Here is a 63,044-nt window from a genome sequence, read left to right as displayed (position 1 = left end):
GGGACCTAAGAGGCAACTTTTTCCACACGGAGGGTGGTGCGTGTATGGAACGAGCTGCCTCAGGAAGTGGTGGAGCCTGGCACAATTACAACATTTAGAAGGTACTTGGACAGGTGTATTAATAGGAAGGGTTGAGGGATATGGGCCAAATGCTGGCAAATGGAACTGGATCAGTTGGTTGGGACACCTGGTTGGCATGGACAAGTTAGGCCGCAGGTCTGTTTTCCATGCTGCATGGCACTAATTCAGGAAGTTGAGGGCGATGAGCTGGAATAAAAAGAAAAGTTGAGGCCTGGGACAGTTTAGCCATAACCTTATAGAATGGAGGGGCACACTTGAAGGACTGAATGGTCTGACTCCTGCTTCTATTTCTTCTGTTCTTCCAACCTTTGTAGCATTCGATTCCTCTAGCCATTTTTTTGGTGTCATGCAGAGTGAACTAAATTAGCTGAAAGCTGGCATCTGTAAGGTCGGGGTACCTTTGAAGGGGGCCAGGATGGGTCATTCACTTGGCACCTCTGGCTGATGGTGGTTCAGCTTTATGTGTTTGATAGTAATTAATGCACACTGCTTTCTGTGATCCTGTGTTGTGATTTCCTCACGTGGACACTTCACTTTAAGCATGATTTAAGAAGCTTAAAATTAGTAATTTTCAAGAGAGATGTGTCTTTTGGAACAAGGGCTTTTGCAGACACCACATATTGGCAACGCTGGTTCTATGTTCAATTTCTTTAACATTATTATTTAATTAATCACTCACTGTGTTTGCCCAGACAGGTAAATCCAGGGCCTACTTCACCACCCTCATCATTGGCTGACAATCATTCATTATTCTGTGCCTTTTTTTTGTCTTAAGTTGGTTTTTAGAACTTTACACGTAGCTTGTTATCATTAATGCGCTGATATAGTAAGAACTGGCGATGCTGCAGAATCTGAGATAACACGGTGTGAAGCTGGATGAACACAGCAGTGCAGGAAAGCCGATGTTTTGGGTCGAAACGTCAACTTCCCTGTTTCTCTGATGCTGCTGGGCCTGCCGTGTTCATCCAGGTCTACCATTATGTGCCGTTTTCTAAACTGCAACAGTATTGACATTAGTCAGGTGGTGTTTTGGGACATCCAAAGTGACTGAAGCTGCCATTTCAACATGACTTTGATAGCTGCTGGGCAAACATAGTCATTACTTCTCACATAGCAAGATACCAAAAGAGATAAATGACAAGTGAATTGGCTTTTTTAAAAAAAATTGGTTGATTGCTCAATGTCGAAGACAGGGGCTTCATTTGGAATATCGTCTGGATTTATTTTCTCAATAGCCCCCATGTACTAGACTGTCCATCACCCAACGCCTGCACTCCTCTATCCTGCCTCAGCATTTCCCTTTCAATTTTCAGGCTAAAACGGGTTTTCAGCTTTTCAGAGCTAATGGCCTGGAGGAACAGCGAAGACGACCTACGATTCGCAACTGTTTTAAAAATGCAATAACAGTCTGAAAGATACACTAAGAGCTACCCGGGCTTAACACGACAGCAGTTCATGAGCGCCATATTACAGCAGGTACAAGCAGGCTCCTGCAGCTGGATTATGACAGAGTGCCCTTGCGTGGCGCGAGTTCTGAAGCAGACACAGTCTCAGGTTTACAGAGGGTACCATCCGAGACACCGGCTAAGCCGCCCTAGGACGTTCAAGCCTGGGGAGCAACTAAAGGCACAGGTGAGGGCTTCCACATTTGCTGAGCCGAGATCTGGTGAAACCAGCTGACTGAGACAACCCACCTCCCAAATACAGGCACGCAAGATCGCACTGGGGACAAAAGGAGAAAAAAAAATCATTGAAGGACAAGTCAGACAGAAAAGTACAAAAGGCATGCGTTTATTGCATCTTCTGTTTACAAATCGACACATCTATAAAGACCCGCGGTGTAAAAATTGTGTGGTGTCCCTCAGAAAATGAACACCATACGACGTGACGCAGTCAACACACCCCTTCTGCCCTCTAAACGAGTACAGCTATTGACCCAAACATAAAACAAGTGAAAAGCCTGGGCAAGTTAACATCTCGGTCCACTCCACATTTGTTTCACCTGGCTCTGCTAGCCTTCGGAAGCGGCTACCTGCTTCCAGGTTCAAGTATTATCTTCGGTTAACAGTGCATAGCACAAGTGAAGGAAAACAGAAAGAATGCCTTTCAAAATAAACCACCAGTTTCATGGGAGAGTGCTGTCGCCCAAGAATTTCAGAAGAAGACCAGCAACGTGCCCATCGCAGTCACAGGTGTAGAGCCACGTGCAAGTTCTCACAAACCTTTATGTAAGTTGTAAACAAGGCCAGCCAAACAACGGGCAAAGCAATAAATACAAAAAGCAGGTACTTCTGCATTCTTCTTACCCAAAAAAAACATTACGAGAGATCCACCTTCGACATCATTGACATAAAATACAAAAGGTAAATTTGTAAAATACAATCTTCCAGGCCCCCACAGCAATACAAATCCAGAAACAAAAAGAAATATTCTTTACAAAAATAGTGCAAAATTCTGCACTGCACGCCTGAATTTCTCATCAGGGGATACTGAACGGTTAATGTACAAATGGCAAAACCTCTGTTAAATCTAACAGAATTGCATGTATTTCTTTACGGCCATGCAAATCATTGTCAACATATTGCTCAGAGTATTAAAAAAAAGTGAACTTTTTCAAAACGACAGTGGTTACAATTCTGAAAAACACTGTACAGTTATAAATCTGGCCCTTTCCCATCTGATAATCTCTTGAACTTTTCCAAATACTACCGGTAAACTTAATATTGCAGCGTATTACCATATTCTAAAAGAAATTTCAGTAAATCTTGCTGGAATCCCAGGCCCAGTGCCCAGAGTCAGATCCCTCAAGTACAGAAGGCACCACTTTCATTCCAACTCAGGTTGTAGCTAGGGTGTGAGGGTCACATGTGTGAAAGCCAAATCCAGCCATCCCACAATATTGCACCAGCAGGCAAAATGTGCAGATTTACAAAGGATGGTACATTCAGGGGGTTTTGACTCTGGCTTAATTCCAGGAATAGATTTTCCACTTCGAACACACAGGCATCAGATCACAATCCACATGTCTCAATCAGCAGTAATGTTAGAACAAGACTATGTTCCGAGCAGGTCTGACTTCTGCTATCATTAAACCCTTGGTTTAAAAAAAAGTCAGGAGTCACACGACACCAGGTTACAGCCCTACAGGTTCATTCGAAACCATAGGCTTCCGGAGCGCTGCTCCTTCGTCGGGGGAAGTGCTCCGAAAGCATGCCATTTCAAGTAAACCTCCTGGACTATAACCTAGTGACGTCACCCACCCCACTCCAACACTGGCGCCACCACATGACGTTAAAAAGAGTAAAAGGAATGAGTGGGTAGGCTTGTGCGTTGGTGGGGGGGGGGGGGTGTTTTTGGGTGGGAGGTGACGTGACATAAAGTATGTCCAAAAGTGCTCGCTCAGCACGGCAGACAGCCATTTCTACTAGCTGCAAAGAGTCCCCCACGTACACATCAAAACTAGGATCAACTGTACGTACAGACAGACAGTCCTGCCCCTCTTCTGTGCACGCACAATCACAAGCCAATCATCCTTTCAGTCAATCTTGAAACACATCTCCCACTGCCTCGATAGTAAATCTTAACGGTTTACATCCGATGCAGCGACGGCACAGTCGCGGTGTCCCAAAAGGGAGCGGACACTTGCAGATCGACAAACTGATGCACCGCGAAGCCTAAGCCAGCCTGATCTTTACCCGAAAATCAAATTCCTGCTGAAAGGCGAGCTGCCCAGAGGCCAGAGCACTCTCTCTTCGGCCGAGATCCCAGCACAAAATTGGCAGCCAGCGATATTTGCTTTCGAGGCAAACTCTGCTCACAGAAACCGATCCAGCAGCTGAGTGGAAAGCTGCTGCCCCTCTTATAAAACACAAAACGTGAAAACATTCATTAACCTACAAAAAGCATCGTTTTCATAAAAAGGCTACAAGCAGAACCTGTACATTATACTCAATTAACATTTCATCAAGATTGTCTTAGCCGATAAATCTGTAATGAAGAGAAAAAGAACGGAATCCAAACAAACCAAAATTTCAAAGTCCAAGAAGAAAAGTCAGGACAGAAAGTCCACAGAAGCACAATTCTTTGGTCAGAGTCCTAGCTGGTGGCATTTGTTCCTATCAGTGAGAATTTAGCAATCGTCATGGATTATTCGCTTCCGAGGTCCCCCATCAGCATCACTATCAGATGCCGGCTGATCATCCTCAAAAGCTGATTCATCTTCCGAGTGCTTGGCGCTCGGAACGTAGTTTTCATCCTCTGCTCCTGAACCGTGCGTTTCCCACTCGGAGGGATCCTGCTCCCTCTTGTCCAGCTCCTCGGAGTCCTCATCTTCCGCCTCGACAATCTCTGCTAATTCAGAAAGCACAGGTAAGGGTCAGTCAACTACACAATGGCCACTGGTCACCCATCTCCCCTTCGCCCATCAGCCTCCCCCCTCCGCAGGTTATTAATTCCCTTTTTGTCAAAGACAGAAGTGGGAAGCTGTGTGTGGATCCTGTGGAGATCGGAGAGGTGCGAAACGAATATTTCTCATCTGTTTTCACTCAGGAAAAGGAGGATATTGTAGAGGAGAAGGCTGAGTTACGGGCTATTAGACTTGAAAGGATTGAGGTTAGTAAGGAGGAGGTGTTATCAATTCTAGAAGGTGTGAAGGTAGATAAATCCCCTGGGCCGGGTGGGATTTTTCCGCAGATTCTCTGGGAAGCTAGGGAGGAGGTGGTGGAGCCTTTGGCCTTGATCTTTGAGTCCTCATTGTATACAGGTTTAGTGCCAGAGGACTGGAGGATTGAAAATGTTGTGCCCTTGTTCAAGAAGGGCAGTAGGGATGACCTAGGTAACTACAGACCTGTGAGCCTTACGTCTGTTGTAGGAAAAGTTTTGGGAAGGATTATTAGAGAGAGGATTTATAATCATCTAGCAAGCAACAATTTGATTGGAGATAGTCAGCATGGATTCGTCAAGGGCAGGTCATGTCTCACAAACCTCATTGAGTTTTTTGAGAAGGTGACCAAGCATGTGGATGAGGGTCAGGCAGTTGACATGGTGTACATGGACTTCAGTAAAGCCTTTGATAAGGTTCCACATGGTAGGCTATTGGAGAAAATACAGAGGCACGGGATTGAGGGAGATTTAGCAGTTTGGATTAGAAACAAGCTTTCTATAAGAAGGCAACGAGTGGTGGGTGAGCGAAAATATTCAGCCTGGAGTCTGGTTACTAGTGGTGTGCCTCAAGGATCTGTTTTGGGACCACTGCTGTTCGTCATTTATAAAAATGACATGGACGCAGGCATAGGTGGATGGGTCAGTAAGTTTGCAGATGACACTAAAGTCGGTGGAGTGGTGGGCAGTGTGGAAGAATGTTGCAGGTTGCAGGGAGACTTGGATAAACTGCAGAATTGGGCTGAAAGGTGGCAAATGGAGTTCAATGCAGATAAATGTGAGGCGATTCACTTCAGAAAGAATAATAGGAAGGCAGTACACCAGGTCAATGGGAAGATTCTTGGTAGTGTGGATGTGCAGAGGGATCTTGGAGTCCATGTACATAGATCCCTGAAAGTTGCCACCCAGGTTGATAGTGCTGTTAAGGCGGCTTACGGTGTGTTAGGTTTTATTGGTAGAGGGATTGAGTTCCAGAGCCGTGATGTCATGCTGCAACTGTACAAAACACTAGTGCAGCCTCACTTGGAATATTGCATGCAGTTCTGGTCGCTCCATTTCAGGAAGGATGTGGTAGCATTGGAAAAGGTGCAGAGGAGATTTACCAGGATGTTTACCAGGTGCAGAGGAGATTTACCAGGTCTGGAGCGCAGGCCCTATGAAGAAAGGCTGAGGGACTTGGGTCCGTTCTCATTGGAGAGAAGGATGCTAAGAGATGATTTAATAGAGACATACAAGATGATCAGAGGATTAGATAGGGTGGACAGTGAGAGTCTTTTTCTGAGGATGACGATGTCAGCTTGTACGAGGGGGCATAGCTACAAACCGAGGGGTGATGCAGTTAAGACAGATGACAGAGGCAGGTTCTTTACTCAGAGAGTGGTAAGGGCATGGAATGCCCTGCCTGCCAATGGAGTTAACTCAGCCACATGAGGGGCATTTAAACAGTCCTTCCATAAGCGTTTAGATGATGATGGGGTAGTGTAGGGGAAGGGGCTTAGATTAGTTCACAGGTCGGCACAACATCGAGGGCCAAAGGGCCTGTTCTGCGCTGTACTGTTCAATGTTCTATGTTCTAAAAATCATACGACACCAGGGTACACCACAAGCTTTCACAGCACTGCTCCTCCACCAGGGGATGGGAGGCGCACAGGCACATAACATACAGGGTCAAGAGATAATGGCAAGACAATTCCAGGTCAAGCATGTCAACAGGTAAAGTAGACATAGTGAGACTACAGGGTCCACAGACTGAATAACAAGTCTTCACAGTTAAACAAAAGTATCAACAGATTAATAGATGTGGGGTGAGTAAAGTGTTGTTAGCCAACTGACCAGAGGAGGGCTGAGCTACAAACTGATTAGTTAATGAGAAATAATTACAAATATAATCAAGAATAAGATGGTGCTAGAGATAAACCAATTGGCTGGAATAACACGGGGAGGTATCAGAGTTGCATGACGAGGCTCGAACAAAAGTTACAAGCAATCAAAAACTGTACAAACTAATTCAGGCAGAGAGGTGATCACAAGTAATCAAAGTAATGGTAATAACTGGATCACTTGTTACTTTGTCATGTGACTTTTGACTTTGCCCACTGGCATCTCCACATCATTTCCGCTGTAGCGCAGTGACCAATGTCCAGTTCACTGTCTGCTCCTTTTACTGTTAGTCACAGGGTATTACAGTCCGAGAAAGCTCCTTACTGGAAGCAACAGGTTTGCCTGCCTTTGGGGAAAAGGATTCAACTCATTTGGGCACAGATATGGACTGTATTACTCCACAGTGCAGGACACTACAGCTGTTGTGACAAATATTAGCAGTATCCTATTCCAGGGGCATTCAGCTTCTGGTTATAGAAAGGGCCGTAGTCAAATACAGACAGAAGCTTGTTAATTTCAACAACAAATGTCTGGACAGAGAGGAGACAGATCAAAACTGTGTCAGTCACTCTCCTCACAAAGGAAAGGTCAATTTGTAATCCCCATCCTTCCATTATTGGGACAGACACTAAAAGTAGCCCCAACGTTTCAAAAAGAACGAGCCAGTTAAAATCAACTACACCTTTACAACTGCACTGTGTCCGATACACGCAACAACGTCCCAATCAGTTGTACCTTACGTTAGGTTTTGGACTTTGTGCAGGGTATGAATCAGTATGCTTGGAGTGGTTTCGTTAGAGATTTTTCAGGAAATTATATTAAAAAAATTTGCTACAAAAGCATCACCATCTCACATATTCCTGCCACAATTCAACTAGGCAGGGAGAGAGATACAGGGAGGAGAAAAAGGGAAAGTGGGGCTAGTGTTGGTAGTTGTTTATTTTTGGCAGGACAAGCTCGTTGGGCCGAAGGGTCTCTTTCGTAATGTATGTTTCTATGATTCTATGAATTGACACGTTCATCTTCTGGCTGCATTGCTGGGAAAGCCTTGGGTCCTTATACTCAACTGATGTTTTTGATTGGTGCAGGCTAAATGCGCTGAAGGGCCTTCTGCTGCACTGTAGACATGTAGGACTCTAGGCTCACACCCTCCCAAAATCAAATAAAAAAATCGGAAGGTTAAGACAAAGTTAGATAGGTTCTTAATTAGTGAGAAGGTCAAAGGTTATGGGGAGAAGGCAGGCGAATTAAAAACAGATCAGCCATGATTAAATGATGGAGAGGATTCAAAGGGCCGAATGGCCTAATTCCGCTCCTACATCTTATGGTCTTTTGCTCTAACAGAGGAGGATAATGTTCGTGGCACTATTAAAATCGAACAAACTTTTTTAAAAAAAGATATTTTTTAATCATTTTCTTGAAAACAATCCTTGAAGTTTTCTAACTACAGGCTAGAACCGTAATCTCCAATTCTGAGTGAGATGCAAATCACGGCAGAACAAACAGACAGATGTAGTGGAACACAGAAAAACAAAACCGTACCCTAATTCAGCATTTCTGCAAGGCAAAATGAAACATCATTGCACCTATCTGATGTGGTTACAAATTCGCTACAGAATAGAAAACAGATGGGTAAAGTGATTTATTACTGTCACATATACTTAAACACAGTGAAAAGTTTTGTTTTGCATGCAGTACAGGAAGATCGTAACATGCAAAGATTGAGCAGAGTGGGGAATACAAAGTTACAGCTGCAAAGAAGGTGCACAAAGAACAAGATCAACATTAAATTTGGAATTTAACTTTGGCTCTCAATTTGCAAATCTCTTACCTGTAACCTCATATTTTTGTTGCCGTTTCGGGGGACATATACAATCAGCAATTAGGACTAAAAACTAAAGGAAGACAAAAACAGTACTAGTTTGGTGACAAATAGGAAATTTAAAGAGTATACATTGCACCCACTTGGACAGAATTTTGCACAGCTCTGATGTCAAGAAAACGTCAATAATGTGCAACTCATTGTGAACGATTTATATCGAAATAAACTTTAACTAAGAACAAATGCAAAATATATCCCAAAAACACAGTTTTTAAAATAATAACACATGACATCAAAAAAAACCACTGTGCCCTGAAGAGGGAAACAAGCAAAATCATTTCATTTGCGACTTGACAGAATTCAAAACTTTTAAGCCTTCCAGAAGGTTCCCACGCCTCCAGTAGTTTGTCAGCATAGTACAGTCAGAAGGAAATAAACAAACGGGCAATTTCACCAAGTTAAAAAAGCGCACGGTGAGATGGGGAAACAAACTGGCGCAGTGGTTAGGAACTAAAACAAAGTTGCTGGAAAAGCTCAGCCGGTCTGGGCAGCATCCGTGGAGGAGAAAACAGAGCTAAACACTTCGGGCTCGGTGACCCTTCCTCAGAACTGATGGTGGCTGGGAAAACATCAGTTTGTATGCAGAAAATAGAGAGGTGGGTGGGGTAGGGAGCAAAGGATAGGATAGAGCCCAAAGAGAGAGAAAGACAGTTGGACAGTTGGTAACGATCAGGCTGGGAGGGTGAATAGTTGTTAATGGGGACTGTTAGTGACTAACAGGGGGTGTGTAGTGGCGGGCTATGTGCTAACAAGGCCTGGTGTATGGGGTGGGGGCCTGGGACATGGGAGAGTTTAGGTCCTAAAATTATTGAACTCAATATTGAGTCTGAAGGGCTGTAGGGCCCCCAAGCTGAAAATGAGGTGTTGTTCCTCCAGCTTGCACTGGGCTTCACTGGAACGCTGTAGCAGGCCAGAGGCAGAGATGTTGGCCAGGGAGCAAGGTGGTGCATTGAAGGGGCAGGTAACAGGTAGTTCAGGGTCTTTTTTTTTTGCGAGCAGAACGTAGATGTTCCACGAAGCGGTCGCCAAGTCTACGCTTCATTTCCCCAGTGTAGAGGAAACCACATTGTGAACAGTGAATGCAACATATTAGATTAGCACTGCTACCTCACTGCGCCAGGGACACAGGTTCAATTCCAGCCTCGGGTGACAGTCTGTGTGGAGTTTGCACATTTTCCCCATGTCTGCGTGGGTTTCCTCCGGGTGCATCGGCTCCGCGACCCCCCCACCCACAGTGCAGGTGGGGTGGATTGGCCTTGCTAAATATAGAGATAGGGTGGGATGCTCTTCAGAGGGTAGGCGCAGACACAGTGGGCTGAATGGCCTTTTTTATCCCCACACTGTCAGGATTCTATGACTCATTTGGGCTCACAGGCGTGCACAGAAACTGGGACAGAAGCGGCACCAGCGTGGGGGAAAACAAACCAACTGTTGAGGAGCTACGGCAGCACTATGTCAGGACCACCACCAGCGAGCTCCAGAGAGCTCCTGAGGTGTCGCACAGCAAGGTCCCACAAACCACCATGCAGCAAAGATCAATTCATTTCCTTCCTTATTCCCCTCAACAAAACAAAGTGTCCTGCTTTCATCAAGCAAAGTAGACTAGGAGAAACGTACAGACAGAGTCAGAGATAGCGTGAGAGAGAGGGCAAGGCAGGACACAGAGGCAGATAAAGAGATACACATAAATACCGAGAGAGGGAGAGGGATATGGGTACAGAGGCACAGAGAGAGAAAGGGCAAGGCAGGACACTGACTGAAAAGGAGAGATACAGACAGAGCAATACAGAGATAGATAAAGAGATACACATAGATACAGAGTGAGAGAAAAAGAGAGACACACAGGCAGACAGATAGAGTGATATGGGTACACAGACATTTAGAGAGCACAGGAGAGATAGAGTGAGAGAGAAGGGAAGGAGGATGTGACAACTGGTCTGCTTAGACAGATAAGGAGTTGCGGTAATAGAGAAATGGGGGGGGGGGGTGCAGAAAAAGAGGTTTAAGACAGGCACATTGAAAACAGATGCATGGAATAGGCGCAGTGATGACTGAAAAAGCAGCTTCCATTTGAAATGCCCCCTTTCCCACCCACAGTCTGGCCTGGCTTATTTCACCCAACTCAATACCTTTCATCCTGAAGAAAAAAAATTATTCAAACCTAACAACCCATGTTCCCAACTCTCCAACACTACTGATCTTGGGGAGCTAAACGTAATCCTTTTGTCTCAGCCCCTCGCGCGTTAAACATCCGATTTCGATTCGAGATCTGTACGTACGCACTGACTTACCAGGCCAAGAATGAGACCTGTCACTAGAGTAGCCACTGCAAAGATAATGTACGAGCCCCAAGCTGGGATCCCCAGTGTTTCAGTCAGGTAACTGTGCATTTGCTGCAACAAACACAAAGAAGATACCTCACATTGAGAAACTGATCGAGAATTTACACGAAATGATGCTTGTTACCCCTGACTCACCGGCAGCTGCAAACAAGAAACAACATCACATCAAGGGAAGAAATGTATGTTAAATATTTGATAAGAAGCCATCACTGACTTCCCATTCCATACACAGCAGTTTAAACTTACACCAGGGCCTTTCCCCAGAGCTCCACCAGCAAACAGACAGGAGTTTTGCCAATGCAACAAAGCAGATTTTCCACGCAGTGCTGACCAGTTCAAGGAAAGCAGAGGGTTTTTAATCTTGATGCCTCACTTCGAATTTACAAACCAGAATCTTTTTCTATCTGAAACAGAACTGGGGTTAGCACCTGTATTTAAGGCCGGTTGCTATTTTATTCCTGGAAAAAAAAAATCGCAACTTTAAGTGAAGCACAATTTCTCATAGGAATCAATGGCAACACCAGAGTTACGTTCAAATGAAGCAACACACTGTTTGAAATACTTCACTGTGTTCCTGGATGAATTTTATTTTTACAAGAAAATAAATCACTCCCCATAGACAGGCAGCTTAGACAGGAAACTTGTCACCTTGAAGGGGTGGGGGGGGGGGGGGGGAGATAAATGACCAGGAGGTGTAGATTTAAGGAAAAGGGAAAGGAGGTTAAAGGGATAAAAACAGAAGTTGTTGGAAAAGCTCAGCAGGTCTAGCAGCATCTGTGAAGAGAAAAAACAGAGATAACATTTCAGATCCAGTGACCTTAGAACTCGCAGTCCCAAATCAAGGTCACAGGACCTGAAACGTTAACTCTGTTTTCTCCTTCACAGATGCTGCCAGACCTAGTGAGCTTTTCTAGCAACTTCTGTTTTTGTTCCTGATTTACAGCATCCGCAATTCTTTTGGTTTTTATTAAGAGGTTAAAAGGGGATGTAAGGAAAGTTTTTTTATCCGGAGCGAATCTGGAATTCATTGCCTGTATGGGCAGTAGAGGCGGAAACCCTCATAACATTGAAGAAGTATTTAGATGTACACTCGCAAAGCCAAGGCTATAGGCCTAGTGCTGGAAAATGGAGTTAGAAGAGATAGGTGGACTCGATGGGCTGAATGGTCTGCTTCTACACTGTAAGGATTCTATGATAAAACTGTGTGTATTTCTAAATGCTTACAATCCTAAATAGATTAACCTTTAAGATAAATTTAAAATAAATACAATACAAAAATAATCACTGCAATATAAATACAGTAGATGTCAAAATTACACTCACCATGTTGACCACGCTCTATCTAGTGACACACATTGGTCAGTACAGGCATTACAACCAGCACTGTCAGCCTTCGGCCAGCAGGTGGTGCCAAAACCTCAGTGCAAAGTCAGGACAGACGGGCACTGGAGATTTTCCAAAGGGGAATGAACAGATGATGGGATTGGGAACAGGAGAGGGCAATGAGGGCAAAGGGCTTGAAAGCAGGCAGGCTACAGACCAGCAAGTCTGGGGCAGACTACATCAAACTGAAGCTCTCGACACTAAACAAATGCAGGGTCACACAGTTTTATTGATAAAGCTGAAACAAAACAGAACTGCTGGAACTACTTCTCAGGGTCAGCAGACCTGAAACGTTAACACCGATTTCTCTCCACAGATGCTGGCCGACCTGCAGAGCTTTTCCAGCAATTTCTGTTTTTGTTTCAGATTTCTAGCGTCCACGGTTCTTTTGGTTTTTTTTTAAGACAAAGAACAAATCAACTTTGAATGGACACTTACAGAAATCTGTTCAGGTTTCAACTATTTCATTCCTTTTACAACCTTGTTAGTTTTCAAAGCGACTGACACACACCTTCAAATAGAAATAACACAGCCGAACACAAAAATATTTATGCTCTGCACAAATCACCTCTCACCTCATCAACAGATCCCTCCATACCTTTCCTCTTCCTCCATTGTCTGTTTATTCCTCCTAGAACAGGGGAAGCTGCGACATTTTCCTGAACTGCTCCTTGTGGGAATGATTCCCACATTCTCCAGGGTAAAAGAAGGAGTTTCTCCAGAAGTCCCTTCTGGATTTACTAATAACGGCTTAGCAATCAAAAGATCTCTCATTTTGGTCTCTTACACAACAAGTGAAACTAAGACAGCACAAACAGCAGTCAGTCATACAGCACAGAAACAGGCCCTTCAGTCCAACCAGTCCACGCCGAACATAATCCCAAACTAGACTGGTCCCAGAGACAGCAGGAACTGCAGATGCTGGAGAATCGGAGATAACAAGGTGTGGAGCTGGCTGTTACTAGACTGTTACCAGACTTCTGATCGAACCTCTCAAATTCCAAACTTAGTGCGGACTTTGTTCCTGGTGCACCTTCTCTTCAGCAGTAACATTGTATTCCTCGCTCCATTCTATTACCCTCATGCACTGTGTGCGGTGTGATCTCCCTTCGCGACATGCAAAACAAAACTCTTCCTTGTACCTAGGAGCACGTGACGTTGATAAATCATATCAAACCAACCTCCCAAAACATACATGAATCCACCACCACACCCCCTTGTTCTCCCAGCTCTGGGGTCACCGCAGCTTTCAAAGCCCCAAAGCCTGATATTTGAGAAGACCTATGACAAATTCAGGGCTAAACAGCAGGGTAAATGAAAGCTGCCATTGCCATCCCTCTAGCTATTGTGCACCTCTGGAGCAGCTGGAACTTGAACCTGGGTCTCCAAGTTCAGAGGAAGGGACGCCTCTACTATGTCACAAAAGTCCCAGTTACCATGTCTTCACTGTAAATCAGTTTTAACAGCTAATCTTGTAGAAATCTATAGAATTCTATCAGGACGAGACACAGTAGACACAGGAATGATGTCCGTGTTGATGGGGGTGGTCACAGGGCAGGCCAGTTAGGGCAAAGATGATGAGAAACCCAGGGATTTGGGAGCCTGTGGGGTTCTCTGCCACATAAAGCAGTTGCGGTCAAAACAATGAACGTTTTCAAAAGGAGTTAGATACAGTTCTTCAACCTAAAGGGATCAAAAAGGTACAGAGTTGGTCGATCAGCCATGATCGTGCTGAATGGCACAGCAAGCTCAAAGGGCCGAATGGACTACTCTGGTTCCCATTCGCATTTCCGTTTAAAGAAAAATCGGAAGCTTTAAGAAACCAGACAGGGGGAAAGTACACAACGTGTGGATGAAAAGCTGCCTGTCAATTTTCCATCCGCAAATTACACTCAAAAGGATTTGCTGTTTCAACTTGTGCATTTCAAATGCATGCTCGCTCTCTTAAAAAATTAAAGATCCATGCTATTGACAGATCTTAAGAAAGCCAATTTAGAATCCCAGCCATGGAATTAGCCAGGGTGTGCTTCTTCAATATCATCTCTTCAGCTAAAGCTCCTGGGGCATCCAAACCGCATTGATTTTCATAACACATTCACTTGATCTGAAGCATTAAATCAAAGAGAAGTTGAAGAGATTAAAGAGCTCTGAGAGATGGGCTAGTTGTTCTCTCTCTCTCTCTCGCTCTCTCTCTCTCTCTCTCTCTCTGCGGTTTTGTCCATTGTATAGTCTGTACCTGGCATTGTAGAGTCCAATCTTTGAAATTGAAAGATAACCTAGACATCACTGTAACAAACAAACTTCTGACTTCACAGCTTTCCTTTACAAAAAGCTAGCATTTAGATTGACGAATACACAAATGTCCACTCCACAGTGGAAGAGATTTTCAGCACAGGCGTCAATTGCATCAAAGACTAGGTCCAACCTCCCTCCATCAGTAGAAGAATCAATGACCCTCAACATCAGGGAACAAGGTGAATGGTCATGAATTTTTCAGCGTTTTGAGATTGTGGGGTTCCACTTTATTCCTAATTATTCATTCATACAGTCATAGATTTGTACAGCACAGAAACAGACCTTTTGGTCCAACTCATCCATGCTGACCAGATATCCTAGATAAATCTAGCCTCATTTGCCAGCATTTGGCCCATATCCCTCTAAACCCTTCCTATTCATGTATCCATCCAGATGCCTTTTAAATGTTCCAATTGTACCAGCCTCCACCACTTCCTCTGGCAGCTCATTCTATACACACAGCACACTGCGCATGAAAAAGGTGTCCCGCAGGGACCTTTGAAATCTCTCCCCTCTCGCCTTAAACTTATGCCCCTCTCGTTTTGAGTTCCCCTACCCTAGGGAAAAAGCATTATCCATGCCGCCTCCCATAATTTTATAAACTTCTGGAAGGTCACCCCTCAGCTCCTGGGAAAACAGGACCAGCAATCCCTCGGTGGGCTGGGGTTAACGCAAAAGGACCCGTGACAAGTTTATCAATGGATTTGAATGGAAGAAAAACATCAGAATCCAAACAGGAGGGTCTCTTTCCAGGCTGATCCCAGTTCTTTTGCCTATTTGGTTGCAACAGCCCTGAGTAAAATGGAGGAATGCCATTCAGTCCATCCAGCCTGTACTGTTCTTCAATTACATCATAGTTGGATCCACATCCTACCTCCATTGGCCCACAAGCACAAAAAAGAGGCCGAGTGATCTCAGAATCCTTACGGTGCCAAAAGAGATCATTTGGCCCATCAGGTCACGCCTGTTTCTCTGAATGTCCATCCTGGCCGAGACTCCAGGTGGAGCAAAATGGTTAAATGACCGTGGGACACAGGAGCAGAATTAGGCCACTCAACTCTGTCATTAAGAAGGGGCAGAGAGTGCCGCAAATACACCACAGGATGCAAGGAACAGCTGAAAAAGGCAGCCAGGGTTCTGTGCAAAACTACACTGAGGGTCGAAAGGCTGTTGTTTGTGGAGTATTGTCTTCAGTTTTGTGTATCGCAGTGAAGACTGGCACGGAGACAGAGCAACTCAGTTTACAGCACAGCAAGAGTTGAATAGTTAGATTGAGAGCTCAGCACGTCAACAAGGGTTTCAGAAGCTCATCGGGTGATCCAGTTAAAAGATCCTGATGAAGCAGCAAGGTGGCTGACAGTGGCAGGGACGCGGGTTCGATTCCACCCTCAGGTGACTGACTGTGTGGAGTTTGCACATTCTCCCCATGTCTGTGTGGGTTTCCTCCGGGTGCTCTGGTTTCCTCCCACAGTCCAAAGATGCGCAGGGTTAGGGTGGACTGGCTGCGCTAAATCGCAGGGTTACAGGGAGAGAGGGGCTGATCTCAGTGAGATGCTCATCGAAGGGTCTGTGTGATTTCAATAGGTAGAATGGCCTGCTTCCGCACGGTCGGGATTCTATGATAATCACACGGATTGGATAAGGAAGACTTAGAGAACATATTTCTGCTGCAGGATGAATCCAGGTTAAAAAGAGAAGCCAATGTTAACATTACAGTTGAGCTACTTCAGAGTGAAATCTTTAAATGTCCAAGACACGACTCACAAAATAGTGGAAATCCCTCAGACTCACTCTGGCAAAACAATTCAAACAGTTGAACTGAGACCTCACTTCTCTGAATTAAATGCATTAATTTATATAGTTGTGAGAAGTGGGCATTGCTGGCTGGATCAGATTTTGGGGCCTGTCCCCAGTTGCCATGGAGAAGGCAGCGCACCATCACCTTTTCGAACTGCTACAGTCCATGGGAGGGGGTGCAGAGAAGATTCACCAGAACATCGCCTGGAATGGAGCATTTCACATGGAGAGGCTGGATAAGCTCGATTTGAGCAGAGAAGCCCGAGGGGGAACTGCGCGAGCTTATGAGGGCCATGAACAGGGTGAGCAAGAGGCAGCTCCCCTCTTTGCTGAAGCGTCAATAACATGGGGGCATCAGTCTCAGGTCGAGGGCAGGTGGTTTTTAGGGGATTGAAGGAAAACGATTTTCACCCAGAGGGTGGTGAGAGTCTGGAAGGCATTGCCGGGATGTGCGCAGAAGAAACTGAACATGTAAGTGCTGGAAACTGGGTTAAGTGCAGAAGGTCTGAGTAGAGTCAACGAACCAAGGAACCGCTTCTGGGTTTCAGAACTCCACGTGTTGTGGGTTGGCCCACGATGTTGCGAGAGGAGGGGATTCCAAGACCTTGACCCAGGAACGGCCGATATATTTCCAAGTCAAGGGAGTGAGTGGCTTGGACGGGAACCTGCAGGGGGCAGCGTTTCCACGCATCTGCTACTCCTGCCCTCCTGTACGGAAGTGGTTGTGGGTTCAGACGATGCTATGCAAGGACCTTTGATGAACTGCTGAGTGCATGCTGGGAGAAAATGGGCAAGTAAATGAGATCAAAGTGCAGATCAACCTCGATCCAACAGCGTGACAAGGTGACCAACAAAGGCCTGTTCTGGAGTACTGTCCAGCTCTGGTTGCCCTTTTATAGGAAGGATATTAATAAACTGGGGAGGGCTCAGAAAAGGTTTAGCAGGATGCTGCCAGGAATGGAGGGTTTGAGTTATCCAAGAGGAGCCTCAGGCTTTTCTCACTGAAGCGTACGAGGTCGAGGGGTGACCTAAAAGGTTTACAAAAATCACGAAGGGTACAGATAAGACAAACAGCAAATGTTTTTCCCTAGGGTGGGACAACTTCAAGAATACTGGAGATATTTTTAAGGTGAGAGGAGAAAGATTTAAAAAAAAATCATACTAGGGGCAATTTTTTGATTAACAGAGAGCGGTTTGTGTGTGACACACTGGCAAAGTGGTGAATGCAGATAACATTTAAGAGACATTTCGGACAGTACGTAAAGAAAGAAATGTTTGGGGGGATATGGGCCGAGCTCAGGCAGGTGGCGCAGTTTTCGTTTGGGAACACGGACTGGTTGGACCGAAGGGTCAGTTTCTGTGCTGTGTGACCCAGTGACTGAATGGTCTCCCCAAGTCCTAAAAGCAAGGACGATATTCGAACCCCCATCCTTCGCTAACTCACAACTCCTACACTACAATATCATTCCGGGTGCTCCCTGGTGAATTCAATTAATAATAAAACGACATTACAAAATACAGCTCGCCGATCATACTGCCGTTCCTGTGGGCTTCCCGCTTCGGAGAATCTACTATTCACTGCAATTAATTTCATGCATTGCCTCACTCCAGCGAGATCAAACACAAAGCTAACTTTAAAAAAAAAACTATCAGAACAAAGCCGGGGAAGGAATTCTGAGGGGAGCACATGAACCCGTGTAGCCGAATCTCTGGGAGGCAGAAGAAGAAAAGCATCATTTGCACCGATCTCAGACACCCCACTGCCTTGGGGGTCACAATTTGGCACACAATCTTACGTGCTCTTACGAAGGCAAAATACTGCGGATGCTGGAAATCGGACACAAACAGAAAGCTGGAGGAAATCACCAGGTCTGGCAGTGGGTGGGAGGAGAGAGAAACAGGAGCTATTCAGAACTGAATACTCCTTGTGAAGAACACGGATTGAACCAGTTCTAGAGAAGTGTCATACTGGACTCCAAACATGAACTCTGTTTAATCGATCTGCACAGCCCAAGTTTCTCCAGCGTTCCCTGTGCTCTTCTACAGTACTCTTGTGCTTTTTAGTGAAACGCATGACATTTTCCTCAACAACTGAAACATTTGTTCATTTTGGGTCCAACTTTAAAATTAGTGAATGCTGCCAATGGGCCGCGCAGGGTATTACAGACAAGTATTATGATTCTGCAAGAATATTCCACAATCATAATATTCCCAACAGTGAACAGACAGCAAAACTTGATCATTATGCGAATGGTCTTGTGCGCTTTCACTCACACTCACCCTGATCCAGACGGAGAGTTGGAAAAGACTGGCCATCCCAGACATTCTAAAAGGAAGATGAGGGAAGAACAAAAGCAGATTAATTGGCAGGAAAAGAGTCGACCCCACTCCTCTGTCAAAACTCTTGCTTCAGGGCAGGGAGACAGCATTGAAATGGATCAGGACAGCCACTAGGGGCTGAATGGCTTCTCTCTGAGGTATTCAATACTAATCCAAAAGGGGCTGAAGTGATGGAGACCCTCCGCCAAAAAGTTGGGGGGGGAAGAAACTGGGGAGGGGAAAGTGGGGAGGGAGGAAGTACAAAGAAGTGGGGAGAAGGAGGAAAAAAAAGGGTGGAGGAAGGAGAAAGTGGGGGGGGGGGGAAGGAGGAGAAAGTGGGGGGGGGGAAGGAGGAGAAAGTGGGGGGGGGGGAAGGAGGAGAAAGTGGGGGGGGGGGAAGGAGGAGAAAGTGGGGGGAGTGAAGGAGGAGAAAGTGGGGGGGGGGGGAAGGAGGAGAAAGTGGGGGGGGGGGAAGGAGGAGAAAGTGGGGGGGGGGGGAAGGAGGAGAAAGTGGGGGGGGGGGAAGGAGGAGAAAGTGGGGGGGGGGAAGGAGGAGAAAGTGGGGGGGGGGGAAGGAGGAGAAAGTGGGGGGGGGGAAGGAGGAGAAAGTGGGGGGGGGGGAAGGAGGAGAAAGTGGGGGGGGGGAAGGAGGAGAAAGTGGGGGGGGGGGAAGGAGGAGAAAGTGGGGGGGGGGGGAAGGAGGAGAAAGTGGGGGGGGGAAGGAGGAGAAAGTGGGGGGGGAGGAGGAGGAGAAAGTGGGGGGGGGAGGAGGAGAAGGAGAAAGTGGGGGGCGGAGGAGGAGAAGGAGAAAGTGGGGGGCGGAGGAGGAGAAGGAGAAAGTGGGGGGCGGAGGAGGAGAAGGAGAAAGTGGGGGGCGGAGGAGGAGAAGGAGAAAGTGGGGGGCGGAGGAGGAGAAGGAGAAAGTGGGGGGCGGAGGAAGAGAAGGAGAAAGTGGGGGGCGGAGGAAGAGAAGGAGAAAGTGGGGGGCGGAGGAAGAGAAGGAGAAAGTGGGGGGCGGAGGAGGAGAAGGAGAAAGTGGGAGGAGGAGAAGGAGAAAGTGGGGGGGGGGAGGAGGAGAAGGAGAAAGTGGGGGGGGAGGAGGAAGAGGGGAAGGAGAAAATTTGCGGGGGGGGGGGAAGAAGAGGAGAAGGAGAAAATTTGGGGGGCGGGGGGAGGGGGCTACGGATAGGGACTTGCCTCGATTCAGTTGTCGAGCCTGCACTGCCTGAGGCTTTGACAGAGCTCCCTACAAACCTGGAGATAGCATCACTGCTGTGGTGCAGAAAGCTTTGCAGGCAATTAGCACAGAGCACAGTCCATCAGGCAGCGAAACAAGTTCAATAATGGGACCCAGGTCTCATGGATAATGCTCACATCTGTTACCCTTGAGAAGGGTAATGGTGAGCCACACCACTTTAGTGAGCTGCTGGCTTGTTGGGAGGCCAGGACTAACTTATAAACAAATACAACTATCCAGAGGGATGTTTAAGGAATTAACAGCATTCACCTATTAATTAGCTGGTGCTCAGGGCAACAGGGAGGAAGTACCACCCGACTAATCCACCTTCAGGCTAGGAGCACAGGGTCTTGGTTCAACAACTCCATCCAAATGTCAGCCCCTCCCTCTGACAGTGCCTCACTGCCCCCCTCCCCCAACTTCAGGCAGCACCGCCCCAACCTCTGCCCAGCACTGTCCCCCCCCTCCCCCCCTCAGACAGCGCCTACACCCTCCGCCCAGACAGTGCCAGACCCCTCTCCCCTCCCACAGTGCCGCCCCACTGCCGCAGCACCATGTCCCGCTCCCCCCTCCACTCCTACACTGTACCCGCGAGTTTTGTGGCCCAATCCCTGGAGCGAGGGGCTCAAACCCGCTAATTGCCTCATTCAGAGGTGAGAGTGCCTCCCACTGAGCAAAACAGGCCGTCAGGGTCTTGTATCCGAACCTAGTCCTGCTTCACCCCCTCCCCTCACCCCAATAAGCCCTCACTCAAAGGAGTGAGTAAGGGAGTGAAGAAACACAACTCATGACGACCAAGGGTTAAATGTACGTGACTCTGGAAGTAACACAGTGTATCTCTGACTCATCGGCATTAGCATCAAGCAGCCTGCCAGCGTCAAATATTTACTTCTACCATAAAAGAAATGTAGTCATTACACGACAGAAGATGGAGATTTCCACCCGCTAATCGATTCGACTGCCTCCCACTTCTTCTCCTTAATGAAACTCTGGAAATCCTCCAGCATCCTCGCTCCATGATATTTCCGAAAAGCACCTTCTTTGGCACTGACAGGAGGGAAACAATGACATACAGGGTGGTGCTGAAGCCTGAAGCTCAGGTCAATTGAAAAAGAAAACACACAGTTGAGCAAGTTACAGGCACGTAGAAAAATCACAAATAAAAAAAGTGCGGGGAGGCTCGAAGTGCAGCAGCTCATTGCAGCACAATTGAGTGAAATGATAAATAATGGGGAGCTAGCAATAGGAATGCTAGCACTGCATCGGCCCAGCTGTCTGTCTTCAGTAAGGCGTGGAAGCACGAACTCTGCCTTGTTCCTGGCATCTTGGACCAACAAACACAGTAAGATTTGACCATTTTATCCTCAAGGTTCCAGGATTGGGGAACACAGGTAACTCGGCAGAGGGGGGGGAAAAACACTGCACCCCTCAGCTAGATCTTTTGCGAATCACAGCAACGGCATTTTACGCCGTCTCCCTAATTCATTCAGGGCATGGCTGGCCCGGCAGGCATTCGATGCCCACCTCTCCTTGCCCCTCGAGAAGGTGGTGGTGAGCTGCCTCCTCGAACCGCTGCAGTCCACCCGCTGCGGCTTGACCCACGAAGCCCTAAGGGAGGGAATTCCAGGATTTTGACCCCAGCGACAGTCCAAAGAATGGTGATACATTTCCAAGTTGGGACGTTGAGGGGGCTGGAGGTGCTGGTGTTCTCATATCGTGTGCTGCCCTTGTCCTTCTAAGTGAACGTGGTTGTGGGTTTGGAAGGTGCTAAGAAGCCTCGGTCACTGACTGTAGAAAATAAAAGTGACACATGCAGAGCTGGTGGGAAGATGGGGCATTCCTATCAATTTGCCGGGGCGGGGGGTGCAAATAATAAGACCCTCACTGCAGATGTGTTTGAATTGATCTATTGAAAAGACATTGCCAGGGAGTGGGTGGGACTTGAACCCAGGGCTCCCAGCTTTGGGGCGTTTGGGAGTGGGGGACGCTACCTCCGTGCCAGGAGAGCGTTAGAGATTTCACAGTATTCTTACACAACTAGCATAAGGCCACAGAGCTGAGGGGGTTCAGTTTAGCAAAATACCGAGATTGAGGGAAGCAATCCGAGCATCCAGAAAACGCGAAGGCCAGTGTAAATCCTGCTCGAGCGAATGCAGTTTTTCATTCCCCGCGCAGGAATAAAGACAGCAGGGCAGCTATGACAGCAATCAACGTGTACTTACTGGTAAATGGTTGGCAGGGTGGTGACAAAGAAACGGCCACTCAAACCTGATTTAGAGGAGAAAGAAAATATAAGACTGTCGCGCAATTTCAACACCAGGCCTTCACCATTACTCAGACCAAAGGCGGCAACACTGAGGTTCCCTTACGGGGACACGTTCCACCTGTGGACCCCTCTGTGAGACGGGAGATGGGTGCTTATATTTTCGGCAACGTGAACAGCAGCGTCCAAATGCTAAAACACGACCAGCTCGATAGCCAGTAATTCTGCAATCCAGTCCTGGTCCTCATCCAGAAATACAACACACTGCATTTCCAATGCAAAGTTCACGTGACATGAGTCAAGGTGCATTTTCAAACAAATAAACGCTCTGGCATTGCAGTTTAAGTCAAAGGGATACAATTATAACAGCACCGCATGGCAGCGCTCCAGTTAAGACTCAAACAGCAAGGCAGCTCATGTCACAGGAACAATTCCGCTGAAAACTTCCTATGAAACCATAAGACATAGGAGCAGAAATTAGGCTACTCAGCCCATCGAGTCTGCTCTGCCATTCAATCATGGCCAGTAATTTCCTCCTTCCCATTGTCCTGCTTTCTCCCCATAACCCTTGATAATCAAGAACCTATCTATCTCAGTCTTAAATATACTCAATGACCCGGCCTCCGCGGCCTTCTGTGGCAGTGAATTCCACAGATTCACCACTCTCTGGCTAAGGAAGTTTCTCCCTACCTCCTGCTTTGGAGGCTTTGACAGAGGCTGCCCGGCATCCAGAACACTAAGTGGCGTACACGTTCAGTGACGCTGGGAATCAGCTGGGACTCCAGGTACTAAATTAAAAAGCAACTGAAAACAAAACACGACAGATGCCGGAAATCAGAAACAAACACAAAACGCTCAGCTGGTCCAGCAGCATCCGTGGAAAGAAATCAGAGTTAGCGTTTCCAGTCCACCGTTCTGAGGAAGGGTGGCTGGGCCCCGAACTGTTAACTCCGATTTCTTTCGCTGATGCTGCCAGACCTGATGAGTTCTTCCAGCAACTTCTGGCTTTGGTTGGGACTTCGGGTATACTGGTAAAAGCCACTGCAGTCGTTGCAGCTTCAACAATACCCCTGAATCAGCTCTCCTCATGCGACTGAAGACCGCTTCCCCAAAGTGGGACACTGTCGAACAATCAAACACCATGGCAGCACACCTCGGAGTCTCTTTTTGACTTGGACGGTAAGCATCCTGATGTCACCAGCACAGGAAAGGGGCTGACAGCCTATCCTCTGGCGAGAGTCTCTGGTCAACACACTGTTGTTACCACAGTAGAGTCATACAGCACAGAAACTGTCCCTTCGGTCCAAATTGTCCACGCCTATCAGATACCCTAAATTAACCTTGTCCCATTTTCCAGCATTTGGCCCCTATCCTCCTAAACCCTTCCTATCCATGTACCCATCCAGATGCCTTTTAAATGTTGTCATTGTGCCAGCCTCCACCACTTCCTCTGGCAGCTCCTTCCATACACATACCACCCTGTGTCAAAAAATTGCCCCTTAGGTCCCCTTTAAATCTTTCCACTCTCACCTTAAGCCTATGCCCTCTAGTTTTGGACTCTCCTCCCCTGGAGAAAAGACCTTGGCTGTTCACCCTATCCACACAGCAGTGTACCTCCTCCCACACACTGGTATTTTATTTTCGAGCAGCATCTTTGTTCACAAGAATGGAAGGCACGTTCCTCGAAGATGCAAAATATAAGCTTAAAAAGGTGCGAGCGTTTCCGCCACACACCCTCTCTCTTCAAAAGGGCTGATTAATGGTTTCAGATCTTCACCATAAAAGCCTACAGATGACTTTCTCAAACCTCTCGTTGAGCAGGAAACCGCTGGGATACTTTATCCTCTGCAATTAGGGCAGTTTGCTCTCTAATTACTGAGCTCCGAGGTCGAGACAGTTGACATGAAACCAGGCAGATTAGCTCACTTCCTAAAACGAGAAGTCACATTCTGAGGATGCGGGCATCACTGGCTGGGTCAACATTTATTTTCCCCATTCCCTGCTCACAGTAGTCAGCTGCTACAGCGCACGTGACCCAAGAGCACTCAGAACATTGCACAAAGTCCCACCAACAGTGAACGAGCTGTGCCGATATGTGTCTGACAAACATCCCTAGTGTGTGTCACGCAGACATCCCAAAAACTAACAGGTGACAAGACCACTCCCATCAGCTACTGGATGCCATGGATCCTAAAATTGGGAGAAATGTCATTAACTTCTTAACTTTCCCGTGGGACGAAGGTGTCATGGGAAAGTTCAGCATTTATTGTCCACCCCTGATCACCAGGTGCCCTGCTGGGGTCATTTCCAGAAGGCAATTCAGAGGCCACCCTATGGCTCTGGGCCTGGAGTCACATGTCGGCCAGACCAGGTAAAGATGGTAGATTTTCTTTCCTAAAAGGACATGGGCTTTCCCCAACAATTATAGTCGTCAGTTGTCATGCAGAGATCCCACTTTCAGTCCCAGAGTTTATTAATTTGAATTTAAACTTCAGGAACCACCTTGGCGACTGGTGAAATCTTCCCTCAAGGAGGCAGTCCCCGAAGGGAATAGAACCGGTGAGTGAGACAGACCATGAAACTAGCCCTCACTCTTATCGTCTTGTTCAAACAAAAGAGCAAGAGTGTGTTTTTCAGCACACTGAACCTGATCTACTACTAAAGGGAGATAAATATCTCCTTTATTAACGGTGGTACAGTGGATCAGCGGTTAGCACTGCTGACTCACAATGTCAGGGACCCGGATTCGATTCCAGCCTCAGGCGACTGTCTGTGTGGAGTTTGCACATTCTCCCCGAGTCTGCGTGGGTTTCCTCCCGCAGCCTAAAGATGTGTTGGTTCGGGTGGATTGGCCATGCTAAATTACCCTTAGTGTCCAGGGATGTGCAGGGTAGGTGGGTTAGCCATTGGTAATGTAGGGTTACAGGGATAGGATAGGGGGTGGGTCTGGGTGGGAAGCCCTTCAGAGAGTCGGTGTGGGCTTAATGGGCTGAATGACCTGCTGTCGGAATTCTACAAAATTATAGTCCTTAGGGATCAAAGGATGTGGGCAGAAAGCGGGAAACAGCTGGATTATGCAGTGGGCTGGACGGCCTACTCCTGTTCTCTGTCTAACACAATCATGGCTGATCACACACTTCAATATCTTCTGCCCACAACATTTCCGCAGATGCTTACGCCCTTGATATAGCTCCAGTATGACCAGTACATTGACTGGAGGGGAAAACCAGCAAAACCTCAGGGTCTAGTTTATTCGGTCAATGTCATCACCACCACAATGTACTTCCCACAAAGTGGCTACCAGATTTTAAACAGGGAATACAGCTTATTAAGCAATTTCTCAGCTGTGAAGCTACTGGACGGTATGATGAAGTGCAATATAATTCCATGCTTTTTGCAGAACAGTTCCCCTGCACAAGACTTCTGATTGTTGAGAACGAACCAAACATAGAAGCAAAACCCTCTTTAAAAGTTTTAATGCAGCTTTAGCTTATTTAACTCAATATGAAAAACAAGAACAAATTGATTCCGAGTATATATTTTGTACTGATTTATCTGAAATAAAACACAGAGGCAGTTTGTTGACACAGGAAAAAGACCACGATGTAATGTCCCGATAATCTAAACGGCATCCAAATACTTTGCAAGATCATTTCTCTGGATTGTAACAATTCGCCTACTTCATTATTTCAGTTGCGAACGAATTATCTGCAAACTCATGCAGATACAGATCGATTTATACAGTTCACTAACCAGCACGTCCAGATTTCAAAACCTGCTTTTCCATAGCGCCCATGATGCCCGCCAAAGAATTTCAGAGCTATTTAAAATTCGAGCGATTGTGAAAGTGTAACCACAGCTGTCGTAAAAGAAAAACACACAACCGCGAGATCGAGTCATGGAGGTCCACAGCACGGAAGCAGGCCCTTCAGCCCAACTCATCCACGCCAGCCTCTGTAATCATGTGAGAATGACCAGCTCAGGTGCCCAGACAGCTGGTTTGTGATGTGAAGTGCTTGCCAGCAGCACGGGTTCAATTCTCACACCCAACCTCGACCCAGTGTTGGAGGCTGGCACATGCTAAGGGCCAGGACAACGTGCTGAGGGGCGCAGTAAAGCTTGGGGCAGCTGCTGCCAAGGTGCAGCAGAGAAGGACCACAGTCTGAGGTCTTTCTGCTGAAGGTAAATGGGGGTCCGTGCAGTTAACGGAGCCTCCTCATGCCTCAAATGCATGCGGAAATTGTCTGGATCAAGTAAGAGATGCCTTTAGTTTGTTAGTTATTATGAGTCAAACTCCAATGTTTGTTTCCTTCGTATGTTACTGAAGTTGCTGGGGAGTAATCTCCTACTCCAGCTCTTCCCTCAACTGAGGCCTGGTGACCCTCAGGTTAAACTCGCTGCCAGTTGGGGGCATTTTTCACTGGAGCATCGCAGGTTGAGGCAACCTTGTAGAAGTTTATAAAATAATGAGGGACACAGATCGGGTTCATGGTAGGTAACAAGGTTTAGGGCTGGATGGACACAGCAGGCCAAGCAGCAGACGAGCAGGAAGGCTGACGTTTCAGGCCTAGATGCAATGATAGTTGTCTTTTCCCTAGGATGTGGGATTTCAACACTAGGAGGCACATTTTTAGGGCAAGAAGAGAAATATTTAAAGAATACATGAGTGGCAATTTTTGTTTTATTACACAGAGGGTGGCTCATGTGTGGAATGAACTTCCTGAGGAAGCGGTGAACGTGGGTATAGTTACAGCATTTAAAAGACATTTGGATAAGTTCACGAATGGGAAAGGTTTGGAGGGATATGGGCCAGGAGCACACGGGTGGGACTAGTTTAGTTTGGGATTATGTTCGGCATGGGCTGGTTAGACCGAAAGGTCTGTTTCTGTGCTGTATGAATCTATGACTTGTGTTCCTCTGGAAACATTACCACTTTATTGATCAAACAGCCTGCTTCGGTGATGGTGAAATAATCACCGGTTAAGATTGTGGGGATAAATCCACTTTCTCTGCCCACCCCCAACCCTGGCACCAAACCCTACCCCGCCTCCCCCTATGACCCTTGTCCACAACAGTGCCAAGGCATACTTTATACCCACTTGAGAGAGCAGACAGAACCTCAGTTCTCGAAGCCAAAAAGCTGCACCTCCAACAGAACTGCACTCCCCAACTCACTACTTATGCTGAAGTGCCTGGAGTGGTACTTCAAAAAGGATGGTTTTCTGCAAATTCATTTCTCAAAATTAACCCAATTGACATAAACAAGTTCTATCAATTTAAGTGTGCACATTAAGATGTCCTCTTCTTCTGCAGAAGACTCTCAAATCTGATTAAACTAATTTGCTCATCCAGATTCTATGAGACACAGAGTAGTGCACTTTACAGGAGTTATTCCTTCTGCAATGTGCAATTATTGGGCACTTAACGCATTCCAATTCGAATTGCAAATGTATCAAATTAGTTCACGTCATCACAAATTTCACTGAAAACAAAAGCCACTCTGAAGGTCTCATTGAGTCATACAGCACAGAAACTGGCCCTTCTGTCCGACCAGTCAATACCAACCCCGATCCCAAACTCTACTAGTCCCATCTGCCTGCTCCTGCCCATGTCCCTGCAAACCATTCCTATTCCGGTACTGGTCAGAATATGTTTTAAATGTTATAACTGGGCCTGCACCCAATACTTCCTCTGAAAGGTCATTCCACATGTGAACAATCCTCTGTCAAAAATTTGCTCCAATTGTCTTTTTTTTTTAAAATTCTCTCTCATTATAAATGTGCCCTCTAGTCTAGAAATCCCCCACCCTAGGGAGGAGACGCCTACCACCAAACCTACTTGTACCTCTCACGATTCTGTAAAGCTCCATCAGGCATCTCACAACCTCATACACTCCAGTGAAAAAAGTCCCAGCCTTCCTTTAGAACACCTTCCATATCCATCAAGAATCTCTTCTGAACCGTCTCCAGCTTAATTACATCGTTCTTCTAACCGGGCAACCAGAAGTGGATGCGAGAGTCACATGCACTGTGGTTGAAAGGAATGGAACTGAATTGAAAACACACACCCTGCAGACCAAAGGCTTCAAAAGGCACATGATGGCTATCGATTTTGGTCAGACAAATATGGCATTGTGGGAGATGTTTTGGTGCAGAGGGATTTGGGTGTCCTTGTGCATGAATCAATGAAAGCTAATATACAGTTCCATTAGGTAATAAGGAGGGCAAATGGAGTTATATTGGTAAAGAAATTGGGTCTGAAAGTAAGGAAGTGTTGCCGCAACTGTACAACTATGGGTGAGACAGTCCCCGGAATACTGTACAAAGTTTTGGTCTCATTCCTTGCGGAAGGATGTAATTGCATGTGAGGCGGTTCAGAGGGAGTTTAACTATGCTATTTGCAGAGACGATATGCTTTTCGAATGAGGAGAGATTCTGCAGGTCAGGACTATTCTCAAACAAGTTTTGAAGAATGAGAGGGGATCTTATTGAGGTCTATAAGATGCTGAAGCAGATTGACAAAGCAGATGCAGAGTGAATGTTTCCTTATATGGGGAAATCTGGAATGAGCAGTTATACTTTCGGGTCGGGGTAGCAGACTTAAAACACAGATGGGGAGGAATTACTTCTCTCAAAAGGGTAGTGAGTCTGTGGAGTTCGAGACACCATAGCACGGTGAATAAATTTGAGGAGATAGCTTTTTAAATAGCAAAGGGGATAGTAATGGGAAGGAGATGGAGGCTGGGGGATGTGGCATGATGCATTGCAAAGAAAGGCGCCTTCCCAATGCCAGCACTCTCAGTCGGGCGCTCATGCCTTGTGAAAGAAGGACAACCACCATCTCCCTCTACCCCTCTCCCCCCGTCAACCACTCCAACCCCAGCAGTCCACAGGGTCTGCTTACTTGTGGTGCTCCTTCAGTAAGACAGGTCCAGCTTCAATTGGGGTCATGTTGACCAGGGCGGCATGCATTGTCCACTTAGGACCTTAATTGGCAGGAGGACCTCAATTTGGGCAGAAGCAGGATGGCATTCACATGGCACCCTTGCACCTGATTCAATGTCCTCCCACACCCAAATATACCACACTACAGTGCAGATGGCATGCCCTCTTATGACCTGTGAAGGGCACTCCATAAGAGGGCATTTCTGAAACCTGGGTCAACCTTTGAACAAAAGTCCAATACTAAACTGCAGTGTTCAGTAACTATTTCCCAGCTTTGAACACTGGCTTCCTCTGCATCTAGTAATGGTTCATATAAAAGAGCTAGGTGCAGAAGTAGGCCATTCAGCCTCTCAAATCTGCTCTCCCATTTCAATTTGATCACAGCCAACTCATCTCGGCCTCGACCTCGCTTTCCTGGCCGTTCCCTGTGAACCTTTTAACCAGTTACTAACTAAATAAGGGGTCAGTTAGCTCCACAGGTTGGATGGCTGCTTTGTGATACAGAGTGACCAGAGCAGCACGGGTTCAATTTCCCCACAATCCTGCATTATTAGAAAGGATTCACCTTCTTACCTGAAGCGTGGTGACCCTCAGGTTAAACCCGCACCCCCTTCAGTCATCTCTCTCCAACGAGAGCAAGGCTACAGTCTGTTAAGAGTCGCTTTACCTTTACTAATTAAAATTCTGCCTATCCCGGACTTAAATTTACCCAGCACACTCTGGGGTGACAAACGCCGCAGATTCACGGCCCTTTAAAGGAAGGTGGCATCAAGAAGAAGTCATCCCCTTTCAATTACCAACCCCCTTTCCCCCTCCTTCTCCTTCCCATACAAACCTCATACCATCCCCTGCCAAAACCCTCCCAATATCACTTACATGTGGGGACTTAGCAGATCAAAGTTAAAAGGGGAATCGGCAGGAGAATTCGGCCAAGAAATAGACAAATGAATGGCGCAGCAGATTCAATGGGCTGAATGGCCTAATTCTGCTCCTCTACCTTATGGTCTTAGAGATCACTCTGTTCTCCTGGGAATCTGGCAGGTGTCATTCCCACAGCCGCCACTGCCTGAGCAGGGGCGCTTGCAAGCAGAGTTGTCCTGCTCTGATTGGTCAGCAGGTAGATTTCTGACCCGGATCCCCAGAGTAAGACCCAACATTGGCAGCACTAATACCCCCAAAGAGGGCATCATCACTGGGCAAGACTTCAACACCTCTATAAAATCCACCCCACTTCAAACGAGCACATTAAACCATGAACATGGCCACAAACAAACTGCCAGCAAAGTTCCGACAGCTCCTCGGCCCGTCCGAAAACAATTTCGGATCAGAGCCTCCCACAAACAAAAACAGAAATTGCTGGAGAAACTCGGCAGGGCTGGCAGCATCTCTGGCAAGAAAGCAGCTCTGATGGGTCACTGGACACACAAGTGTTAACTCTTGCTTTTCTCTCCTCAGGTGCTGCTGGACCTGCTGCACTTCTCCGGAAATTTCTGCTCGTTTCCAATCTCCAGCATCCGCAGTTCTTAAATACGGCAGGGGGTGGGGGTCCCGAGAGCAGTAACTCCATTTTAGTGCTTGACAACTGGCGCGATCCCATGTCGGAAGTTGGTGGCAAGCGGACAGAGGTGTCCAAATGCAAATAGAAGTGGTGCAGCAGCAAGATAGCCCACCATTTATCAGGCTCAGCGAACGTGACACGGCACCCCTTCTGCTAAGCTACATCTGTTGGCAGATAAAGAGCACATGCCAATGGGTGAAGAACCTCAGATCTGGCCTTTTCTGAGAATAGTGAGAAGGTGCTCTCATCTACAGAATGAAGCTTACCACTGACCTGGACAAATTGTGCCTTGTCATTGAATCACTGAATCCCTATAGTGCAGTAAGAGGCCATCCGGCCCATCAAGTCTGTCCCAGCCCTCCAAAGTGCGTCCCACCCAGACCCTATTCCTGTAACCCTGCACTTCCCACGGCTAATCCACTTAACCTGCACTTCCCTGGACACTACGGGGCAATTTAGCACAGCCAATCCACCCTAACCCACACACCTTTGGAGGGTGGGAGGAAACCAGAGCACCCGGAGGAACCCCCCACAGAGGTGGCAGAGTCGCCCGAGGGTGGAATCGAACCCAGGTCCCTGGCGCGGTGAGGCAGCGGTGCTAACCGCTGAGCCACCGTGCTGCCCCAGTCAGTGCAGAATCCCTGCGTGAGACCAAGGGTTCTTCAGTAGTCAGCAGTGGAGGATAGGCCACAGATTAGCCTCAGCAGAAAAGGAGCTGCAGATGCTCGAGATTCGGAGGTAACAAGGTACAGAGCTGGCTGAACACAGCAGGCCAAGCAGCATCAGGGGAGCAGGAGAGCTGACGTTTCAGGTCTAGGCCCTGCTTCCAAAGGTCTAGACCCGAAACGTCAGCTTTCCTGCTCCTTTGCTGCTGCTTGGCCTGCTGTGTTCATAAAGCTCTACACCTTGTTATCTCAGCATGACTAACTGTGGACAGGTAACATGAACGCCAGGCATATTAACTATTACTAACAAGAAAACTGTGCCAGACTCCAAACGACTTCAGATGTATTAGCAATAGAACAGGTAACAGAACTAGTACAGTAATGATGGGCTGAATATCCTCCTGTACTTTAACAGTTCTGACAGACATCAACTGGAGTACTGCACGTGCCACCTCATAGGAAAAAGGTGAATGCACTGGACAGACAGAGAGCAGAAGAGATGTGTTAGAAAGGTACCACTGGCGAGAAATGGTCGATTGAAGAAGTTGGGATTGTTCTCCCTGGGGGAGGGTGCAGAGAGGCGATCTCGAAAGAAGTCTTCAAAATCGCGAGCGGGTTGGACAGAGCACATCGGGAGAAACCGTTCCTGTTTGAACAAAGAGCAAGAACGAGACGGCAGAGATTTAAGGGGGATGTGTAAAAACAGCAAGGGTGACATGAGAGAAAATGGTCTCACACCCAGCGAGCTGTTGGGGGTGTAGAACGCACTGCCTAGAAACATGCAGGAGGCGGGTTCAATTATGCAAATTGACTGGACGTTTGCTCAGACAGAAATGGCACACAAGGGCTGGGTAACAGATGCTCGGTTGAAGAGCCGGTGGGCTGAATGGCCTCACAATTCGGTGAGACCACCTGGAACACGTCGCCACGGTTTCCACCTCGTAGCTGGGGTTATATACATTCGGACTGGGCCTTGAACTCACAACTGGAACATCCGAGGGTCCTCCCCACAGCCACCATCGTTGTCAGCTTCGGAGGCCCCCAGTCCGCGTGCATGACCTATGACCCCTCCAGAATGCATCAGGTCATAAACCTAGCCCAGCGCAAGTCAGCACACAGCTAACCCTGCACGTACCTGGCTCCCGAGTGACATCTATCTTTCCCACGTGGATGCCAAGCTCCCTGCTGGACTTCCCGAGGTCCTCCCAATCGGCCTGGATTTGCTTACACGCTGGACACCAGGGGGCGTGACTGCGGGAGGGAACAAAAAAAAAGTACAATGTTCAAATTCGGAGTTTTATTCAACCAGGGATGAGTTCACGGTAAAACCAGAGAAGATAAGCACTTGGAGCAAGAGTAGGCCATTTAGCCGCTTGATCGTGCTCCACCATCGTGGCTGATCTCATCTCAGTCTCAACTCCACCCTCCTGCCTGCTCTCCATAACCATTCAACCTGTTACCAATTAAAGATCCATCTGTCTCCTCCTTAAATTTACTCCACTTCAGTTTAGGGCCATGAATTCCACAGATTCACAGCTCATTGAGAGAAGGAATTCTGTTTCAAATCCGCCACCCTTTATCTGAAAACTGTGGCCTCTCATTCTAGATGATCCTACAAAGGGAAACATCTTCGCTACTTCTACTTTGTCAAATCCCATTAGCATCTTACATTACATCAATTAGTTCGCCTCACAATTTTCTAAAATCGAGAGTACTGACCATAGAATTTAACAAAAACACTACAGTATTGTTCTGTCCTGCTCCAGTCTGTACATACCATTCCTTCCAACCCAAACCACAAATTTCTTTGTCACAATAAACTTGCCAATGACCACATTTTTGTGTGTGTTTTGCCATTGAAATTTGCACAGATCCAACGGAAGTGATTTCAAAATGAGGAATGAAAAAAAACTATTTTACTAACCAGTGTCCAATCCAGAGTTAAGAACAGAACCATCTACTCAACCTATGCCCTCTCGATTTGAAACCTCCCAACCTTTGGCAAAGGCCTCAGCTATCTATGACTCTCATATGTGTTTTTAATAAACCTCTATAAAGTCAACCCTCTACCTCCTATGCTCCAGAGATAAAAAGTCCCAGCCCTCGCTCTAACCCACCAGTCCCAGTAACATCCTTGTAAATTTTTCTGCACTTTTTCTAGTTTAATAACATCCTTCCTGTAGCAGGGCAACCAAAAGTGGCCTCACTGACATCCTGTACAGCCATAACATGGTGTCCCAGCTCCTAGCGTCAATGCTATGACCAATGAAGACAAGCACGCCAAATGCCTTCCTCACCATCCCCCCTACCTGTGACGCCACTATGTACCTGAACTCCTAGGTCCTTCTGTTCGACAACACTCCCCCTACAGTTCCAGCAATATCTGGAATATACCAGCAATATAAGTCCTGCCCTGGTTGTCTTACCAAGACTGGTTTGCAATGCCACTTATTTTAATTTGCAATATAAATTACACCAGAGTCCACGGTAGGATGTGCATTCACATCTCCAGTCGATTATCTGGGTCTTCTGGGCTGCAAGTCATCCATACAGCACCATCTCTTTAAACATCTTGCAATCCATTTCACAGTTCTGTAAGAGGCCAAGCATTGGAGGTCAGTGAGATTATGAAAGTCTCTCATAGATCATAAAATTCCTACAGTGTGGAAGCAGGCCATTTGGCCCTTCGAGTCCAGGCTGATCCTCCGAAAAGCACGCTACCCCAACCTACTCCACTCTTCCCTATCCCTGTAACCCCACATTTCCCATGGCTAATCTACCCAGCCTGTACAATGTACAATGCTTGCACTGCCATTCAATAATCGGCTAAAAGTTAAAATGATACGAACTGAAAACAACCGAGCTGATCATTTGCCACCAACCATCTACACCAACAATGCTGCTTCCTGGGCTATTCACTTTCACCAATGACGCCACACAAGTGGGGGGATATTTTGGAAGTTAAAATATCAAAGTGGCTCAGTTTAAAAATAAAGCCATTTGCTGCTGTCAACTTTAACGAGTTGCTCTGTAATCTGTGAAGGATGGACAGCAGGCAGTACAGTATCTTTCAGCAATACAGAAAGAACCTCGCTGGGAACAGGATAACATGCTAATTGTGAAGGGGATTAACAACTAGGAGCTCTCAGCTCAGAGGGATACATGTGCGATCACGAAACTGAAATCTCAAGGATAGATTTCGTTACCCACCTCCCCCAGACACCCACCCCACCTCCGAGCTACGCTTAAAAATATTTAATATCACGGTGTCTCAGTGATTAGAACTGCTGCCTCTCAATGCGAGGGATCTGGGTTTGATTCCACTCTCAGGCAATTGTCCACACACAGTTTGCACATTCTCCCTGTTACGCGAGTTTCCTCCGGGTGCTCTGGTTTCCTCCCACAGTCCAAGAGATGTACAGCTTAGGAGGAATGGCCATGCTAAATTGCCTCATAGCGTCTAGAGATGTGCAGGCTAGGTGGGTTAGCCATGGGAAACGAAGGTTACAGGAATAAGGCAGAGACGTGTAGATCTGGGTCAGATGCTCTTCGAAGAGCGTGTCTGGGCTCAAAAGGGCCAAATGGTCTACTTCCACACTGCAGGAATTCTATGCTACTATGATCTATTAGAGACTTTCAATCTCACTGACCTCCAAAGCTTGGCCTCTTACAAAACTGTGAAATGGATTGCAAGACACTAGTATGATAAAAAAAATCTAAAGAAATGAATGATAATTTGTCATGATTCCTTTCTCGATCGATTGTTAGTAGCACAGTGATAACGTCCCTAACTCTGGTCCAGAAGGTTCAAGTTCAAGACCTCTCTGTATCCGAACCGTCACAAGATGCCCGAGTAGGGCTGTTCAAATCTAAATGTCCCGTGGCACGTTTAAAATCCACGACCTGTCCCAACTAGAATACCATGGGGTGCGGTCCTACACCATCATAAAGGCTAGAGTCTCATGTTACCCAAAGAGCAGGTCGAGACCATAGGTGAACTTAATGGAGTGAAACAGGAAGGCAGGTTTAGAGGAGAGCGAGGGAAAATCTTTTACACTCAGAGGGTGGGGTTCTGGAATGCATTGCCTGGGAGTTTAGCTAAGGCAGTAAACCTCACAGCCTTTAAAATGTATTTGGACGAACACTTCAAGTGTCAAAAAATCCAAGGCTATGGGAAAATGGGACTGGTATGGGAAAGTGGGTCCAGTGTAACCACTAGTATAATTTTAGTGATACAGACTTGATGGGCTGAAGGGCCTCTAGTGTGTGATTCTATCAGCAAGTAACAGTTTAAATACTTGAATGCCTGGGCTCAAGCTAAGCAAATTCATCACACTGTAGAACACTTCCCTGAGCGTGTCATGCTTCATGAGGACAGAGCTTGGTATGATGGAGACTGAGAGCTTTCTACCATCAGGTTACATGAGTTCATCATATCATGATATCATAAGTATATCCCTTAAAAAGGTATATTGTAGATCTGCTGGGAAACATAACACAAGTTACTAAATTTTTCCAAGTGAACAATCTCTGATATTTATACATAGTATTTACATCTAATCATCATACCCATTGGTCAATGTTACTTTACACTTTCAAATTGAATGTGGATTTGCTTGGTCAGTTTTCTTAAGTTTTGAAAGTGTTGACTTGTTTTTTGAGGAACTTGCACACAAGCACCAGAATAGTCTTTTTTCATAGCTTCATTATTCACAGAAGCCTTTTAACTACAACTATAAGATGAGACAGGCACAAACACTTGGACACACCTGGTCTGCCAGTAATAGATAGCCCAATAAGATTTGTCAGTCTTCGCATACCAGCTACCACCACGCTTAGGGACTAACAATGACCAGAGACTGAACTGGGCTTGCCATGTAAATAGCAGCTACAGGAGCAGATCAGTGGAATCTTGCAGCTAGCAACTCATCTCACCACCTTCTGACTCCCCAAAATCTGTCCATCATCTACAAGGCACAAGTCAGGAGTCTGATGGGATACTCCCCACTTGCCTGGATAAGTGCAGCACCAACAGCACTCAAGAAGCTCAACACCATCCAGGATAAAGTAGCCCGCTCGACTGGCACCATATCCACTCTATCTACCAGCGACACTCAGTAGCAGCAGACTGTGCCATCAACAAGATGCACTGCAGGAATTCAAAGATTCCTCATCAGCACCTTCCAAACCCAAAACTACTTTCAGCTGGAAGGACAAGGGCAGCAGGTACATCGGAACACCATCATCAGTAAGTTCTCCTCCAAGACACTCACCATCCTGACTTGGAAACCCAACCGCTGTTCCTTCACTGTCTTTGGGTCAAAATCTGGGAACTACTTCCCCAAGGGTATTGAGAATCTACCTACCGCACATTTACTGCAGCGGTTCAAGAAAGTAGCTGACCATCGCCTTCTCAAAGACTTCTCGGGACGGACAATAAATGCTTGCACTGCCAGAGACATCCAGGTCCCATTAATGAATAAGAAAAAAAAAACAAAAAGAATTCACATTGTCTAATTTCCAATGCTGATCACCAAGTCCTTCCCCATGTCTTGGAACCTACCCCAGCTCCATAATCCTCAGAGATTTTGCTTACTCTTCCACTTTTGAGCGTTTCAGACACATCCCGGACATTCTCTGCTCCACGCAGTGGTTCCAGTCAAGTGGGCTGCTTTATCACCGGTGAGTGTGTCTTCAGCACTGGGCCATAAGTTCTTGAATCCCCTCCAGAGATCTCTCTGCCTCTCCAACCTCTTTTACCTTACTCCTGAATGACAACATTGCAAGTAACTCAGCTTGTGACTGGAGGTAGTTGATGAACGAATTAACAGGGTGCTGGTAAAGTAGAAAGGGGTGGGTCTGCCAGGGGCGAGGAGCTTTAAGACTGTGCGGTTAATAAATTCAAGCCCCAAAACAAACGGGGCAGCTTTGTTTCTGGAACTGAACTGACAGACAGTCAAGTTGTTGGTGGCCACGTCTCAGTAACAAATGTTATTTGCGAATGCTACTACGAGCACCATTCTCATGCAGGCTCCACAGCAACTCAGGAGACCTTTCTAGTACAAAAGTATGTTCATCCCAAAACAAATTATTTTCATTTAGTCTGAGACATAACTACCTGAAGAATTATGAAGAAGCCCAACTCATATGGTAGGGCCATGTTTAAATTGCTAGGTAAACCGCAAACTGTTTGCATGAATGCAATTAAAAAGGAAAAAGAAAGACACAGCAACATTAGACCTTTGGGTCCATCAAACCTGTCCTACCATTCAATAGGATGACGACCGATTTCAGGCTTTAATTCCAATTTCCCGGTCTTCCTCTCGATGCCCTAAGAACGAAATCTGTCTATTCCAGCATTAAGTGTATTCAATGAAGTCGCATCCTTAATCCTTGTGGTTTTCGCCAGGGGTGAATACAGATGTCTGAAGATTCACAACCTATTGAGCAAAGTGATTTCTCCTCATCTCAGTCCAAAGTGATTGTTCCCTTCTCCAGTGATGGGTTTAGGCCAGTGGAAACACTGCCCCACAACCTTTCAATCAGCCCTTGTGTTACCCAAAACTCCAACCCGACTGCAGGCCCATTTTAAAGGCTTGAGAATTGTTGCAATCCCTCAGCGAAATCTGTCGGGGTGGAGTTTGAGGCCGGGGGGAAGACTGGGGGTCTTACTGAAGCAAGGGTAAAGCACAGCTCCACGTTAAAACACAGCCTTCAAGCTTTGCAAAACATCAGAAATCACACAACATCGAGTTATAATCCAACACTGGACTTTTTTGACCTTGTCCACCTGACTCCAGCGCCAACATCTTCGCATCATGCAAAATTTCAGCTCTCGGCCCTACTTGGGGTGCTGACCACAACTTTGGCAAGCCTTGGTCTACCCATCAAGTCACTTCAGAACATTGCACATCCAGATACAATCGCTTTTCCTTCTTCACAACTCCAGAAAACGCAGGCCCTCTTTATTAACTCTTTCACAACAGGAACCAATTCAGTGAACTTGCACTATTCCAGCTCCAATGCCAGTACATTATTAAATATGGATGGAAAAACTGCATAATACAACATTCCAGGCATGATCTCACTAAAGCCTTGGAGCAAGACTTCTTTTATTTGTGCACTCCGATCTTGCACTGGAGGCCCAACTTGTCATTTATCGTTTGGATTGTGCGCTAACCTTTTGCATTCCTTGCAAGAGCACAACCATGTCCATCCAAATGTTTGCCAGTTTCACACTTTTTAAAAAAGGTCTCCAGCTTTGCTAACCTTTCAACTGAAGTGAATAACTTTGCACATCACCTATAATGCCCACTATCGCTGGCTGTCACGATCTCTGCGCAGCCTCAAGTCTCCCTCCCACAGCTTACCTTTCCAAGCAGAAAACTTGGGATATCTTTCTTACTGCCTTGTCTTCAGTCTACAGTATCAGACAATTCACAAAGCTTCCAGCAAAAATCTTTCAAATTAACTCCCCTTAATTTTCCATCATTAACCGCTAAACTACACCACAACTTTCAAAGCAATGGACTTGAAAATGTAATATTTTCATCTAAGCCAAATATTGCTCTGAAATGACAGTGTTAATTTAGCTGTGTTTAATGTTTTAGGAAAATAGGTGCTGTTAAAAAAAATGCTTATACTTGTTATGTTTCCGACAAGGTAAACATAAAGTAAAGGTTCTGTATTGTCAAGCACCAATCTTAAGTCAACACTGTGGGGGTGAGTCACACTTGAGCTAAATATATTGCACCCACTCCATTATCCTGTTGAAGCAAATCCCTGAAAGATAACCCCTTGCTACTCTTGAGTTTCCTATGCACGCAAACACTGGAATAAATTGCCCATTAAAGCAGTGATATTTTCCCACAAGTACAATTCAGCTAGAATAATGCAACCTGAAAATGAAGTCACTCCAAATTTCCACATTGGTGAAAAGTGAGAGGGAACTCATGCTTGACGCATTGCAGCAGACAAACTGCATTTCATTAATGTGTTCCCAGAAGCTCAGGCATCAAATAAACAGAACGACAAACTCTCAGAAAAGGGCCACAACTTTCACAGCCATAACCCACACGCTGACTGGGTACTCACCGGGACAATTAGGGGGAGCACAGCCTGTCATCACTTCAGGAATTAAATAGACTTGGGGCACAGTGGGGAAGTGAATATCTCAGTTAATCATTGGCACATATTCATACAAAGAAGTAAAATTCACCCACATTTGCTATCGACGACTTGACCAAGTGAGTGGTCGAGGAGGTGCTGGGCTCGGATCCCACTCTAAAAAAAACTTGTGCAAAAAAATCTGCAGTGACTATAAGCAACAAGAATAGGCTTTTCGGCCCCTCGAGCCTGCTCTCGCATTCAACAGGATCACGGCTGGTCCAAAACTCCATACATCCAAGATAATGAAATGTGAGGCTGGATGAACACAGCAGGCCTAGCAGCATTTCAGGAGCACAAAAGCTGACATTTCAGGCCTAGACCCTTCATCAGAGAGGGGGATGGGGTGAGGGTTCTGGAATAAATAGGGAGAGAGGGGGAGGCGGACCGAAGATGGAGAGAAAAGAAGATAGGTGGAGAAGAGAGTATAGGTGGGGAGGTAGGGAGGGGATAGTTCAATCCAGGGAAGACGGACAGGTCAAGGAGGTGGGATGAGGTTAGTAGGTAGGAGATGGAGGTGCGGCTTGGGGTGGGAGGAAGGGATGGGTGAGAGGAAGAACAGGTTAGGGAGGCAGAGACAGGTTAGACTGGTTTTGGGATGCAGTGGGTGGAGGGGAAGAGCTGGGCTGGTTGTGTGGTGCACTTGGGGGAGGAGTCGAACTGGGCTGGTTTTGGGATGCGGTGGGGGAAGGGGAGATTTTGAAGCTGGTGAAGTTCACATTGATACCATTGGGCTGCAGGGTTCCCAAGCGAAATATGAGTTGCTGTTCCTGCAACCTTCGGGTGGCATCATTGTGGCAGTGCAGGAGGCCCATGATGGACAGGCCATCTAAAGAATGGGAGGGGGAGTGGAAATGGTTTGCGACTGGGAGGTGCAGTTGTTTATTGCGAACAAGCGGTCCCCAAGCCTCCGCTTGGTTTCCCCAATGTAGAGGTAGCCACACCGGGTACAGTGGATGCAGTATAGCACATTGGCAGATGTGCAGGTGAACCTCTGCTTAATGTGGAAAGTCATCTTGGGGGCTGGGATAGGAGTGAGGGAGGAGGTGTGGGGGCAAGTGTAGTATTTCCTGCGGTTGCAGGGGAAGGTGCTGGGTGTGGTGGGGTTGGAGGGCAGTGTGGAGCGAACAAGGGAGTCACGGAGAGAGTGGTCTCTCCGGAAAGCAGACAGGGGTGGGGATGGAAAAATGTCTTGGGTGGTGGGGTCGGATTGTAGATGGCGGAAGTGTCAGAGGGTGATGCGTTGTATCCGGAGGTTGGTGGGGTGGTATGTGAGAATGAGGGGGATCCTCTTTGGGCGGTTGTGGCGGGGGCGGGGTGTGAGGGATGTGTTGCGGGAAATACGGGAGACGCGGTCAAGGACGTTCTCGACCACTGTGGGGGGAAGTTGCGGTCCTTGAAGAACTTGGACATCTGGGATGTGCGGGAGTGGAATGCCTCCTCGTGGGAGCAGATGCGGCGGAGGCAGAGGAATTGGGAATAGGGGATGGAATTTTTGCAGGAAGGTGGGTGGGAGGAGGTGTATTCTAGGTAGCTGTAGGAGTCGGTGGGCTTGAAATGGACATCAGTTACAAGCTGGTTGCCTGAGATGGAGACAGAGATCCAGGAAGGTGAGGGATGTGCTGGAGATGGCCCAGGTGAACTGAAGGTTGGGGTGGAAGGTGTTGGTGAAGTAGATGAACTGTTCGAGCTCCTCTGGGGAGCAAGAGGCGGCGCCAATACAGTCATCAATGTAACGGAGGAAGAGGTGGGGTTTGGGGCCTGTGTAGGTGCGGAAGAGGGACTGTTCCACGTAACCTACAAAGAGGCAGGCATAGCTGGGACCCATGCGGGTGCCCATGGCCACCCCCTTAGTCGGTAGGAAGTGGGAGGAATCGAAAGAGAAGTTGTTGAGGGTGAGGACGAGTTCGGCTAGGCGGATGAGGGTGTCGGTGGTGGGGGACTGGTCGGGCCTGCGGGACAGGAAGAAGCGGAGGGCCTTGAGGCCATCTGCACCAAAGGCCCGAGCACCAAACCATCATCTCCAACACCATTCATGACCTCATCACCTCAGGGGACCTCCCACCCACAGACTCCAACCTCATTGTTCCCCAACCCTGCACGGCCCGTTCCTATCTCCTTCCCAAAATCCACAAACCTGCCTGCCCTGGTCGACCCATCGTCTCAGCCTGCTCCTGCCCCACCGAACTCATCTCCAACTATCTGGACTCCATTTTCTCCCCTTTGGTCCAGGAACTCCCCACCTACGTCTGTGACACCACCCATGCCCTCCACCTCCTCCAGGACTTCCAATTCCCTGGCCCCCAACACCTCATTTTCACCATGGACATCCAGTCCCTATACACCTCATTCCACATGCAGGTGGCCTCAAGGCCCTCCGCTTCTTCCTGTCCCGCAGGCCCGACCAGTCCCCCTCCACCGACACCCTCATCCGCCTAGTCGAACTTTATTATCTTGGATTCTCCAGCATCTGCAGTTCCCATTACCACTCCATACATCCACTTGTGTGCCCTTTTCCTGTAACCCTTGATTCACCTCGAGGATCTATCTCAGACTGAAATATACACACTCCAGTGCGATTCTGAGAGAGTGCTGCACTGCTGTTGGTGTAAATTTCTGGGTCAGACATGAAACGGAAGCCATCTGCCCTCTCAGAGATAAGGAAAAGATCCCATCACTATTTGAAGAAAAAAAAAGGGGAGTATTTCCTAGAACTACTGCCAATGAAAAACAGAGAAAACAGGCCCATACAGCCCTAAGAACTATATCTAACTCCTCCTTGAAAACATTCAGTATTTTGGCCTCAACTGCTTCCTGTGGCAGAGAATTCCACAGATTCTCAACTCTCTGGATGAAGACATTTCTCCTCATTAATACTTTCCCCAGCAATTGGCAACCCGCAACCAGCTTGGCTGGTCACTATCGCACCAATTCCTGTGGGATCTTACTGTGTACAAGTTGGCTGCTGCGTTTACAATGCAACAAGAATCACATTTGGCTGATTGTAAAGGCTTTGATGTGATGAAAAAAACCTACACAATTGAAAGTTGTTTATTAAATATACTAGGTCTGAACACATATATATCCTATACATACAGAGATGGACTGCGCAAAAACTTGAAGGGCCAAATTATTTGGCCCAAATTCTTTTCTGGCACAATCCCATCTCACAGAACATCAACTAGGCCTAATCTGTGCCATCCCACTGAGCTGGAGAGGACTACAGCCAGACTTGGTCAAGTGCGTTACTCATGAATACATTTCTCCAATAGCTCGCAATTTGCTAAACAAAAGATCCACCTGTATAACTTCCTCTAGGGACTCTCACTGAGCCCAAGAGACACATCATAAGAAAGACGTTCACGGAAACTCAACTCCCCAAAAGGTGTAGAGGTCGGGGATCAACTGAAAGCATCAATGCCAAGAGAAATACATTTATGGTCGCTAAGTTCTTAGGAGCAGAGCAGGCAGATCAAGCAGATCAAGCCAAGGTGCAAACCACAAAGGGTGGAATCGACCTGAGGGGCCGAATGGTCTACTCCAGTTCTTAGTTCTTTCCTGGTGCACTGTGCAACACAAACAGAGCTCACATTTTCCTGGCTAACCTGCAGGAATATACAGACTGAATATATAGTTACAAGAAAGAGACAGGTTTCTAGAAACTAAAAGGTGTCAGCAGGTTTGGGGGAAAGAGAACAGGAGAACGGAATTGGCGTAGAGATTAGCTTGAATGGTGCAGCAGGCTTAATGGACTGAATGGCCTATCCCTGCTCCTATTCTCTATGCTCCTATTGCAATCCCCAAATTTGGCCTTATTAATAACCTGTGGAACAAGTCCAACTGTGAGCAAATGCCTGATAAATACTGAACAGAATCTGTAAAAAATAAATATAAGCTACTCGTGGGGTAGGCAGAACAGCTGGGAAGCACTTCAATCCGAATTCTCACAGACCTGGGGGCCAATGTATTACCAAGTCTTCAGACATCTATTACAGTGAATATGTTCAACAGGAGAGGGAGAAGTGCATAAAGAGAGAGGGAGAGGTGGATAAAGAGAAATAAAGAGAGGGAGATAAAAGGAAACTGAGCGAGCGAGAGAGGAATGAAGGAAATAAAAACAAAACTACTGCAGATGCCTGTGACCTGAAATGATTACCAGAAAATACTACAAATATTGTGCAGATCTGACAGCATCAGCAGAGAGATAGAGTGAATGGGGTGCCCTCTCCTGCAGTAAGTCTGATGGTATGGTAGAAGAGGTGGACCAATAAGGGCCTCATCCACCCCTACTCCTGCTCGCAACCAGATCAGCACCGCATTGTGGGTCGGTTGAGGGGGGGGGGGGAGGTTAGCAATAAAGGAGCATTCTTCCTGTACAAAGCATCATCCTTCACATGACTGTAGGCTAAATCTTTACGAGCTTCAAAATCTCCCCACCCCCAACATCACCCTAAGGCCAGCACCCCCTCTCAACCAGTTGCCTTCTTTCCCACCTCACTGACCAACCTCCACCTACACATCCTACCTACACTCACCGCTACTAGCTTTATCTCCACCTCCTTGGCCTGTCTGTCTTCCCTCCCACCTATCTGCCCCTCCCTCGTCATTGATCAACCCCCATCCCAACTCCCTACCAACACTCACCTCCACTAGCTTCAGCCCTGCCTCCTTGACCCATCCGTCTTCTCTCCCACCTATCTGCTCCACTATCCATCTTTTATCACTGGTCCCCCACCCCCTATTAATTTCAGAGCCCCCTTCCCCTCCCCCATTTCTGAAGAAGGGTCCCGAACCAAAACGTCAGCCTTCCTGCCCCTCTGATGCTGCTTGGCCTGCTGCGTTCATCCAGCTCTACACCTTGATATCTCAAACTCCAGCATCTGCAATTCCTACTATCGCCAAGAAGTATTAGAGGTGTGAGAGACCGCAGAGTTAAACTGACTATGAGTTAACTGGAAATTCCTATGTTCAACTACAGGAACAGAACTCTCCAAACGAACTTGGTAACCCACAAAGGTGGGAATCAGTAGAATCTTCTGGAAAGGCCTTGGGAACATGAAGGATTTAACTGGACAGAAGATAGGAGGAGGATAAACAGGTAGGAAGTTGAGCAAACAGTTTCAGGCAATGCATGGCCAGGGCAAGATTTAGTGGTCCCTGTTCGCTTGAGTAATAGATGATTGTCTGGGACTGGGGACATCTGCTTTATGTCTGATTTTCTACAGAAAAGAATGGAATTACAATCCATGACCAAATCTATGTAAAAAGATGGATTTTCTTATACAATCACAGAGATAAACAGCACAGAAAAAGGCCCTTTGGCCCATCACCAACAGTGCCAGTCAAAAACAACCACCCATTCTAATCCCAATTTCCAATACTTGCCCCACAGCCTTGGCATTGCAAGCGCACATCTCAATAGCTCATCAACGGTATGGGGGTTTTTGCCTCTACCACCCTTATGGGCAGTGAGTTCCAGATACCCACCACCCTCCTTCTGAGTGAAAAACACCTCTCCATACATCCCCTCTAAACTTCCTGCCCCGAGCTTAAATCTATGCTCCTCGGGCACTGATGCCAAGGGGAGGCACTTTCTACCTGTCTATCCTCCAATGCCCCTCATAACCTTACGCATCTCGCTCATGACCCCACCTCCTCCAGTCTTATCTACTCCAGGGAAAACAATCCTGGTCTATCCAACCTCTCTTGTATTCAACAGAGTTGCACTGCAGCGAGTCTAGAATGGACTCACCACGTGTACATGTTAATGAACTATTCAATGCCTGTACTTGAGACACTAATCATTAGGCCACATCCTCCAGAGCGGAGGCCCAGTACAGAGATGCAGCCGAGGCTGTCAAAGTCTGATGCTGAAGGTTTAGCACAACACATCAATGTGGGAGCAGCAATAAGCATCACAGATCTTGATGATTCACATCCCAGTTAAGTGCTCCCAGAACTTCACTGAGCTGACTACGAAGTACAATTATAGAGATATGCAGCACAGAAAATGTCAGTCCAACTCGTCCATGCCAACTAGATTTCCTAAAAGTAATCTAGTCCCATTTGCCAGCATTTGGCCCATATCACTCCAAACCCTTCCTATTCGTGTACCCATCCAGAAGCCTTTTAAATATTATGATTATACCAGTCTCCGTCACTTCCACTGGCAGTTCATTGCGTACACACACTACTCTACTGTGAAAAAGTTGTCCCTTTTAAGTCTTTCCCCTCTCACCTTAAATTTACGCCCTCTAGTTTTGGACACCCCCACCCAAGGGAAAGGACCTTGGCTATTCACCCTATCCATGCCCCTCATGATTTTATAAATATCTACAAGGTCACCCCTCAGCTTCTGGCGCTCCGGGGAAAACACCCCCAGTCTATTCAGCCTCTCCCTATAGCTCAAACTCTCCAATCCTGGCAACATCCTCACGAATCTTTTCTGAACCATTTCAAGTTTAACACTAATCTTTCCTATAGCAGGGAGGCCAGAACTGAACACAGCATTCCAAAAGTGGCCTAGCCAATGTCCCGTACAGCTGCCACATGGCCTCCCCCCAATCCCTATACTCAATGCACTGACCAATAAAAGCAAGCATACCAAATGCCTTCTTCACTATCCTATTTGCCTGCGACTCCACTCTCAAGGATCTATGAATCTGCAGTCCGAGGTCTCTTTGTTCCGCAACACTCCCCAGGACCTTACTGCACAGTGTACCACTCCTGTCCTGATTTCCCTTTTCAACATTACATAGCTGAACAAGAACATTTGTGAAGAGCTCAACGTGCTGTTGGGCTTAAAACAGAGTCATCAGTGATGCAGTACAAAGTGTAAAGGAAAACATTCAGGTTTTTCCAGTTCTTTTAATTATCACTTATTCTTTGATTCGCGTTAGTCTACCAAGCAGTTCTCCTTTGCCACACCAGACCAAGTAGATCCCTGTCAGGAAACAGGAAAGTGGCAACAAATCTCGCAGATTGATCTTACCCCTTGATGAGCTGTGGCGAGGACCCATCAGACAAAACATTTTTAATCATTTCAGCAGATAAGAGTTGCAAAATAAAACTGCAAAAATTTCAACAACTTCACCACTCTTCGATAAAATCATTTGTCACTTCAGTAGCAATCTCTCTCCTGCACTGGGAGTGTTTGTCCAACTGATCCAAACTGTGGTTCTAAAGTTGGTCTCCGGTTCAAGATTTCCATTCTCCTTCTTGCATTTGGAGCCCGCAAAGCTCTGGAACTCCCTACACACCACTCATCCTCCACTTCCCTCTTTACAATCTGTACCTTTGACCAAGCTTCTGATCAATCAGACCCAACATGTCCCTAACGGGGCCCCAACATTATGTAACACTCCTGCGAAACAAAGCCAGAAGTTTCCTGATATTAAAAGCACCAGACAACTATAAGTTGTTGCTGTTGCAAATTTTGGATTGGAAGGCCATGAACACAAGCCTGATGCAAGAGATTGTGGGCAGATAAAGGCAGTATTTGTTCAGTTTTATTTACACATGCCCAGTTGCAGGACCGGACTGCATTTTCGAAATGCCCAATGCCACCAGCCAAAATGTACAAAGCACCCTCTTTGTGTTAGGGCCTCCATAAAATCCATATGCTCACTGAAATCCTGGAAGAGATACGCCCAACTCCCTAAATAACTCACTCACAGACGAGCTTGCAGAATAACTTGTGAATACTTTCAGATACTTGTGAGTAAAACTTTTTCACAAAAGAAACCAAAAGCAAATCCAGTGCTTTACATTTCTGCAAATTCTACACTGAAGAAGCTAGCTGCCAGATTATCTTACAAGAACTATCAAACACTAGCCCAGTCAATTTCAGAGGTTTATCACCATTGTATCTTATCAGTGCCTTGCTCAGAATTGGCCTGTCACAGACATACATTATGGCACAGCTTTTTTATTAAATAAAAACATGAGAAGCAGGAAATAAAATTTTTAAGTGAGGTTTGCCATTTAAGGGAGAGTTCACCCAGAATTTCTTCTCCTAGCCTTTGGGCAATTCAACACACACAGCTGAGACACTGAGCAATTTCGAGGCTGAGATAGGCAGATTTTTGACTGATAAGGGAATCAAGGGTTTGCAGACAGTAAGGGCTGCAGATGCCGGAGGCGAGAGTCAATAGATTTAGAGTTGGAAAAGCACAGCAGATCAGACAGCATCCAGGGAGCAGCAAAGTGAACATTTTGGGCCAAAACGTTGACTATCCTGCTCCTCGGATGCTGTCTAACCTGCTGCACTTTTCCAGCTTCACATCTATTAACTCTGGCCTCCAGCATTTCAGTCCTCACTGTCCAAATCACTGGATGACCAAGACTGCAAAGTCTCTTCCAAGGACGCTTAACTTGAAGAGGTTTTCCTCCTCCCTCCAAAGAGATCTCATGAGTCTCTCTCCCCATGCTATCCCCCCAGGGCTGTCTCCTCTGCCGAGGGTGTCAAGGGACACTGGGTTTAAGACAGAATGCAGAATTAAGTCTACAATCAGATCAGCCAGAACGACAGAGAAAACTCATGGGGCCAAGTTGCCTCATCCTGCTCCAATTTCTTACAATTTCGTACAAGGGATATGGAAGCAGAATCACCAAATGAAAAAAAGGTGGGGGGCCGGAAAAGAATACAACACAAATACACACTGAAAAAGTATTGGCTAAGGTTGTGAATCCTCCACACAAGCTGTCTGCTGCCTTCTCGGTTCTGTGGATTTTGCTTCTTAAAAAAGAAACCCCTTCTGGACACACACTTGGCCCAAAATGTTTTGAGGGCCATGTGACGGCAGCAGAAGTAGAAAGGGCATCCAAACACAAGAAAAAAACTTTGTGGAACGGGAATCCTAAGGAAGTTTATAATTATGTCACTTGGGGCCTTGTGCCACAGTGGTAGCATCCCTACCTCAGAGCCTGGGTTCTAGTCCCCCCTGCTCCAGGGGTGTATTATAACATATCTGAGAAGGGGGATTGAAAATTCTTATTATTTTGCAATCTTATATCCCAGATATGAAATCTTCCAAGCATTTTTTTAAAACCTCTCCAACAGGCAAAATAATTTAACTAGGAAGACAAACAATTGGCTGGAAGAACACAGCAGGCCAGGCAGCATCAGAAAGAAAGGGGCAGTCGATGTTTCAGCTATTACCCTTCCTCAAAAACATTTTGAACTGTCGTTCACAGAAAAAAAGATGCAGCCTGCGATTGGATGGCGTGAGGTGGAGAAGAGCCTAGGCCACAAACACTACAAGGAGATGAAAAAAAAGATGAGTGGTATTTGCAATGGGCGGGATGATACCATGATTTGTAATCAGGGACAAAAACAAAGTTGCTGGTAAAGCTCAGCAGGTCTGGCCGCATCTGTGGAGGAGAAAACAGAGTTGACATTCCAGGTCCGGTGACCCCCTCCTCACAATTTATAATGATTTCTCACGATTTATATTGGTGAGGTTGCTGGTGGGGGTGGAATGCAAACAGGGCTCACTTTAAACTGAGATATCAGGAACTGCAGATGCTGGAGAATCTGAGATAACAAGGTGTAGAGCTGGATGAGCACAGCAGGCCAAGGAGCATCAAGAGGAGCAGGAAGGCTGACGTTTCGGGCCTGGACCCTTCTTCAGGTCTTGTTATCTCACTTCAACCAAGGGCGGGCCAAGGGTCACTGCAAGCAGAGCGGAGGGGCCAAAAGGAAAGTTGAAAGCGCTATGTGAACGTGGGAGTGGGGTTGCAACGATTTACAACAGCGGGTGGGGGAGGGGAAGGAGCTGCCAAACCGTTTGCAAACGGGGCAGCGCGAAGCCTTGCAACTGCATCACTCCCGCAAAGAGATGAAAGTTACTGACGCGCATCCAAAAATGGGTGATTCAGCGTGCAAACACTGCAGCGCCCGAGTTTCCGGGGAACGGGGAGCTCTGTAATTCGTGGCTTCGCTCCCTCTGCTTTTGCTGCTGGGCTGCCTGTCACTGAAGCGGAGGGTGGGGTGGGGGCGGAATTCCCCGGCTGCTCCCGGGTCATCATTGTTCAGCGCGCGCCCACCCACGCAGGGTGGTAAGTGGAGGGGGAGGGATTCCCTTCCCCGAGACAGAAGGGAAGGGAGGGGTTTCCCCGCCCCGCGCGCGCTCCGGGCCGCGTTCCATTCCCCATGTTGCCACTTACAATTGCAACATCCACTCGCCGCTCAGGATCAGGGTCCAGTTCGCGTCGCCCAGTTGCTGTACCGCCGGTGCAACGTCTGCGCCCGGCTTAGGCTGGCAAAGGGCCGCGCCGGCCAACAGCAAGCTCCAACTCCAGGCCGCCGTGCAACCCCCCATCGTCCTGCTCGACCTGACTTGCAACGGCCGGAAGATCCAGAAGGAAAGGCCCGGGGCAAAAAACACACACACACTTTAAAGAAAAGTCTCTATTTCAAACTCCCTTCCCGCTCACTGGACTGGTACTGCCTCTTCCTTCGCAGCTACGCCAGCCTCTGTGGGCGAGGTCAAAGTGCCTCAGAGGATGACCCCGCCCTCCAATCTTTATCTTGCGGCTCTGTATTCAAATATGACCCCCTTCCCTTTCTCCCACCTCCCACCAGAAACCAATAGGTTGCCATATAGGCAGGACTAATAAAGGAGGCTTATAAAATGATGCTGTTATTATTTGCGTGCGTTGACACTGCTGCTGTGTCAGGAATGAGCGCTTCCCCTGCACTCCGGAATGCCACTAGCCCCCGCCCCATCCGGTGAGCACCACATGTGCCCCTTCTCCACAAGCTCTCAGGCACTTCGCAATCGCAAAATTACTTCAAAAAGTGTCTCGCTACCTCTCCACCACGGCAAGCTATGCCAGGATTCTCAAGAATGAAGTCCAACCAGTCAAAGAGCACACAAGTCACCCATGGATTGGAAGAATTTCTGGCCGTCTCCAAGCTGAAGTATCTAATTGTACAGGGGGCCCAAACGTTCATGAGTTCAGTCCAGGAATATGTATTGTAATGCTTAACACACGTAAACAATCTTAGGACGCGAGGCAATATCAGAGGAGCAGGAAAGCTGACGTTTCAGGTCTGGACCCTTTAGATGTGCTCATCCAGCTCTACACCTTGGACCTATCCCCTCCCTACCTCCCCACCTATACTTTCCTCTCCACCTATCTTCTCTCCATCTTCGGTCTGCCTCCCCCTCTCTCTCTATTTATTCCAGAACCCTCACCCCATCCCCCTCTCTGATGAAGGGTCTAGGCCCGAAACGTCAGCTTTTGTGCTCCTGAGATGCTGCTGAGCCTGCTGTGTTAATCCAGCCTCACATTTCATTATCTTGGATTCTCCAGCATCTGCAGTTCCCATTATCACTCTACACCTTGTTATCTCAGATTCTCCAGCATTGGCAGCTCCGACTATCTCTAAACAATCCGAGGAGTTGTTTTTTTCCCAGTGTCATGGACAGTAGGCATCTCTACCAAACCTAAGAGATAATGGGAACTGCAGATGCTGGAGATTCCAAGATAATAAAATGTGAGGCTGGATGAACACAGCAGGCCAAGCAGCATCTCAGGAGCACAAAAGCTGACGTTTCGGGCCTAGACCCTTCATCAGAGAGGGGGATGGGGGGAGGGAACTGGAATAAATAGGGAGAGAGGGGGAGGCGGACCGAAGATGGAGAGTAAAGAAGATAGGTGGAGAGGGTGTAGGTGGGGAGGTAGGGAGGGGATAGGTCAGTCCAGGGAAGACGGACAGGTCAAGGAGGTGGGATGAGGTTAGTAGGTAGCTGGGGGTGCGGCTTGGGGTGGGAGGAAGGGATGGGTGAGAGGAAGAACCGGTTAGGGAGGCAGAGACAGGTTGGACTGGTTTTGGGATGCAGTGGGTGGGGGGGAAGAGCTGGGCTGGTTGTGTGGTGCAGTGGGGGGAGGGGATGAACTGGGCTGGTTGAGGGATGCAGTGGGGGAAGGGGAGATTTTGAAACTGGTGAAGTCCACATTGATACCATATGGCTGCAGGGTTCCCAGGCGGAATATGAGTTGCTGTTCCTGCAACCTTCGGGTGGCATCATGGTGGCAGTGCAGGAGGCCCATGATGGACATGTCATCAAGAGAATGGGAGGGGGAGTGGAAATGGTTTGCGACTGGGAGGTGCAGTTGTTTGTTGCGAACTGAGCGGAGGTGTTCTGCAAAGCGGTCCCCAAGCCTCCGCTTGGTTTCCCCAATGTAGAGAAAGCCGCACCGGGTACAGTGGATGCAGTATACCACATTGGCAGATGTGCAGGTGAACCTCTGCTTAATGTGGAATGTCATCTTGGGGCCTGGGATGGGGGTGAGGGAGGAGGTGTGGGGACAAGTGTGGCATTTCCTGCGGTTGCAGGGGAAGGTGCCGGGTGTGGTGGGGTTGGAGGGCAGTGTGGAGCGAACAAGGGAGTCACGGAGAGAGTGGTCTCTCCGGAAAGCAGACAGGGGTGGGGATGGAAAAATGTCTTGGGTGGTGGGGTCGGATTGTAAATGGCGGAAGTGTCGGAGGATAATGCGTTGTATCCGGAGGTTGGTAGGGTGGTGTGTGAGAACGAGGGGGATCCTCTTGGGGCGGTTGTGGCGGGGGCGGGGTGTGAGGGATGTGTCGCGGGAAATGCGGGAGACGCGGTCAACATTTGTTCCCTTGTCACCAAGTCACTTGCTGGACCATTTCAGTGAGCAGTTAAGAGAACAAGCATATGAAATTGTGCCTGAAGTTACATGTAGGCCAGGCCAGAAAATGATGGTAGATGTCTTTCATCCATAGACATTAGGTTTTTACAACAGTTCCAGGATTTTCATTGAATATAATTACCACCAGAAGCTGTGGTTAAATTTGAATCCAGGTTCCCAGCACTTCAACCTGGGCCTCAGGATGACTGGTCTAGTGGCATTACCACTGTGCCAACATCTTCCTGATTCACTGCTGTCCAGGAGTAGAAATCTTTTGTCAGTCTACATATGAGAGTATTTTTAACATTTGAATTTTTCTGAATGACCACTGTATTAGTCTGCTTGAAATTGAATGGATTAATGGTGATTGACAGGAACAACATCACTGTAGTGATTCGAACCTGGTGGATTTTATTGATTTTTGTGATCCTTGACTACCCCAGATTAACAATCCCAAAAAGGGACATTGGCTGAGCAAACAAACAGAGGATTTAGAATGTGCTCACTTCGGGGATTGTCTCTGAACTGGCTGGGTATAGTCAGTGTACTGCACACGTAAATAAAGACCGACTTGGTGATGAGAGGCCGGCCTCTATGCACTTATTTCGGTCACAAAGAGAAACGTGGGGAAAATTATCTACAGAACAGAGCATCAAGCATTAATATTGTAATATTATAAAGCTGCAGGGGATGGAAATAATAATTCCTGGATTGGGATAAAGGGATCTTAGGGAAATGATAAACAAAACATTCACCAAAAGGTATCACAAAAAACACAGAAAGGGAATTACAGTCTAGAAGTTTACATCGGAAGTTTCTGTTAAAATCCAGACGTGGTCATTTTTAATGGAGAAGTTGACCTGAAGTTTTGCATAAATGAGTAACGATAGATATTAATCAGAGATAATGGGAACTGCAGATGCTGGAGAATCCAAGATAATAAAATGTGAGGCTGGATGAACACAGCAGGCCAAGCAGCATCTCAGGAGCACTAAAGCTGACGTTTCGGGCCTAGACCCTTCATCAGATGAAGGGTCTAGGCCCGAAACGTCAGCTTTTGTGCTCCTGAGATGCTGCTTGGCCTGCTGTGTTCATCAAGCCTCACATTTTATTATCATAGATATTAATCAGTTTCTTTCACTGTTGCACATAGAGATTCCAGGCCCTAGTCTTCAAATTAAGTAGGATTCGGTGGAGAACCAGGGCAACTGAATTGCAGTTCAGGCCACTGCCGTAGATTATACATCCCATTGCAAGTCCCAAGAGCGTGGGGCCTCATCATCTTTGGCCTTATATGGATTTATTGATAAATGTAAATCCTCATTCATTAAATTGTTTGCACTGCATGTGCTCATTATAACATCTGCTGCCCATAGCTGAGCTCTCAAAACAAGGCAGAACAGCAACTAACATTGACTTTAATGTATCATTTTACAAAATGTACTAAGTACATGACTGAACAAAAATCTGCTGTGTTCATCCAGCTCTAGACCTTGTTCTCTCAGATTCTCCCGCATCTGCAGTTCCTACTATCCCCAAAAATCATTAACATCAGACAAAAGTGGACAAATTGCTTTTAATCATTGCAACTCGAAATAGCCTGAACACATATAGCGCTGCTTTCAGTTCTGTCGCTCATCTTCTTAGCAGCATATTGACTCACTTAGCACTGCTGCCTCACAGGGCCAGGTACTTGGGTTCAATTTCAGTCTCAGGCAATGATCTGTGTGGAACTTGCACACTCTGCCTGTGGCTGTGTGGGTTTCCTCTGGGTGACCCGGTTTGGTCCCACAGTACAAGGATGTGCAGGTTAGGAATATTGACCATGGGAAATTGCCCAGAGTGTCCAGGGATGTGCAGCCTAAGTGGGTTGGTCATAGGAAATTCAGGGTGACAAGGATAGAGTGGAAGGTTGGGTCTGAGTGAGATGCTATTCAGAGGGTCGGTGTGGGCTCGATAGGGCAAATGGCCTGCTTCCACTCTGTGGGGATTCTGTGATTCTGATCTCCAGTGCCTTTGATGCAGTGCCTCTGAACGCCCTGCCAGAAATGCTCTTGTGCAATTCTGCACAGTGCCCAATGCAGGCGTACGACCTCGCCAGCTGACCCCAGGCATGCCGGAACCATTTCCCCACAGTTTGCCAAACATTTCATGCCATCCTCCATTTGTGGCGCTAAACCAACAAGCAACACCTCTGGACCAGGAGATCTGAGTGTAACAGATGTTAACTGTTGAAAACTCTGATCCTGAGAAAACACTGTCTCCCTTTAGCAAGAAGTTGAAAAATACAAAACGTCTTACATTAGTGCACCCATGCCAAGCAAACAGGGAAACACAGAGCTTTTGGAGGATTGTTGGGCTTGTGGATGTCGCAAAGATTTGATTTAATTTGATTTATTACTGTCACTTGTACCTAGGTACAGTGAAAACTGTTGTCTTACATGTTTTACAGGCAGATTATACTATTGTAGGGTAACAACAGACCTGCAGGATACATTTTGATAAACTATTGCTGAGGTGGCTCAGCAGGATGTGGTGTGAGTTAGCGTATGGATGACAGATGTTTGGGCAAATGCAAGTTGACACAGATGGTGAAAAGTCAGAGGTGAGCTGCAGCAGTATTGGAAGAGAACTTAGCCTAGGCAGGGCAGATGATTTCTTGAATGCCTAAAATGCAACTTGATGCCCAAATTTAAAAATCCATTTCTTTCATATTTCCACAACTTCTAATGCAAAGATATTAATTATTGAACTTCTTACAGTTTCTAATAAATTCTAAAATTGAATAAAAGAAGTATTAAAATTCAATGCAGTGTACATATTACCAACCCACTCTTACAAAATTGGCTTTGTGACTGGCTATTCATTTGTGATCTGATGTAGCTTATTCGATATATTTTTGTCTGTTTATTGATACTTTTACAGTAGCCTAAATTACAAAGCATGACAAAGCCCCAAACTTATTTCATTGATCGAAAGTCTTTTTGGGTCATTACGAAAATGCAAATTCTTTCATCCTTTCCAATTCACAGGGTGATACACATGTACAGCTTGGAAACAGACCCTTCAGTCCGACTCATCCACACCGACCAGATGTCCGAAACTAATCTCGTCCCATTTGCCAGCATTTGGCCCAGACCCCTCTAAACCTTTCCAATTCATGTACCCATCCAGATGCCTTTTAAATGTTGTAATTGTACCAGCCTCCACCACTTCTTCTGGCAGCTCATTCCATACACATACCACACTCTGGGTGAAAAAGTTGCCCCTTGGGCCTGTTTTAAATCGTTCCTCTCTCACCTTAAACCCAGGCCCTCCACTTTTGGACTTAACCTGGGGAAAAGACCTTGACTATTCACCCTATCCACACCGCTCATGATTTTATAAACTTCTATAAGGTCGCCCGTCAGCCTCCAACACTCCAGGGAAAATAGCCCCAGCCTATTCAGCCTCTCCCTATAGCTCAAACCCAACACCCCCCAACCCTGGCAACATCCTTGTAAATCTTTACTGCACCATTTCAAGTTTCACGCCATCTTTCCTTTTGCAGGGAGACCGGAATGAAACACAGTATTCCAAAAGTGACCTAACCAATGTCCTGTACAGCTGAACATGACCTCCCTACTTACTACACAGTGCACTGATCCTGACCAAATGCATCACAATTAGTAAAATAAAAGCAAGACACTGTGGAGGCTGGAAATCCGAAATAAAATCAGAGTGCTGGAGAAATTTGGCAAGTCTGGCAGCCTTAGTGGAGAGAGGAACAGAGTTGACATCTCAAGACCAACATGTCTGTTCTTCAAGAACTGAGAGTCATCAAAGACAGAGATAGTAGGAGCTGCAGATGCTGGAGAATCTGAGATAACAAGGTGTGGAGCTGGATGAACACAGCAGGCCAAGCAGCGTCAGAGAAGCAGGAAGGCTGACGTTTTGGGCCTAGACCCTTCTTCAGATCCTTCTAAAGAAGGGTCTAGGCCTGAAACGTCAGCCTTCCTGCTCCCCTGATGCTGCTTGGCCTGCTGTGTTCATCCAGCTCTACACCTTGTTATCTCAGTCACCAAAGATAGACTGCCTAATAACTCATTTCTGGTTCTGGCATCTGAACCTCTTCAGATTGGTTGTCATCTCTACTAATGTAACAATAATAAAGGGGAAAAAAGATAAGAAGCACTTTATGTGTGCTAAGGAGTGTGGAGGTACCATGTATAGAAGTAAAGTCACCGTAGTCCTGCCGGAACATAGGCTTCTCCCTACTAGAGTGTGAGGATCTGGGGAGAGTTTGACCTGAGGGTCATTATAGTTCAGGCAAGGGGAGAGACTAAGAAGGTGAGTCCTTCATAGTAACCTCAGCCAATGTGGGGATTAAACCCGCAACATTGGTCAACCCCAACTACTCATCCAACGTAACACACTGTTAATTTCGTTTAGGATATGGAACATTATAATGTACAGTTTTCCTTGCGATGTACGATGTCAACAAAGGGTCCACTGCATAACTGAAACTCCTAAATGTCCAATCCACTGAAAATCGCACATTTAGGTCAAATTTCAGTTGTCTGTGGAGAACACACCAAAACAGAGCAGGATGAGAACTCCCATTTTAATGTTGATTTCATGCAAAATGAGAAATTTGAACTAAAATACATTTTGATAAACTATTGCCCTCAGGGAGATATTTTTTGAAATATTTGAAGGAAGAAGAACGACAATATTCTCATTCATGTAGCATCATTCATATAATAGAATGTGAGTGTTATCAAACACAAATCAACACTGAGCAACTTGATGAGAATTTGGGCCAAGGAAAGGAGATGAAAATAACCACAAAGAGCTGTGGATACTGGAGATCTGAAACAAAAACAGAAATTGCTGGAGCAACATCCATGGCGAGAGTAAAGTTAACATTTCGAGTCCAGTCAAAATGAAAACCCTGTTTTCTCTTTATGGAAGAAAATAAAAACATAGGTTTTTAAGCAGCATCTTAACAAAAGGAAAACTCTTTTACAACTTTTATGAACACTTTACATCCGCAATTGACATTAATTTTCTGCAACTGCCCACCTGCATTTTCTTGTTGAAATTTGTTTTTCAACTTCTCACCTCTGCTATAATTGTGGTAAAACAAAATTAAATCTCCAGTAGCATTATAAATGAGTGACCCAGGCTAAAAGTCTGAGTTTTAAGCTGGACCAATCACTTTGTATATTCCTGACAAGGTGGGGTTGTTTGCACAGGACTGTACAACAGCTACGAGAGAAAAAAAAGGCAGGCTTTTTTTGTTCTTCACAGGGATTTTACTGAAATGTGCCTAAGCCTTAGTTGTTTGTCGAATGGTTATTTCAGAGATACCCCAAGGCGACAGGCCAGATAATCCAGAATGTTAGTAATTTAAGAGTCATGTGAATTAATCTCATGATCATGAAACAATGGTGTCTTAGAAACCACTTGCAGTGCATTTAGAGTGTGCGAAGGAGAAAGATTGCAAATCGCAATGGTGTGCACTTGTGGAATCATAGAATTATACAGTACAGATGAGATCTTTTGGCCCATCAAGACTGTACTGTCAAAAGTACATTACTACCCGCCCGAGTTGAATGTTGTGTCATATCAAGTGTTCCTTCATATTCCTTGCAATTTTTTTAAAGCTTATTTTTAATGGCGAGCTGAAAGGGGAGACAGAGGGTGGAACTTTCCCATTTTTGGATTAAATGGTGGATGCATTAAGTAGCGTCTAACGCATCTCCCCTACAACTGATAAAACTCGTCCAGTTGCCACCCCTCCCCACCCCACCCCCAACAAATCACCTCATTAACAGGGTTCTTGGCGAATCACAGTCCTCGGTATGGGTGATTTGGATTCCCACATCCAGACAACCAATTTCCTGGTTGTAAGGTCAGCCCCCAACCAGGCCTTCTCCTCGATGAATCCTCCAGAAAGTAGGGAAGTGCTTTTTATATAACAAGGTGTAGAGCTGGATGAACACAGCAGGCCAAGCAATGCCAGAGGAGCTGGAAAGCTGACGTTTCAGGGCTAGACCCTTCTTTAGAAATAGGGGAGGGGGACTGGGGATCCGAAATAAACGAGGAGAGAGGGGGAGGTGGATAAAAGATGGATAGAGGAGAAGATAGGTGGAGAGGAGACAGACAGGTCAACGACGTGGGGATGGAGCCAGTAAAGGTGAGTGTAGGTGGGGAGGCAGGGAGGGGATAGGGCAATCCAGGGAGGACAGAAAGGTCAAGGGAATGGGATGAGGTTAGTGGGTAGGAGATGGGGGTGGGGCTTGAGGTAGGAGGAAAAGGAGATAGGTGGGACAAAGGACAAGTTAGGGAGGCAGGGACGAGCTGGGCTGGTTTTGGGGTGCAGTGGAGGAGGGGAGATTTTGAAGCTATTGAAGTCCATATTGATATCATTGGGCTGCAGGGTTCCCAAGCAAAATATGAGTTGCTGTTCCTGCAACCTTCAGGTGGCATCGTTGTGGCACTGCAGGAGGCCCAGGATGGACATGTCGTCCAAGGAGTGGGAGGGGGAATTGAAGTGGTTCGTGACTAGGAGGTGCAGTTGTTTGTCGCGAACCGAGCGTAGGTGTTCCACAAAGCGGTCCCCAAGCCTCCGCGTGGTTTCCCCGATGTAGAGGAGGCCACATCAGGAACAGCGGATACAGTATACCACATGAGCAGATTAGGAGAACATTTGTTTGATGTGGAAGGTCTTCGTGGGACCTGGGATGGGGGTGAGCGGGGAGGTGTAGAGGCAGGTGTAGCACTTCCTGCGGTTGCAGGGCAAAGTGCCGGGTGAGGTGTGGCTGGAGGGTAGTGTGGAGCAGACAAGGGAGTCACAGAGAGAGTGGTCCCTCCGGAAAACAGGTAAGGGTGGGGAGGGAAAAATGTCTTTGGTGGTGGGGTCGGATTGTAGATGGTGGAAGTGTCGGACGATGATGCGTTGGATCCAGAGATTGGTGGAGTGGTACGTGAGGGCGAGGGGATTCTGTTTTGATTGTTATTGGGGGAGGGAGTGTGAGGGATGAGTTGCGGAAAACATGAGAGATGCAGTCGAGGGCGTTTTCGACCACTGTGGAGGGGAATCTTCTTGTGGCTGTGGTACGAAGGGAAAGGGAGCACAGGGGATGGCCAGGAGCAAAGGTGGGGATTGGCTATCAGCAGCTGCCCTCTTGCCCCCTATCCAAGTCTCCAATTGTCCCACCACCCTGGGGCAACTGGAGACTTCTCCTAACCTGTCAGGCAGGTCACCAAGTTCGGGAAACTAGCTGATGTGTGTGGTGGCAACTTGACACCCTTCAATGACCAGCCATTGAGGGGCCCTCATTGGTGACAGATCACGAAAAGCACCCATGGGACCTTCTTATAAAAACCTGATTAAGGGGGGGTCACATGAAGTGGATGAGTTTGGCCAACCCGTCCAATTATTATCCCCTTACGCCAAATCTTTCCTGACTTCCAGAGAGGGACAATCATACCAAAGGTGAATAACTTCAAAATTCGATGTCCCACTCTCTTTAGGGGCTGGCCCTAACCATGATCATGGATTCCATGATGATGTTCAATAAAACACTGTGGTACTGTGGGTTAGATTGAGCTTCTCCTGCTCTTATCTCCAGTCATTGGGTGGATCCAAAGTGCTACAAGAAGATAACCAGCCTGTTTGGCCAAATTCGAATGCACCTTCTTTGGGTCATGAACCACCTTCATTCATTTTCCATTATTCATTTCCAGTGCGCATGAGAGGAACTGGCCAGAATCTGGCTCAAAACTGACAGAACCATTTTATAGGGTTTTGACAAAGTGATACTGGACTCCAGGAGGGAGCGGCATTACCACTGTGCCAAGAGACCTCCTGTTGAGCTGCTTCAATTCTGAAGAATGTTCACCAGACTTGAAATGTTAGCGCTGTGTCTCTGTCCACAGATGTTGGCAGACCCACTGAGTTCTTCTAACAATTTCTGTTTTTGTTTCAGATTTCCAGCATTCACAATTCTTTGTTTTATTTTATTGCATACACTTCTTTTGATTAAAAAAATGAATCTCGCAAACGGCCTCTAAGTTCATCCTTGTTGGATATGATGGCAGAAGGATTTATTATTCAATTTGTATTAAAAAGAAAAATTCTAATAAACACTCACTTTATTCAAGAATAGATTATGTGCATCTTCTGTTCTTTGTAAATTAGCTTGACTTTGAATCCATGTCACAATAATACAGGAATGGAGAAAAAAGAACCTAAGCTAAGCATCACATACACTGCAAATATTCTCCAGCAATTTTGAGTCAACTTCTGAAACCTAGCACCAAAAATTTATCACTTGTGCAGTTGTTAAATCATATCATAGATTTTTCATCAGATCAAATTGGTGATGTGAATTCATGAGCAGGGAATTCTAACTCTCACTTCCAATTCATATTTATAAAAAGTAAAATTCAAACGTTTTAAATATTGAAAAAAAACAAGTCCAAGAGCCAGGAATATATTGGATATGAACCAGGGATGCAGAAAATTGATCAGCAAGAGGCTCTGCAAGTGGAATAAAATTTGCATTCATTTTCAAGATAACAAAATACACTGTGGCTGGGCTCACACATCAAGCTGAATGCTAAATCTCACCATGCATAGTAAATTCCCCTCGAATGCCATAGCCATGTTCTAGCTGCAATAAGAATAGGGAAGCAATCAATGCTTGCTGTTGTTTTGAGGTAAATTGGACAGGGGCTTTGGGCATCAAGCATATATACAGTGAAACACGTCAGTCAGGAAGCAGCAGTCAGTCATATTCTGTCCATTCACAGATGCACAGTTGGTGGCCTCTCTGCTAGATTTGTCATTGTTAACCAATGTAATGGTGGTAAATTGCCATACTTATCCAATAGTTCTGCATTAAAGATGGCCAAAAAAGTTAGTGTTGGTGCATTATGGATTACAATTACTGCCAGCCCCAGGATGACTTGGGCTACAGTGAGAAAATTAGGAAAATTGGGAAAGACATTGAGAACAAATTTCATGCAGCAATGCCAATTTTCCTCAACAATCTAGTATGCTTCACTCTCACACATCCTCTCTGAAAGAAGGCCAGCTACAGAGAAACATCTCTGAGGACCCTTAACTGTATCAGTGAGGTGTCCAGTGCTTTGTCCCGAGGAAGGGTCACCAGAGCCGAAACATTAACTCCGACCTTCCATTCACAGATGCTTCCAAACCTGCTGAGCTTTTCCAGCAACTTCTGTTTTTGTGCCCAGTGCTCGTCAGGACCTTGTGAATTGGAACAGAATTTGGGAAAGCAAACATTGTAGAATGGCCAAACAAATGGTCCTGATTGCCTTTCCTTTCATTTTGCTCAGTATAGCATGGAATCAGGAAGAGGGGCAGCAATACAGTACTGTATGGAAGAGTATTTGTCCCTTCTCCTGTCTGCCTTCCCAGGTCTTGCATGCATCTCCCAGCTCAAGGCTCAAGCCTGCTGACTAGAGAAGCAAAGGCTGGGCCCCATTGTAATGACTAATATACAAATCAACGATATAGCCCAATGAGTCATTGTCAACGCCATTTTTTCTTTTATTCATTTGGAGGATATAAGCATTGCTAGCTGGGAAGGCATTTACAGCCCATCTCTAATTGCCCAGAGGGCAGTTAGGCATCAACAACATTGCTGGGGGTCTGGAGTCACACATTTTCCAGGCCGGGTGAGGATGGCAGTTTCCTTCCCTAAAATACAAGAGTGAACCCATCAACCAACAATGGTTGCATGGTCATCATTAGATTCTGAACTCCAGATTTTTATTGAATTCAAATTCTACCAACTGCCATGGAGGATTTTCAAACCCCGGTCCCCACAACATTACCTAAGTCTCTGGAGATTAATGATCCGTCAATGACACCACCAGACTATTGCCTCCTGACAATTCCATCAATGCCACCCAACATTTGCTAATATTTTGGTGTGAGACTAATCTCAAAAGTGTCTTTTTCTCCTGTGGTATAAATTGTTGTGATCATTTGAAATATAGCATTCTTGTATGTGCGCTGATGTGTGCAAGGCCATGTGTCTCTTATCTGAGAGCCTTTCATTTTGTTTCTTTAAACTTTGTCAAAGTGAGGGAAACAGCCGCACTAACTGCACAACTGATACCACTGACATTTTCAGTTGCTTCTGCAGCACTTTTTATTACAAAAACAGAAGTTACTGGAAAAGCTCAGCAGGTCAGGCAGCATCAGTGAAGAAAAAATCAGAGTTAATGTTTTGGGTCCGGTGACCCTTCCTCAGAACAGCATCCACAGTCCTTTTGGATTTTATTGTTACCGATGTGGCTTGTTAAGCAAGCAGACTTTTCAATTTCTGGACTCTGATGCATTTAGGGATCCATAGCTTGGGAAATTTCACACGGATAACAGGAGACTTTCCTGAGGTAATTCCATTTTCAAAACAAACATTATTAACAGTCTGAATTTCTCTTTTTAAGCATAGCCCACGCACACAGGGCAATTAAAGAGAACCAGAAACGTTTCAATTCGATTTTGTATCTGAAACCCAAAAGACAGTGTAACAAGTCGAAAGAGTTCTGAGAAGATTTACTGGGATGTTGCCAGGAATGGAGGGTTTGAATTATAGGGAAAGGCTGAATAGGCTGAGATTTTTTCCTCGGGAGCATAGGATGTTGACAGGGGACATTACAGAGGGTTATAAGATCATGAGGGGTGTGGATGAGGTGCATGGCAGGTGTCTTTTCCCTTGGGTGGGGGATTTCAAGACTAAGGGGCATATTTTTAGGGTGAGAGGAGAAAGATTTAAAAAAAAAGACATGAGGGACATTTTTTTTAAACAGGGAGTGGTTTCTGTGTGTAATGAACTGCCAGAGGAAATGGTGGATGTGGGTACAGTTACAATGTTCAAAAGACATT

The 63,044-nt window shown here is 46.5% G+C and overlaps 1 protein-coding gene across 3 annotated transcripts; it reads right to left on the bottom strand.

The window, feature by feature from the left end:
* Positions 1-3,426: 3,426 nt before the first annotated feature.
* Positions 3,427-49,965, bottom strand: tmx4 (thioredoxin-related transmembrane protein 4). Of its 3 annotated transcripts, none has more exons than XM_048536774.2 (8): positions 49,640-49,965; positions 32,442-32,557; positions 22,099-22,144; positions 20,795-20,923; positions 18,601-18,646; positions 10,795-10,896; positions 8,453-8,516; positions 3,427-4,428 (listed from the first exon to the last, which is right to left on the bottom strand). In XM_048536774.2, exons 1-8 carry the CDS (start codon positions 49,792-49,794, stop codon positions 4,211-4,213), a joined length of 876 nt encoding a protein of 291 aa, XP_048392731.1. In that variant the 5' UTR covers positions 49,795-49,965; the 3' UTR covers positions 3,427-4,210. The 3 variants fall into 3 exon arrangements, with proteins under 3 accessions (XP_048392731.1, XP_048392729.1, XP_048392732.1); XM_048536772.2 differs by having other exon boundaries at positions 3,427-4,431; positions 49,640-49,963; XM_048536775.2 differs by lacking the exon at positions 49,640-49,965 and adding an exon at positions 46,464-46,726 and having other exon boundaries at positions 3,427-4,431.
* Between the last annotated feature and the right edge of the window lie 13,079 nt (positions 49,966-63,044).

The sequence above is a fragment of the Stegostoma tigrinum genome, chromosome 9 (genome assembly GCF_030684315.1).
Source record: "Stegostoma tigrinum isolate sSteTig4 chromosome 9, sSteTig4.hap1, whole genome shotgun sequence".
Lineage (NCBI taxonomy): Eukaryota > Metazoa > Chordata > Chondrichthyes > Orectolobiformes > Stegostomatidae > Stegostoma > Stegostoma tigrinum.
The sequence above is the reverse complement of the archived record's forward strand: the minus strand, read 5'-3'. Positions and strand labels throughout refer to the sequence as shown.

What these genes read in the sequence shown, in the direction of transcription:
- tmx4 (XM_048536772.2), bottom strand. Translation starts at nt 49,794, where the DNA reads ATGGGGGGTTGCACGGCGGCCTGGAGTTGGAGCTTGCTGTTGGCCGGC. An exon ending in GGCGAGTGGATGTTGCAATT is followed by an intron (nt 32,558 to 49,639) that starts GTAAGTGGCAAC and finishes TCCCTCCCGCAG; the next exon opens with TCACGCCCCCTGGTGTCCAG. An exon ending in ACAAAAATATGAGGTTACAG is followed by an intron (nt 4,432 to 8,452) that starts GTAAGAGATTTG and finishes TTTCTGAATTAG; the next exon opens with CAGAGATTGTCGAGGCGGAA.